At 35.5% G+C, this 72089-nt stretch overlaps 3 protein-coding genes and 1 pseudogene across 10 annotated transcripts in view; 1 reads left to right on the forward strand and 3 right to left on the reverse strand.

Annotated features, from left to right (window-relative positions):
* Positions 1 to 2412, reverse strand: part of LOC121259353 (receptor-like protein 13) — a 6444-nt gene extending 4032 nt beyond the window's left edge. The window contains exons 1-3 of the mRNA XM_041160903.1: positions 1874 to 2412; positions 1472 to 1630; positions 47 to 211 (exon numbers count right to left, since the gene is read on the reverse strand). Of these exons, the coding sequence (XP_041016837.1) occupies positions 47 to 211; positions 1472 to 1630; positions 1874 to 2327 (778 nt within the window). The 5' untranslated portion in view covers positions 2328 to 2412. The remainder of the gene's footprint in view (positions 1 to 46; positions 212 to 1471; positions 1631 to 1873) is intronic.
* Positions 2413 to 36738: 34326 nt separating this feature from the next.
* On the reverse strand, positions 36739 to 41269 carry LOC121259354 (receptor-like protein 15). Of its 3 annotated transcripts, XM_041160907.1 has the most exons (4): positions 41174 to 41253; positions 40775 to 41060; positions 39482 to 39628; positions 36739 to 39223 (listed from the first exon to the last, which is right to left on the reverse strand). In XM_041160907.1, exons 2-4 carry the CDS (start codon positions 40968 to 40970, stop codon positions 36993 to 36995), a joined length of 2574 nt encoding a protein of 857 aa, XP_041016841.1. In that variant the 5' UTR covers positions 40971 to 41060; positions 41174 to 41253; the 3' UTR covers positions 36739 to 36992. The 3 variants fall into 3 exon arrangements, with proteins under 3 accessions (XP_041016841.1, XP_041016838.1, XP_041016839.1); XM_041160904.1 differs by having other exon boundaries at positions 40775 to 41269; XM_041160905.1 differs by lacking the exon at positions 39482 to 39628 and having other exon boundaries at positions 40775 to 41269.
* Positions 41270 to 44463: 3194 nt separating this feature from the next.
* On the reverse strand, positions 44464 to 52980 carry LOC121259355 (elongator complex protein 4). Of its 6 annotated transcripts, none has more exons than XM_041160909.1 (12): positions 52799 to 52980; positions 51762 to 52185; positions 51552 to 51656; positions 51339 to 51432; positions 49852 to 50001; positions 49492 to 49724; positions 49323 to 49395; positions 48832 to 48988; positions 47887 to 47965; positions 47511 to 47670; positions 47333 to 47424; positions 44464 to 44998 (listed from the first exon to the last, which is right to left on the reverse strand). In XM_041160909.1, exons 5-12 carry the CDS (start codon positions 49982 to 49984, stop codon positions 44831 to 44833), a joined length of 1095 nt encoding a protein of 364 aa, XP_041016843.1. In that variant the 5' UTR covers positions 49985 to 50001; positions 51339 to 51432; positions 51552 to 51656; positions 51762 to 52185; positions 52799 to 52980; the 3' UTR covers positions 44464 to 44830. The 6 variants fall into 6 exon arrangements, with proteins under 6 accessions (XP_041016843.1, XP_041016846.1, XP_041016842.1 ...); XM_041160912.1 differs by lacking the exon at positions 52799 to 52980 and adding an exon at positions 50882 to 50938 and having other exon boundaries at positions 51758 to 52341; XM_041160908.1 differs by lacking the exon at positions 52799 to 52980 and having other exon boundaries at positions 51762 to 52340.
* On the forward strand, positions 51971 to 60480 carry LOC121260085 (annotated as a pseudogene).
* Positions 60481 to 72089: the final 11609 nt, after the last annotated feature.

The following is a 72089-nucleotide window of genomic DNA, read 5'->3' on the forward strand; positions in this document are numbered from 1 at the left end:
CTGCAAATTCTATAAATTAATAAAACAGATCAACATGCATGCGTGCCTTGGGCAGGTAAGGGTCCTTCCATCCAAAGTCCGGCAAGATTCAGATTCCTTAGGGATGATGATTTGACTGCAGTACTCAACGATGACATGGTGCTCCTGTTGAAATGAGTGTAACTAATATCTAATGTCTCCAGGTTCTCTAACCTTGACAAGCTTTTAGAACCTGTACTTGTACATATTTTGTAAAATGAAAAAGCAATTAATATGCAGTCATCGATAGTATTTACAAGAAAAGTAGTATTTCAGATCTTGTTTGCAAGATATGCACAATTGGAACTTTAATTTTGGGCAAATAAAGGATTAATCTTGCATTGGTTTCTCTAAATGCATCTTCAAAATCACATCATTTAAAAATTGATTTTACATATTAAAAAAAAAGTCACATATTAGATTATGCATCTTAATCAAATAATAATAAAATATTATTTTTCTATTTTTTATTTTTTTATTCGGGAAGGGGTAGCAATATCAATTCTATATGTCTAAATATTATCAATTTCATATATCAAAATGACCAATTTTATCAATAAATATTAATATGTATTAAAAAACACGTTGTATCATCAATTTAATATAAATTTCCTATATCAAAATCATCTTAATACAAATTTAATAAAATTAATTTTAATGAGTAGGGAAGAGAAAAAACAGTAAAATAATGTTTAGAGAGTGAATAAAAAAATACTATTTATAGTTATGCAAAATTTTAAAAATACATAATTCAATATAAATAAATTTAAACAGATATTATATAAATATGAAGATGCGTAAGTCCTAAGATCTGATTAAGGTTACGTTTGGATATTGAAGTGAGTTGAGTTGAGATGATAAAATATTGTTAGAATATTATTTTTTAATATTATTATTATTTTGAGATTTGAAAAAGTTGAATTATTTATTATATTTTGTATTGAAATTTAAAAAAATTATAATGATGAGTTGAGATGAGTTGAGAAGTGTTTAGTAACCAAACGTACCCTAAGTTCTTGCTCTAACTTGAAGGACTCGGGTGAGAGAGAGATGGAAATATCAAGTGGGGCCTACATCATCATTTATTGCTGCCCGATGTATACGGATATTAATAAATCGTACAATCAAGTGTCTTTCTTTCTTCCGCACTTGAGGTTTTCAAGTACGGTAAGAACTTCAGGACTTGGGAGATCTTTCTTTACTGAGGAAAGTGATTTGTACAGTTCTAAGATATAAATTTTGTGTATTTTCTATTTTTTAAACTTCGTGTACTTTGTTTTTCAAAAAAATACCAAATTTAAGTCTCAAAATGAACTTGTAAAACTTACATACTTTAAAATTGTATATACCATTAATATTTTATAAAAAAAAATTGTTGTATCTTAAAAAAGAAAGTCAAAAGTATAACCAGAAATCTATATAATGCGAAAGAAGACTGCATATACAAGAATACCTGCAGCTGTTGCCCAATTTCCCAAATGATTATTATGCGCAAGAACCAATGTGGTAAGGGATGAAAGTTGAGTTAGGGATGGTAAAATGCTATCGTCAAAGGAATTAGAAGCGAGGTTCAATACCACCAACCTTCTCAATACAGCTAGACTTTCAAAACCTGCAAGAAGATTATTGGAAGTGTACTGTAGGAAAGAAAACAAAGAGAAATGAAGGCTGATGTACGGACTGAACACAAGAAAAATGCACCAAATATGGGACCTTTTGCTCACCTTGTTTATTTTTTCTTTTTAATTTCATTGTATTGGTTAATCAAGGTCAACTAAATCATAGCATGGGGTGGTGGTTTTGTTGTAGTGTGAAAGTTGAAGCAGCAGCAAGGGACACAAATTAAAAACCAAACCTTCATTAGCTATGCAACCACCAATTTCATTGCCGGACAAATCAAGACTTGTTAGCTCCTTGAAAGGCTGAAACAGGGAAACATTCAGCAACCAATTATGATTCTTGTTAATTGTGGCTGTTGAATCGATGAAACTGTCTGTATAAAGGTGTTGTTTTATATCATGGAGGGAGAGTTCAATGACATGACCCGTGGTGCAGTTGCACGAGACTCCCTCCCAACCACAGCAGTCACTGCTCATTCGATCTGCGTCTTCAATCCAGGAGGGAAGACGGTGGCCAATGTGATAATCGGATTTCAGAAAAGCCTTCAGTCGTAAGAGACCAATCCTCTCTTCCTCCAAGCAACCTTTGTACTCACTGAATTGCACAAACATCACTAATCCCCACATCAAAAACTTCACCAAAGACCACGGCCTCCTGATTGGAAAACATTGCCGTAGACCTGGGTTCATGATTTCTTGCTAATTAATCAGCTTGTTTTTGTTGGTAGCAGCTAGGCACAAAATTCTCACTCTAATTTTCTCCACCTTAATTCTACTGATATAGACACATGAATGCGACCTTTAAAAAGGGAAAATTAGACCGCGTGAAATACAGGACTCTGGACTGTTCATTGGCTCAACTTTAAAGTTAGAACTTAGAAACTCTAATTATTTCCACGTTGATTTGGACTGATTCCACCACATACGCAAAAGACTTTTAAAAGTGGAAGATGACCTGAGTTGCTAGACCGCGTGAAAGACTTAGTATTTCCACATTGACTTGGACTAATATTTACACCCACATCTTACTCCGTAGAAAATACCTTAATTTCATATGAGCTGTCGGTTTCAGTTTAGTATTCGGAAATTCAGGTATTTTCTGTCAAATTAGCTTATAAAGCCCCGGGTATTGATAATTCCAGTGGTTTTGGGGGCCCTAGGATCAAAGAGCGGGAACAAATGTGGAAACTGAAAAGAAATGATAGACTTAATTAAGCTACTTCTTATGGAAATTGCTCGGAATGTATTGCCAACTCGTTTTGTGCTAGCTAAAATGATCACTGAGTTAGAAGAGTTCCAAGCTCATTGCCACCTATGTAACTTAGCACATGAAATGTTCAGACCTTATTTTCATTCACTCTTTTGCGCGGATTATTTGGAGAAAATCCCCTTGACCACTCAACGTCTTAATTTGTATGAGCCAGCTTATAAGTATTCATGAGACTCTTAGGCCTTGTTTGTTTTCGTAATTATTCTTATCTCATATCGTCTAATCATTACAATTTTTTTAAATTCTCACACAAAATAAAATAAACAATTCAACTTTTTCAAATCTGAAAATAAAAATAATATTAAAAAAATATATTCTAACAATATTTTATTCAACTTTTAACTTTTATCTCAACTCATCTGATCTGATCTGATCTGTGAAAACAAGCGAGGCCAATTGCTAGTGTTAGATGGATTTTATTTGGTTCAACAGAAACCAATTATCCATAGCTCCAAGAGGTGTATGGAGACCTGTAGAACGCTAATATCCGACAGAGATATGCATGCCATGAAAATATTTTATTGGGGCCAAAGCTCAGACACGGAAGGTATATAGATGGGTTTTAGGGGCTGGGGAAGCATGGAATCCCGACTTAGGAACCTAAAATCCCTGTCAAGAGAGGGGAATTGCGGAAAGAAACGCTAATACAAGAACCTACTCGAATTGAAAGGTTCATAAAACTATAAATAAATAAATTATGCAAATTAAAGGTCATCAAATAATTAAGAGCACACTGTAAGCAAATGAAAGAATACAATACAACTAGTTTTAAGGATATATTTGTTTTGTTGAACATGAAATAGCTATTTCATTATCTAGTTTGGTTTTAAGAAAAGAAAAAATTATTCCCTATTAAAACCAAAAGGAAGAAGTCACTCCTTGCTATTGTGATGTGCTACCAAGTATATATAACTGCCCTCATTCCAAGAATGGCATTGTTAAGGTCAGTTGAATATGGGAAACCTGAAGGACATTGGTAGCACAGACCAGCATTTCTTCTGGCAATGTCAACCATTCTCGAAGTGACTTAAATAAGTAGAATTGTTTAATGATGATTGGGACCAGTGAGATCATGTTAGGACCTAGAAATCAAGGGTCCCAGTCCTTGAAGACGCGGAACAACTTGCAGAAGTGCCATATGAGTTCCCAGATGCACCATCAATTGGAGCTTGATTCAGACATTCTAAAACTAAAAATCTCCGCTTTTGCAACAATATCCAAAAGATAACTAGCAGACAGGAAATTATGCTGTATTTTTCTCAGGAAAATAATTTTCTGATTGGGCTGGTTGTTTTATCAACCATTACGAGAAAACAAAAATTAAGGGCCTAAAACAATAAAGTTCAAGAACATAAGCAACAATGATGGACGAATATCGTCTATTCAGTTCAACAGATTTGATCAAGCATACCCCAACAGAAATCAATGACGAGCTATGCGTCGTATATATATTACCTATGTATATATATATATATATATATATATATATACACGCTAGTTAAGATTTCACGTGTAATGCATGTATGCCCTGTTGAGGATGGCATAAACGAGCAGTACGTCAGTCAGATTGATCTTGTTCGGTGATCCCGATCAACAGTTATCTTACGATGCTCGGAATTTTCGAGCAGTGTGTCCGTCGGACTAGATTTGCTTGGAGATTCTGAGCAATTGTTATTTTCTTGTGATGCTCAGAATTTTCAAGCAATATGTCAGTTGGACTTGTCTTGGTCAGTGATCCCGAGCAAGGGTTAAATTCTTGCATTGCTCAGTATTACCGACCAATGTGTCGGTCGAACTGAACTTGCTTGGTGATCCCGAGCAAAGGTTATTTTCTTGCGATGCTCGGAACTACCGAGCAATGTGTCGGTCAGAATGGTCTTGCTTGGTCATACTAAGCAAGGTTTATTTTCTTCCGATACTTGGAATTACTAAGTAATGTGTCGATGGGTTTGGAAGTGCGTGGTGATCCCGAGTAAGTTTATTTTCTAGCACTGCGCATAATTTCCAAGAAATGTGTCATTCAGACTAGCCTTGCTCGAGGACTAAATTCTTGCGCAATGTGTTGGTCAGACTGTGCAAGGCATGAATGTCTAGGTGAAAATGTTGCTACAGTTTTTATATTGGAAAATATACTCTTCAAAATGTATATTAATTAGAAATAATCATTAAGACTGAGAATCATTGAGAAAAATAATAATTGTTAATATGATAATGAACTATGTGAAAGTGTTTGAGTTTTTTCAATTATAAAAAATACTTATTAAATTGGTAGTAGCAAAAATAGCAAACCAAAGATAGATATGTGAATCAAAACATGGTTTCCGAACAAGTTAAGTAAAGAGGCATATATACAATCATTGTCAAGTGTAGTGTTTGTTACCTACGGGCATGTATTTGTTTTACACATGATTAGGCTATTAAGAAGATAGTTATTTTGTTTTACAGAAATAGAATTTGTTTTGTTCATAAAATTGATCTTCCCAACTCATGTATAGTTTTCTTTTACTGCAAGGCTCAGAATTCACAATGAAATTGTGCCAATGGAGTCAAATGTCACAATCATTTCAGTATCTGCATTCGGAAACAAGTACCACTCTTTAATTTAGAACGTACAAGAACAATTTTCATATAGAAGTCTTGTCTAGCTATAGAAACTTATGCCGTGAAAATTTCTATTAACAAACTCTGTTCCAAGGTACTCGACCCCACCCCTAAAATTGAAGTCCTCCTGTCTAGATATATAGAAGCAGAGCACCTGTTCAGGATCATGATCTCGAGATTTAATTATTTTATCATCTTTGCATGACCTTGGACTAGGCAAAGTGCCCAGAAATCCTTTTGGGTCTTTGGATGGACTGGCATACAGAAGGGGGATGCTTGGGAACAAGTCCTTGAGACATAAAGTTCCTCAACAAAAGCATGTGATGAGGTGCTTCTGCATCTTCCATCACCATGACTAGGCTTCCCAAAGCAAACTCACCGGCTAAAATCTCTACAAATAAGACAATAAATAAAAAAACTCCTTAGATGCAGACTGCACAAGTACTTCTTAAAGCCATAATGAGATCATTGTGTACACTACTTTGATTCTAAGAAAGTTGATAAATGTAGATCAGATAAAGATCTTGCAGTTGGGACCATACTTAAGCCCGGGCGTATTAGACGAGGGTACGGCTGTGAGGTTGTGAGAGAAGCTGCTTGTTCGAGACTTGCTTGTAGCTATGACTACATTAAAACTCTCTACAACATTTTGAATGTGCAAAATTAGAAAAGAAGGAATTCAACAGCGAAGCTCACTGATAGCTATTGTTTTCATTAGAGTAGCCGCATTCCCCCCCCCCCCCCCCCCCCCCACCCCCCCAAAAAAAAAAACAAAACAAAACACCCCCACACCCCAACTCTTTCTCGGGCTTTCCCTTTGGATGGTATTGTCACATCCCGTACCCAGAGGGTCAAGGAGGGAGTTCCTACGACTTAACATCAGATTTCCAACAATACAAGTATAGACTCCAACGATAAAGGGTGAGGCTTTGTAACATGTAAAACTCATTTATTCCAAAAAAATATGTTCCTCCACATAGACGTAAATGAACTTCTCCAACAGATAAAATAAAAGAAAACTCCACAAAGTCTCAGATAATGCAACACTATCTCAAAATACTATTCAAAAGTAAAGTAACTAATTTCCTAAATAAAATCCTTCATTAGTCTCTCATACCCTTTGGCACTTATTTCAAATCACTTTGCCACCAAAGTGACTACACTCAAAATAGAGGCCACTACTATGACCAGTGGTGGGGTCGGAAGTCACTATTATTACTTGTGGTAGGACCAAAGGTCACTATTATAGCATGTGGCAGGGCCTGTAACCAAAGCACAACAGAATCTTTTGCCTCAGGGCTTTCCTATGCTGTAACACCTCATATTTCAGTGTATTTTTAATTGAAAGATTATTATTATTAATTTAAAAATTTATTCTCTTGTTTTAAAATTGGTTGGATTTTTAGTGGGTTTATTTTTTTGATTTTTAATTTTGTGAAAATTATTCTGAAATGATTTCTTATAGTTGATTATTGTAATACATTTAAATTGTTTTTCATATTAAATTAGCTTATTATTGGGTTTAATTATTTATTTTCATTTTAATCACTGCGTTTAAATTATTTTATTTCACTTGCTGTTTTAAAATCGTTTCCATTGGATCATTTTTGTGACCCAACATGTGAGAATTGGATCTCATTTCATTCCCTACATTTTCTCTTTCCTCTTTTCTTTTTCTTCCTTTTTCTTTTTTTTTTTTTTCCTTCTTTTCTTTCTTTTCTTTTCTTTTTCCTGGCCTCTTCCCACGCGGCACGTCTCTCCCTCTCCTCTCTCCGTCCGTTCCTTCATCCTCCCAGCCCGCCGCCGTGCGCCGGCGGTGATTGACACCGGCCTGCCCTCCATCCTCCCCAGCCACCGGCGACCACCACCCTGTAATCTCAGCCCCAACCGTGCCACCGTTAGCTCCCACGAGCATCACCAAGCCGCGGCACTCCTTGCGCCGCTGCGCCGCCGTCACGCCACCTCCGGCCACCATCTTCTCACCACATCATCCTCGACCTCCTAGCAACCCAATGGACCCAACCCCACCTCCGATCTGTCACAGGTGAAGCCCCACCATCAATATTTCCGTTTTGGGTATTTTTTCACTTCAACCACCCTTTGCGCCGCCACCCACGGCCAACCACCACCACCACTAGCTTCACCGACATCCCAAGGCCCTACCCTATCAATCTCGGGTCTTCGTTTGCACCCGTTCAAAAGTGGGTCTTTGAGACCCTCGGCCACAGTGCATTTGGCACCGTTTTGTTGCTGCGTTGTCGCTTCGTACAACTCCGTGATCTTTCAAAAATTATATTATAGCATTGTAAGTATTTTTCCCAAAGAACTTTTGAGATTTAAATGTATTTCTGCGCTAATTCATATTTACTGTGAATTTGTTGGTTGTGCCGGACTGAGTTCGAGGAGTAAGGGGGGTCGGTTGGATTGGATGATGGAGTTGTTAGTGTGAGACTGGTTTATGCTATGAAATTTGTTGGCTGTTTCGGGTTTAAATATTGGTGTTTTGAGTTGGACGTTGGTCATGGTGAATATTGGTGATTTTTAGGAAGTGATGATATATTTTGGGATTATGAGGGTTTTAAGTTTTGAGATATTAAAATAGGTTATTTTAGAAGTTTAGGATTAAATGTCGAAATCCGTGATTGATTGAAAACTTACGGAAATTATGTTATTATTTTTGGGCTTTGCTAGATACAAGCGAGTTCGTGCACCATATCGCGTACCAATGATTTTTTTTATTTAAAAAAAAATGAAAAAAATTTTTTTAAGAGAAGAAGAAAATCTCCTATATCATAAAAATTATTTTCATCTTTAATTCATATTGTTTCGTTAAACATATGTATTATATATCAATATTGGTGCACGAATTGGTGCACAAACTTGCTTGCAATAAGATTTTTCCATTATTTTTTATAGGTGACGATTTATATTCGACACGACATTTTTGAGTAAAATTCTGATAAGCTAAGTTGTTCAGGTAAGCGGGGTTCCTATTAAAGGCCTTACACGAATTATTTGAGACTAAGGTTGATTTTCTGAAAACTTTGCATATTTTTGTGGTGAAATGAGAACTTGGGAAAAAACAAAAACCAACCTCGGTCGTTTATTTGCATACTCATGAAATCTGTACGAAAAAGAGAAAAATATGTTCTGACATGCATTGTGTAGACATGAGCTAAATTCTGTCATGTGATTTCTGAAATCTGAAAAATGAGCGATATTGAGAATATGAAAAGTTGTGCATTTATTTGAAAGATATTTTGGCTTTTGTGTTCAGTGTGTGTAAACTGTCTGATTCTGTTTTGATACTCTGTATTATTTTGATATAACATCTGAAAACCTTTGGCATGGTGTACTGGTTTTCGTATCTGACTTTGTCTCTGCTTTGCTCTGCTCTGCTCTGTTATGCTCTGCTCTGTTTGGGTTGGTACCAACTTTTCTGTCTCTGAGTGCACCCACTTTGAAAACAAAGTGGTTTTATTGTAGTCTTTCCCGTGTGCACACTCGGGGCTCCGAGAAGAATAAAGGAAAGATTTCACCTCTGTCTCTGCCTGGTTTGGCCACCGGGGTTAGCACAACCCTACCACGGGGGTGAAACATGGTCTCTGCTCTGTTTGATGCTCTGTTTTGATCTGATAATGATACTCAGTTTATGTTATGCCAAAGTATTATGGGTTTTACGTGTCTTAAAACCATCGCTCTGTTACTTTTGAAAATATGTTCTGCTCTACATGATAACTCTGGAAAATGTTTTGTTCTGCATGCTATACTTTGTAAATGCTCATGTTTGCACGCTAGCATATGTCCTCTGCTTACTGAGTTGTTGATAACTCACCCCCTATCTTCATAATATTTTTCAGATGATGTGGAGAGTCCAACTGAGGTCCTGGATTAGATTGATGTGAATGATTAAGCTGGGAGAAGATGTTAGAAGAATGAATTCTGATGTCCTTTAGTTTTAATGTCTTTTTGATTTATTTATATTTTGGGCTTGGGTTTTAGTAAGACTTATGAAAGTATTAGTTTGGTTTGTTATGACTACCGAGAGATTTTGGACGCCTTAGTTTATTTTGCTGCATTAATGACTTTGTAGAGTTTTCAATGTGGTTTTTTAGACTACATGAGATTGAGTTTTGCTAATAAAGTTTTGGAGTTTTATTTTAGTTGTGTTGGGAAACATGTTCTTAAGTGACAGGTAGTAATTCTCCGGGCCAACCGGGTTTGGGGCGTTACATTTGGTATCAGAGCCAGGTTTGGATTCTGCATACTAAAAACCTTGGAGGTTTAGAATTCTATGGGTTCATAGGATGTAAAGATTTCAGTGTAGGAACTTGAGGAATTTAAGGATGATCATGTGAATATTTAAGTTTGAGATTCTGCAGACTTTATGGATTGAAGTTTTAGGACTTTAAGGTTTTAGATTTGATTGGCTTAGTTTGAAGGTTGTAGGACATGACTTGGAGGTTTAGATTTCGATGTTTGTATAAGTTTGAGCGAAAGCCAGGTTGCATACTATAATAAGATGTTTGATGACATTTAAGGTTTTAGAATTTTGAAAGTACTAGGACCTGATTTTAAAGATAGTTGGTTTGAGCTTTTGCATACTCATGTTGGGTGGCCTACGAAATCTGAGGTTTTGAATATCTATAGGCTTGGAAGTTAACTCAGATTGGATGTATGGAATTTGTAGATTATAAGAGATGATTTTATTTGTTTTTAATGTTTTAGAACCGGCAACCTTTTGAAATATATTCTAGGATGTTTGAGGTCTTAGATGGTGTGGGTTTTAAAAAAGAAGATTTTGAAGAGAATTAAGGCTTTAGATTTTTTTTCAGATTTTAAGAAATGACTTTCTTTACACTTGGGGTTTTAGATCAGGAAAGCGTACTTTATTGACTATTGGTAAGGATCTTTTATAAGATGTAAGGTTTATATTTTTGAAGGTGCACATAAGTGCAATGGTAGAATAAGTTTAAGGTTCTGCAGACTAAAAACATTTGAGTTTTGGATGTCTGTGGGTTTAGGAAGAAACTTCATATTTGAGATGTGGGTTTGTAAAGAATAAAAGCTAATTTTATGGAACTGCGGACTTTATGATTGAGTTTTGAGATTTAGGGATTTTAGATCCGACAAGCTTACTTTGTGGACTATAAGAGATAATCTTTTTAAGATTTAAGGTTTAGATTTTTGTGGTTTAGATTTTTAAGATGTACTGGAGTTTAGAGCGATGTCGGGTTTACAATATTTGATGATAGGAATGACTATATGAGTTGGTTAAAGATATGGCTGAGATGGAAAAAACCACGTGTGCAGTACCAGAGAAGTTTAAAGGTTTAATTGGAAATTATTGTTTTTATTTAAATTGAATTTATTTGGTTTTATTTGATTTTATTTTATTGGAATTGAAATTATGTTATTTTAATTATTAAGTTTATTTTATTTTGTTCATTATGTTCGAAGCTGAAAAAAATTGGTTAAAGATTAAGTTATGGCAGGAAGATGGTACGACTGAGAACGCTATTGTTATATTTAGCAAAGTAGGTTTGAATTTTTATCGACTTGGTGTGCTTTTATAATATCAAGGTTTGAAAGGAACGGCATGGTCTGAGTGATCTATTTGGGGAGTATGATATTTGAGGTTTTCGATTTCATGGATGTACGACACGAGGCTTTAGAATAGAAGATTGTAAGTTCAACAAACTTTAAGGATAGATTTACGGGAATTTCACCAAAGTTTAAGGTTTTGCAGACTTTAGAAAATGATTGTTATCTTTTAATATTTTAGATTTTGAAAGCTTCGGGAGTCGATTGTTTTATTATTGGATATAAGTTCATCGATCTTACAGATTTCGGAGAATGATTCTGGTATAATTTAAGGTTTTAGAATTACAGATTCGAAGGACTGAATTTAAACAAGATTTAAGTTTTTAATTCTGCAGGCTTGGTGTGCTAGCTTGATTTATTTTGGAGACTGATTAGTATGTGACCATTATTATGGGGTTGATCGAAGTTGAGTTATTGATATAGGAATTTTCAAGGGGATTATTTCTTTGAGGATTGAAGATATTGGTCCAGTTTGGATAATAATTGTTATTAATTCGAGGTTTTAGTGACAGGTTTTGGGATTAGATCCATATCAGATTTAAAGATAATAGTTGGTGCAGATTCAAGAATGAATTCTTGGTGAGTTTGAGGAAAGTGTGTAATAGTTCATGGTTTTGGAGATCAAGTATTTTCTACCAAATGTGGTCAGAGTTTTCTGGTTAATAGGTGATGAGCTACCTCGTACTCAATGGTGTTATGTTGTGATATAATTAAGGATTCCAACTTTGTGTTAATCTTAAGGAATTAGTGGTGATTTGAAAATTTGATAAAGATACTTGTAATTAGAGATTAAACTTTTGGTGGTGCGGAATTACGATATAATTCTTGTTGATTTTGAGGGAATAGGTCTAGATGATGGAAATGTTTATTGATGGTTAACTTTGGAAGTGGCTAATAGGTTACCAACTTATAGAATTCAATGAAGGTTTGTGAGTTTTAACATAGGAGTCGATTAAGGTTAGCGCAGATCGTGTTACGATAATAATAATTATTGGGATTAATTGGATGTTGTATTAAGGCACTGGTGGAAAGATGAGATTTTGGATAGTATAGCCACCCTAAGAATACTGAACGTGTTGTACCACTGGGAGACTAATACGAGTATGATGGAATTGCCAATGGAAATAGACTTGAGAGAACATTACTCATGCTTGTTAGGAGTTGTTGATGGTATGATCCTTTCGAGCGTGTTTTGGGTTGTATCTTCTATCCTGCTTTAGCGTCATGTTTAACCTTACAAATTTCGAGGACGAAATTTTTTTAAGGGGGGAAGGATGTAACACCCCATATTTTAGTGTATTTTTAATTGAAAGATTATTATTATTAATTTAAAAATTTATTCTCTTGTTTTAAAATTGATTGGATTTTTAGTGGGTTTATTTTTATGATTTTTAATTTTGTGAAAATTATTCTGAAATGATTTCTTATAGTTGATTATTGTAATACATTTAAATTGTTTTTCATATTAAATTAGCTTATTATTGGGTTTAATTATTTATTTTCATTTTAATCACTGCGTTTAAATTATTTTATTTCACTTGCTGTTTTAAAATCATTTCCGTTGGATCATTTTTGTGACCCAACATGTGAGAACCCAATTCTTTCCCTACATTTTCTCTTTCCTTTTTTCTCTTTCTTCCTTTTTCTTTTTTTTCCTTCTTTTCTTTCTTTTCTTTTCTTTTTCCTGGCCTCTTCCCGCGCGGCACGTCTCTCCCTCTCCTCTCTCCGTCCGTTCCTTCATCCTCCCAGCCCGCCGCCTTGCGCTGGCGGTGATCGACACCGGCCGGCCCTCCGTCCTCCCCAGCCACCGGCGACCACCACCCTGTAATCTCAGCCCAACCGCGCCGCCGTTAGCTCCCACGAGCATCACCAAGCCGCGGCACTCCTTGCGCCGCTGCGCCGCCGTCGCGCCACCTCCGGCCACCATCTTCTCACCACATCATCCTCGACCTCCTAGCAACCCAATGGACCCAACCCCACCTCCGATCTGTCACCGGTGAAGCCCCACCATCAATATTTCCATTTTGGGTATTTTTTCACTTCAACCACACTTTGCGCCGCCACCCACGGCCAACCACCACCACCACTAGCTTCACCGACATCCCAAGGCCCTACCCTATCAATCTCGGGTCTTCGTTTGCACCCGTTCAAAAGTGGGTCTTTGAGACCCTCGGCCACAGTGCATTTGGCACTGTTTTGTTGCTGCGTTGTCGCTTCGTATAACTCCGTGATCTTTCAAAAATTATATTATAGCATTGTAAGTATTTTTCTCAAAGAACTTTTGAGATTTAAATGTATTTCTGTGCTAATTCATATTTACTGTGAATTTGTTGGTTGTGCCGGACTAAGTCCGAGGAGTAAGGGGGGGTCGGTTGGATTGGATGATGGAGTTGTTAGTGTGAGACTGGTTTATGCTATGAAATTTGTTGGCTGTTTCGGGTTTAAATATTGGTGTTTTGAGTTGGACGTTGGTCATGGTGAATATTGGTGATTTTTAGGAAGTGATGATATATTTTGGGATTATGAGGGTTTTAAGTTTTGAGATATTAAAATAGGTTATTTTAGAAGTTTAGGATTAAATGTCGAAATCCGTGATTGATTGAAAACTTACAGAAATTATATTATTATTTTTTATAGGTAACGATTTATATTCGACTCGACATTTTTGAGGAAAATTCTGATAAGCTAAGTTGTTCAGGTAAGCGGGGTTCCTATGCTAGGCCTTACACAAATTATTTGAGACTGAGGTTGATTTTCTGAAAACTTTGCATATTTTTGTGGTGAAATGAGAACTTGGGAAAAAACAAAAACCAACATCGGTCATTTATTTGCATACTCATGAAATCTGTACGAAAAAGAGAAAAATATATTCTGACATGCATTGTGTAGACATGAGCTAAATTCTGTCATGTAATTTCTGAAATCTGAAAAATGAGCGATATTGAGAATATCAAAAGTTGTGCATTTATTTGAAAAGATATTCTGGCTTTTGTGTTCAGTGTGTGTAAACTATCTGATTCTGTTTTGATACTCTGTATTATTTTGATATAACATCTGAAAACCTTTGGCATGGTGTACTGGTTTTCGTATCTGACTCTGTCTCAGCTTTGCTCTGCTCTGCTCTGTTATGCTCTGCTCTGTTTGGGTTGGTACCAACTTCTCTGTCTCTGAGTGCACCCACTTTGAAAACAAAGTGGTTTTATTGTGGTCTTTCCCGTGTGCACACTCGGGGCTCCGAGAAGAATAAAGGAAAGATTTCACCTCTGTCTCTGCCTGGTTTGGCCACCGGGGTTAGCACAACCCTACCACGGGGGTGAAACATGGTCTCTGCTCTGTTTGATGCTCTGTTTTGATCTGATAATGATACTCAGTTTATGTTATGTCAAAGTATTATGGGTTTTACGTATCTTAAAACCATCGCTCTGTTACTTTTGAAAATATGTTCTGCTCTGCATGATAACTCTGGAAAATGTTTTGTTCTGCATGCTATACTTTGTAAATGCTCATGTTTGCACGCTAGCATATGTCATCTGCTTACTGAGTTGTTGATAACTCACCCCTATCTTCATAATATTTTTCAGATGGTGTGGAGAGTCCAACTGAGGACCTGGATTAGATTGGTGTGAATGATTAAGCTGGGAGAAGATGTTAGAAGAATGAATTCTGATGTCCTTTAGTTTTAATGTCTTTTCGATTTATTTATATTTTGGGCTTGGGTTTTAGTAAGGCTTATGAAAGTATTAGTTTGGTTTGTTATGACTACCAAAAGATTTTGGACGCCTTAGTTTATTTTGCTGCAGTAATGACTTTGTAGAGTTTTCAATGTGGTTTTTTAGACTACATGAGATTGAGTTTTGCTAATAAAGTTTTGGAGTTTTATTTTAGTTGTGTTGGGAAACATGTTCTTAAGTGACAGGTAGTAATTCTCCGGGCCAACCGGGTTTGGGGCGTTACATATGCAATATCATATCATAACAGAGTACTGACCAGATAAATATCATATAATCACATAAAAATTTCAGACTTCGTATTCACATTCTATGCAGTAGAGAAACAAGGTACACAAATTGTTCTTGTCTATATCAGCCGTGATAAAATGTCACGCTTAAATGTTCAGATACAAAGACTAGTGCAGATAACTGAAGCCGTTTTTATAACAAAATATGCAAGTTATTCACAAAATTAACTTCAATCAGTTTTAGGTGGTCTAGCATAGGAGCACCGCTTACCTTTGCAATGTGCTATCTAAGCTTTGAACTCAAACAGAACTAGTATCACGACCCAATCCAAAAAAAAAAAACATCACAAACATTAATAACTCATACTAGTACAAGACCAACTTAACAAAATTCTATAACCCGAATGATAGCTCAATAAGAGCCAGAATCCACTCCTTTAACCAATTACAATTAGTCTCGGCGCTCCAAACATCCACCCTAAATTTTCGACTACCAGAGACATGCACCACCAAATTCTCCGTTTCATTTCAGCACAACCAAAGCAAATGACCCAATAGAATCATTCTCCCTACATTGGGATACCCTTGCGACCAATCTCCAATACCTCAACTTGACAGTAAGAAAACCAACAGCACATTCCACACTGCTAAACCCTCCAAGAATAGTCTATTTTAATTAACAAACCCCAAACTAACCACAGTTGAAATGACAAGTACACGGGTAAAGGGGATACCTCACCAGGCTTGAAGCGGTGTTCGACAGAACTTGGTGATGGAACCTCACGAATTGAATGGTGTCGTGTTCCTGGGCTTGTGGTGCTGCAGCCTCCACTAGTTGCAGTGGCGGGCTTAGCAAGGAGAGAGAGAGTTATTGAGAAAGAGAGCCGAAACTGTATGCACAAAGAGAGAGGGAGACAGAGACAGAGAGACGAGGATTGAGACACTTATCGTCGGTTTCGTACGAAGTCGTCAGTGGTGGAGGAGATGGGAGTAGTGGAGGGGTCACGCAGGCTTTGATGGCCTTCGTTGGTCACCGCGGTCAGCCTAATACCGAGACACTATGAGACGCCGACAGAGAGTTAAAGCGCGAGAGAGGGAGAGAGAGAGAGAGAGAGAGAGAAACAGCAAGAAAGTGAACGAGATGGAGATGTAGTAACTTGCCGGTGACGGAAGAAGAAAACCCATACCTATCCGGAGGTACAGACACTCGAGGAGAGCGACGTACCAAAGGCTCTGGAGGTGTTGCAACTGACTGATTCTGGAGCAAGGCAGAATCAGATATCGGGTAAGCCACCGGAAGAGACTATGGGCAGAAGCATCTCGTATACACAATACCTGATTTAAAACGAGAGCTGACTTAATGAAGATCCAAGAACTCCTGCTCAAAGGAGGAAAGGACCACAGTAGAAGAGGAGGGCACAGAGGACACAGGAAAAAAGCGTTGCTTTTCAAAGAAATAACATTCCTAGAAATATGTGTACGATGTAAGGTAACAAATAAATCTCTTTTGACACACAATATATCTCAAGAATGCACATATAACAAATTGAGTAGATAATTTATATCACTCATGAGGAAGTAAATGAACAAAACATACACAACCAGAAGTATGGATATTATCGTAACTAGGTTGCTTAGCAAACAAGCCGAAATAGGGAGACTTTATGTGTAAGACTTGGGAAGGTAAACGATTAATCAAGTAAGTAGCAGTTTTCAAAGACACGACCCAGAACATGGATGGAATAGAGGATTCTAACAAGAGAGTACGCACCACATCTAGGAGATGACGATTTTTTCATTCGGCTACTCCATTCTATTGTGAAGTAGCAGGACATGAACGTTGATGAATAATATCTGAATTTCTGAATTCAATACACAAATATTCACCACCAGAATCTATGTGTAATGTTTTAGTATAAGCAAAAAATTGATTGTCAACATAAGCTAAAAACTCAGTGAAAATGTGAAAATCCTCAGATTTAGAGCGAAGAAAATAGACCCAAGTAAATCTGCTATGATCATCAATGAAAGTCACATAATATTTAAATTTTTCATGTGAACTAACTGAAGAAGGTCCCCAAACATCACTATGGATAAGATTAAAGCAGTGAGAAGCTCTACTAACATGCAAAGGACAGGGAAGAGTTTTTTCTTTTACCAAGTTTGCATGAATCACACTAAAGAGATAAAGAAGTACGTTCTTTACTACTAAGAAGACTAGAGTATAATACATGGGATAAGATTTGAGTATTGAGATGGCCTAAACAACGATGCCACATCATACTAAGATCTGGAACATTATTACAAGCAAAAGACTTAATAGAAGAAGCTGGAGAAAATACTAGAACAGGCAAAAATAGTGGAGATAAACGCCCCACTTTAGGTCCCTTCGCCATCGGCTCCCCCGTTACTTGGTCCTGCACAACACAACCATCAGTAGAAAAATTAATAGTATAATTGTTATCAACTAATTGTCCAACAGAAATAAGATTCGTGGAAAGCTGAGGAGCAAGAAACACATTAGTGAATTTAGAAGAGGCATCTCCGACAGTAGCTATTGGCAAAGAACTACCATTGGCAGTCTAAATAACAGATTGACCTACGTAGGGCCAAACATAACACAAAGCAGTGGGATTATACGTCATGCGATTGGAGACTCCTGAGTCCACGTATTAGAGTTTAGTAGAATTGGTACCTTGAAACCCCATTATTGATAATGCTGAAATTAGCAACTATTGCATCATTTTTTATGTGTAGTAATTTGCTACAGGAGGTGCAGGAACAAAGGAAGATCCTGAGGAAGAGCCATGTGTTGCGGAAGTTGCTGCTGGAAGAGCAATAACATTAGTCTGAAATGCTTGGGCCTAACAATTCTGGGGACGGATACAACATTCGTTGATAATGTGACCATTCTTCTTGTAATAAGAGCAGTATTTCTTAGAACAATTGGCAGCAATATGCTCATATTCCTTGGAACAGAAACATTGCAAGTTTTTAGAATTAACAGATGGTCCTCGTCCTTGGGCCGCATAAGCCACAATTGCCATCCCTAAACTGCTATGATATTGCTCCATAATAGTTTGAGTACTAAGACGTTGTTCTTCGCGAAGTAACTCAATGAAACAAATATCAAGAGAGGGAGCAGGAGATCTATTCAGTAGAGAGGAGCGAATAGATTCATATTTCGGGCTTAGTTTCATAAGAAACTAATCGCGCCGGCTAGCCTCGTGAAGTTTTTGAATAGTCGGAAGAGCGGCAACAGGAACATCCACAATAACCAAATCTGTAAATTCATGCCAAAGAGTCAAAAAGGCCAAGTAGTTGTCTTGGTTGGAAAGACTACCTTGTTGAAATAGGCCAATCACATGCTTTCTAACTGAAAGCGACGAGCATCATTAGTTTGATGATAAACTTTCTTCAAATAATTCAACATGGATTGAGCAGAGTGATGAGCCCTCAAATTGGTGACAATATGTGACTCCACTGAACCAACAAGCCAAGACATGATCCGTGCATCAAGCACAGCCCATGAAGGAGAAGACCCAACATCCTAGGATTTCTCAGTGGTGGATGGTTGTGCAACATCTGTGCCATCAATATGACCCCAAATAGCTTTTCCCTAGAGGAAAATTTCAAACTGAAATGCCCAGTTAGAGTAATTTGTACCCGAAAACTTGACACACATAGGTACGAAGTCCATTGCGAGTAAATGGAACCCGAGACAAAGTAAAAACTATAAAAAAAGATAAAGGAACTAAATTAACGCTGTTAGGATCAAGCGCTTACCACCAGGCCAAAAATAATTTCTGGCCAGAATGCGTAGATGGCAAGGCCTCGAACCCCCGGCTCCCCTCAAGGATTTAATCTATCCCCCAGCACGCACTCCCTGTGTCTGGTGGGACTCGAACCTGGGCGCCCCCGCAAGGGCCTTACATTTATCCCCCCACATTACCATCTCTACTAACAAGCAATTGCTTTTGACCTAGTGGTAAGTGCTTGATCATAGCAAGTAGTATCAGAGCAAATACTCTTCTATAAGATTAACTATCTTTTAAATTAAGATCTTATGGCTAACATTACAGCTACATTTGGTGAAGGTCAATCCAGCAGTCGACCTCTACTATTTTGCGAAGACAATTACATATTCTGGAAAGCTAAAATGACAATTTTCCTTCAATCTCAAGGTCAATACATTTGGAGATGCGTTGTAAATTGATCTTATATCCTAACAAAAGTTGTTGATGGAGCAAAGGTCATAAAGGAAGAAGAAGAGTTCGATCGTGAAGATGATAGAATTAAAACATTGAATTCAACGGCCATAAATCTCTTATATAATGCTCTCAATAGGAATGAGTTCAACAAAATAATGACTTGCAAGATGGCAAAGGAAATTTGGGATAACTTGGAAGTTACTTATGAAGGAACTTCGCAAGTTAAGGAATCGAAAGTTTACATTCTTACTCATGAATATGAAATGTTAAAATGAATGATGATGAATCTATTTCTAGTATGTACACTCGTTTCACTAACATCATAAACAGTTTGACAGATCTCGGTAAAGTCTATTCCAACATGGAGATAGTAAGAAATATTCTCAACTCTCTACCAAAACACTGGGAATCAAAAGTGGCGATGATTCTTGAAACTAGTGACCTCAAGAAACTCGAAGTAAATGAACTCATCGGGTCACTTACTACCCATGAGTACACATTGAAAAGAGGAGAAGAAGAAGCAAGCAATGGAGAATCTACAAATTTTTGTCTTATGTCTTAAGATGGCCTTGAGGTAATAGATCTTGACAATATTGAAAATTCTTCATATGAAGAATTGTAAAATGTCTTGGAAGAAGTATATGAGGAACTTGAGAAATTGGGTATCAAATATACTACTTTGAAAAAGACAAATTCTTCTTTGACAAACGAAATTAATGTTTTAAGAAAAGAAAATATCGTTTCAAGAGTGAAAATCATGAGTTGAAGAAGAAAGTGACTGATTTATAAAAGATTGTTGAAAACATTACAAACGGCAAAAAGAAATTTTGAAAAACTTCTTGTTAGTCAAAGATATGTTTTTGACAAGGCAGGTTTGGGATACATGTCAAAACAAAAATACAAACTTCATAAAAACTTCTTTGATAATCCTTCTAAATTAAAATCTAGTATTCAAAATTCTTTACATAAAAACAAATTTTTTAAAGAAAAATACTATTACAATCACTCAAATTCTTCTTATATGTCACATGCCATCTGCAATTTTTGTAATAGAAATGGTCATAATTATCATGCTTGTCCTATTAGAAAAAAATATACAATGACTATTAGGAGGGCCATATGGGTAACTAAAAATCTTGTTTCTTCTAATACTAATAAGTGAAGGACCCAAAGAACTTGGGTACCAAGAAAAATTATTTTAATTATTTTTGTAGGTATACATGAAGTCCTCCATAAGTAAAAGTAAATGGTTTTATAAATGAAGAGGTATATGTTGAGCAACCTCCATGTTTTGAAAATCATATTTCTACAAAATCATGTTTTCAAGCTCACAAAAGCATTATATGGACTCAAACAAGCCCCTAGAACTTGGTATGAGAGACTCAATGGTTTTTTGATTGAAAAAGGTTTTTCAAGAGGAAAAATCGACACAACCATTTTCATTAAACAAGAAAAGAATGATATTCTTTTAATTCGGATTTATGTGGATAATATAATATTTGGTGCTAATATTGAAAGTATGTACCAAGTTTTTACTAAAAGTATGTAGAAAGAATTTGAAATGAGCATGATGGAAGAACTTAAATTCTTTCTCAGATTGCAAATCAAGCAAGCAAAAAGTGGAACATTCATTTTTATCAATCAAAATATATCAAAGAATTACTCAAAAAGTTTAGGATGGAAGGTACGAAGGAAATTGAAACACTAATGAGCCCATCTACCAAACTTGACAAGGATGAAACCGGTAAGCCAGTTGACTCAAAGGTATATCGAGGTATGATTGGTAGTCTATTATATTTGCCAACCAGTAGACCAGATATTATGTTTAGTGTATGCTTAAATGCACGTTTTCAATCATCTCCAAAAGAATCTCATTTGATTGCATTTAAAAGCAATCTTAAATATCTTATTGGTACAATTGACCTAGAGTCATGGTATCCTAAGCACACTTCTTTCAATCTAATCAACTACTCAAATGCAGATTATGCTGGTTGCAAAGTTGATTGAAAAAGCACTAGTGGAACATGTCATTTATTAGGTCATGCACTTGTTTCATTGTTTAGTAAAAAGCAAAATTCAGTTGCATTATCTACCGCTGAGGCAGAATATGTTGCTGCGGGTAGTTGTTGTGCTCAAGTTCTTTACATGAAGCAACAACTTGATTGCAGTGTATGCTTATGTGCACATTTTCAATCATCTCCAAAAGAATCTCATTTGATTGTAGTTAAGCGCATTCTTAGATATCTTGTTGGTACAATTGACATAGGGTTATAGTATCCTAGGCACACTTCTTTCGATCTAATCAGCTACTCAAATGTAGATTATGATGGTTGCAAAGTTGATGGAAAAAGCACTAGTGGAACATGTCATTTCTTAGGTCATGCAATTGTTTCATTGTTTAGTAAAAAGCAAAATTCAGTTGCATTATCTCCTGCTAAGACAGAATATGTTTTTGCGAGTAGTTGTTGTTTCTTTACATGAAGCAACAACTTGAGAAGTTTAAGCTCATGTACAATCACATTCCAATAAATTGTGATAATACAAGTGCCATAAATCTTTCAAAGAACCCAATACAACATTCTAGAACTAAGCATATTGAGATTAGATATCATTTTCTTCGAGATCATATGCAGAAGAGCGATATTGTACTAGAATTCACAAGCACACATGATCAGTTGGTAGACATTTTCACAAAACCTCTACCAGAAGATAGACTATGCATGATTAAAAGAGAAATAGGAATGATGCATGCCATGAATATCTATTAAATATTTTTATTTTATTATCTCAAATGACTTACAAAAACTTGAGACTTTTAGCCTCATATTTCAAGCGCTTTTGCCGTCATATATCAACATGTTATCTTTATCTAAAAGATTAGGCAGTCGAAATGAAAAGTCAAGCAAGGATCTTAAATCCTTATTCTTCTGCATTAAGTCTCCTATTTTTTTGTTAGACTCGTGAGCAAGTCGTTGAAGTACATCAATCTTCTCTTTAAATTTTTCAACCTCATGAGTTTTGGACTGCAACTACCGGGAAAATGCGACAATAGATGATGAGTATCGAGTACCGAGACTCACAAGTTCATAAATGGCGTTATCATCTAACTTGTTAGCCAGATCACTCTCAAGCTGCATCATGGCACCTATGGCAAATGCAGAAATAACTAGTGGCTGAGGTGTAAAATACCTCATATAGTGATCAAGTGGATTGTTGGAAAAAGATTGCTAAGCCATCGCCAAAAAAAAAAAAAAAAAAAAAAAAAAGAAAAAAAAGGTAAAGAAAAGAAAAGAAAAGGCTTAGAGAGTGAGAATGTAGATGGATTGCAGAGAGTAAAGAAGATTTGATGTGAATTAGATGCAATTCAAGACTGATTTTATAGAGATAGAAATGAGGACATGATAAACTATCATCTCTTCAAATCTTACTTAGTCAAGATTATAAAATATGTTGGATGCATATTGTCAAAAGTTGTTTAGCTAAGCCAGCGAGATTAACGACTGATTGTCCCTATTTTTCTCGTAAACGCTGAATCTCTGTTATTATCTGCTGATGTTGACTTTGTATTTGAACTCTCTCTCGTTCTAGCTCCTCTATTCGTGGTTCCAACTCATGAGTGTACCAGTTTGCAAATTTGTTCAACTCCTTGTTTTCTTGCTTTAACCTTTTATTCTTTCTAGTTTTATTAGAAAGCCATTGACGCAACTCAGATATTTGACTATTAAGCCGATCAACCTCACTTACCCTCGTCAGTAACCTCCGAGACATGGTCATAACGGAGGCAACATATTGAGCATTGAGCATTCTTGATTCTGCAACAACGTCAGAATCAGTCCTGCCAGAAAAATGCATCTATGCTCCTATCATTGCGTAAATGGTTCCCGATTCAAATCTAGAACATTAATGGAAGAAAGTTGCTCGGTCATACTATCGTTCTGGATAAACAGAAACTAGGTCAATGAGCAATGTGAGAAATCTTTTCTTGTGAGTATTTGATGGGTAAAAATGGTCTTTTTAAATAGAAACTCAGAATCTTCAAATCTTTGCAAAATCTCGTTTGTCAACAACATCTGGCAATTTAAATCTCCTTCCGCATTAAGTTAATAGAGCTAGACCTAGGCTTTGCAACACTTGTCGGGACCCGGGTGACTCCAATTATTCAACTCTCCACAATTTCTATAAACGCATAGTTTTTATCAGTCTATTGGTTATTACGATTCCTTTTTAACGATGCCAAAAAGGGGAGAAGTTTTAGAGTTAGAGCATTAACATGTTCTTTCCAATACTTTATTTTAATTGACATCATTTAAATTATTAAGTTTGTTATATATACTTAGAATTATGTTTATTTATTACTTGAAAAACTAAGGCACATTCTTAGGGAGAGCTTAAGTATTATTGTAGGCTTCAGAGTTCTACTAAGTATTTGTTATCATAAAAAAAAAGGGAGATTGTTGAACACAAGGTTTCAAGCCTCATATAATTATATATCTACATATGGATTTTGATGATAACAAATAAATTCAAGCATAAAGGAGTCTCAAACTCAAGTTGTGTACACAATGAAGCCAAGCACATCAATGAACCAAGCATGAGCAAGAAATGGAACAAGCTTACAAATAAAACTCTTAGAGTAATTTTATACATCTCTTGATAAAATTCAAAATTGGATTAAGACTCATAATTAATATTTTCTTATAAAGCATCGAATTGCATTTTCCACATGTGCATGATATATTGGAAAATTAAAAACTTGAAATTTGAATTTTTGAAAGATGATTGATTGTCACTTTCACATGTGCATGACATGATTAAAAGTTTGAATTTTTTGAAAATTTGAAAGATGATTGATTGTCATCTTTCACATGTGTATGTTTTGTTTGGAACTTTTCAAAAGTGATTGGTGTTATTTTTGACATATGCACAAGGTAGATAATTTTGTTTGAAAATTTTGAAAAGTAAATAATGTTCCTTTTTTCATATGCAAAAAGTAAAAGATTAGGTTTGAAGATTTTCAAAAGTGGTTGATGCTCTTTTTGATATATGCAAAAGGTAGATGATTTTGTTTAAAGCTTTTGAAAAATAAATAATGCTCCTTTTGTCATATGCAAAAAGTAAAAGATTAGGTTTGAAAATTTTGAAAAGTGATTGATGCTCTTTTTGACATATGCATAAGGTAGATTTTGTTTGAAATTTTTGAAAAGTAAATCATGCTCATTTTGTCATATGCAAAATGTAAAAGATTATCTTTGAAAATTTTGAAAATTGAATGATGTTGTCTTTTACAATTGCAAAAAGGAGAAACTTTTATTTGAAATTTTTGAAAATTAAGTGGTGCTCCTTTTTGACATGTGAATTCTTTTAAAATTGAAAATGAACTCTTATCTGCCTATAAATAGCTCATTTTAGATATTCAAATTTAGAACAACACATACAATAACAAGAGCATACAACATTCATTCAAAATTTTCAATCTCTCTTCTCTAAGCATTGAGTCTTAACCCTTGTTCATTTTGAGAGAGATATATAGTTTGCACTGTATTGTTCTTATTCCACTCATTGAGAAGTGTTTTCTGATAACCTACCCACTATCAGCTCTTGTATCAGTAAAATTGTATGTATAACCCGCGTGTGTGCAGAAGAGGTTCTACACAGAGAATAGTTGAATCATCACGTGTAAGGTGATTGCAAGTGTAAAGGGTGTTCTACACGGATTCTTTGTAGCGGTATTGCTCAAAAGTGTAATAGGTTTTTATCTTCACCCAAAAGAGGTTGGATAGTAAATTTGGGAATCCTCAAAGGGTAGCTTGAGGAGGGGACGTAGGCAGTGAGGTTGAACCTCGTTAAAATATTGAGTTTGCTTCCTCTTATCCTTACTCTTTATATTCACTGATACTTTATATTTTGTTCATATTTTATATTGTGTATTTAGTTTATAATTATAAATTTTTAAATTCAACCTAATTCATTCCCTCTTGTTAGAGCACTAGTAGTGGGCTCAACAAAACTAAATTATAGCTAAAGAATAGCTAAAGTGCAAGATAATGTGCAATAGTGGGCTCAACAAATGAACAGTAATTTTAACTTTAGATTAAATCACTGGCCAAATTTATTGAGCCAAAAGGGCTGGCCAAATATTTTTTTTAGATTAAAATGTTATCGTCTGCTGCTTCTTCTCTCCCATGCAAGTAGAAAAATTCCAAGAAACAACACGGGCTGCCTTTCCTCATTTCATTTCCTCTCTTTCAGCTTGAACAATCAAGCATTGAAACAAAACCCACTCATGAAGGCCATCGACTCTCACCATCGCAACCACACAGAACGCCATCGACTCCCAGTCGCAACCGCGGAACGCCATCGTCTCCCACAGTCGCCACTGTAAGCCACGCAAATTCCATTTTTCTTTCTCTGTTTTTTTTTTCCTGGGATGCCAGTAACTTGATTCTGGATTCTCCTAGCTGAATTTGATTTTTGGATTATAAGACCTGAAATCCGTTGGGCTATGCTTGAATCTGAAGTGCAAAACCAAAGTGCTTGAAGGGAAGAACCTGTTCGTTGGGCTATGCTTGAATCAGAAGTATAGTATAGAAAAGATGAAAACCTCCTTGCGTGTTGTTCGTTGCTTGAATCTGTGTTGCCGCCAGGAAGATCCAGCTACCAAAGTGCTCGACAGTCCCCTTTGCGACGAGAGAAAGAGAGGACTCAGAGAACTGGGTAGAGGAAAAGGGACGAAAGAAAGTTTTGGATCGTAATTATAAATAGAATTAAAATAAATGGAAGTTTAAATCAATATTTTAATAGAATATTGAGCTTCTTATTTGTTGTTGTTAAAAAGTGACTAGTTAAATTTGTAAAAGTGAATTTTATAGTCAAATTTTGACTAAAATTTATTGAGGCTACTACTAGTGCTTTTAGTCATCTGGGCAACAAAAGCAAAGCTGTCCGCACCTTTTGAGCAAAGTTTTCCGCACGTGGGAAACAAATAAATAAATAAATAAAAAGAAAGAAGACGAAAAGGGAAACCAAGAAATAAAAAACAATTACGGGACTTACGGCACTGGGCGAGGAACACACAAAAACAAAGAAAACAAGAGAGTTTTGCACTAACGCCGAAAGCAACTCACTCACGCGGGAAGCAAAAGAAATAAAAAAGGAATGAAAGGAATGGCCGTAACTCCAGAAAGTGCTCCAGAATGCAATGGTTCCTGCCACGGAAAGCAATGGATGCTCCAGAAAGTGCCGAAAACACCAAAAAACAAAAGAATTACCCAGATGGTGCCGAAAAGAAATAGTCTTCCACCGAAACACTACCGACGAAGCCGAAATTCAGAAGAAACCCAAAGAAGTCACACAGAGATCGCCGATAGTCCACCAGACTCACTCAGTTGGCGTCGATAGACCACAAACTTCAACTCTGATGGCACCTAGAAATGAAAAAAAAATTGTAGAACACACCACTCTTAAAACAGTGTGTCGAATTCAAAAAAAAAAAAAAAAAACTCCTCTCTGTAAAACAGAGTGCCGAGAATGTCAGTGTTCATTGACCCACAAACCGAAGACTCCAAAAAACAGAAACACCTCTCTGAAAAACAGAGAGTGCCGACACAGTGAAGGAATAGCCCAGAAAAAAATTTAGAGCTCTGATACCATGTCAGAATCGTATAAAATGGCCGAATTGCTTAGCCTTCAGATTTCTTGTTTATTATATATAAACTATACAAAGAATCTTATACAATAAAGAAACGATGTCCACTAACTAAAGCAATGTTGTCCACTAACTAAAACAAGGTTGTTGTCGTCCATTGACAGAGGTGTAAAACAAGGTTGCTGTCGTCCATTGACAGATAGCAGGGCAATTAATAGGATCACGGTGAAGTATAGATTTCCAATTCCCCACCTAGATGACATGTTGGATAAGTTTTCAGACGCACGTCTCTCTTTCTCTCTAGGTTTCTCTCTTTGTGTGTCACTCGAGTTCACTCACAGGTATGAGGAAGAAGAATGAAGGCAAAGTGCTTTGGTGCTCGGTTGAGATAGTCGACCAAGTGAAAGGAATTAAGGGACATCCATCTATAATAAGCCTTCCTCAACAATGACGAGTGTCCTATGCATTGTCAATAAAGTTGTGAGTTGCAACTTGCAAAAGGTTCAGTGTGAGGTGTCATGTAGAGAAACATGAGAGGTGGAAAGCTTATGCAAAGCTTACACGCCGACCAGTGAAAGTTATAATTTAACTAATGTACCTTAAATTTCATCTATATTGGATTAGTTAAATAAAAGTTTTCCTAGAAAAAAGCTGTAGCTGCACCACCAAGTATGCTTACTCGGTCCCCCAAACAGGTTTGATATGTTAGATAATATCTTAGCTTGGAATGTGAGGGGGGTGGGTAGTTCATATTTACAATTACAGAAGCATATTTTTTAGATAAAACCAGATGCATTGGCCATCTTGGAACCTTTTGCGGCTAAATGTCAAATTAAGAAATGGGCTAGGAAATTGAAGTTTGATAACTTTATGACTAACTATCAACAATTAGGCAAGATTTGGGTTTTGTGGCAGAAGGATGTTGATATGCAAATTATTTCTAACTCTATGCAACAGGTTTTTGGGTTGTATAAAAAAGGTGAAAGGGAGATGTTAATATCTTGTATTTATGCGAGTTGTTTCCAATTTGGGCGAGTGCAACTTTGGAGAGACTTAGAATCAGTTCAAAGGCATGATATTTCGTGAGTGCTTGGGGGTGATTTTAATGTCAACCGATATGATCATGAAAAAGTTGGGGTTCTCTTAAAGCCTCAGGGAGTTAAAGATGATTTTAACAATAGTATAATGAATTGTGGGCTTATGGAGATTCAAGAAGAAGGTTCAAGATTCTCATGGTGTAATGGGCAAGAAGGAAGAGGTCGAATATGGGCTAAGCTAGATCGGGTAATTGTTAATCAAGAATTCATACGAAGGTATCCTGCAGCGAAGGTTTTTATTTTGGCTAGAAACACCTCGGATCATTGTCCGTTACACGTTAGGATTTCAAATGCTAGACAATTTTACGGACCAAGGCCTTTTTTCTTCCAAAGTATGTGGAATACACATACACAGTTCATAGAGGTGGTTACAAAGAGTTGGGTAGAACCTAAAAAGTTAGAGGGGCTTTTGAACTTGGCTGCCAAGTTGAAGAGTCTGAAGCATACTCTAAAGGAGTGGAATTGAAATTCGTTTGGCAATATTTTCCAGCATATTTCACAGTGGGAAGATCGGATAATTTTATTGGAAGGCAAGGTGATATAGTCGGGTGATGCAGAGGATGAAAAATTGTTACAGGAAGCTCGTAAAAGTCTGCATGACTGGCTGCATCGAGAGGAAATCTTCATGGCTCAAAAGGCGAAGGCAAAATGGATAAAGGAAGGGGATGTAAATACCACATTTTTTCATGGTATGGCCATGAATCATAGACGGAAAGCGTGGGTAGGCCGAATGGAGATGTAAGATGGGCAGATGCTTCAATCCCAGGTTGAGGTGCATGATGGAGCAGTAGAGTTTTTTCAGAAACTGTTGCAATCGGAAGGTCAAAAAAATGTAAAAGAAGAAATATGTCAGCTGGTGCAACCGGCTGTTACGAAGGAGGAGAATTCTTTTTTGGTTAAGGTGCCGGGCATGGAGGAAACTTTAGTAGCTATGAAGTCCATTCCGGAAGATAGTAGTCTCAGGCCTGATGGATTTGGGTCCAATTTCTTCATCTCATGTTAGGATATTGTTGGTAAGGATATTCTTAATGCGGCTAAGGAATTTTTTTCAGGTGTTCTGTTGGGTCCATATTATACTTCAACTTTTTTAGTCCTTATTCCCAAAACAAACAAACCGGATAGTTTTGCTAAATTCCGGCCAATTAGCCTATGCTCGGCAATTTATAAGTGTTTTTTCAAAAATTATAGTTGCAAGAATGAGGCCGTTATTATCTAGCATTATTTCAGAAGAACAGGGTGTGTATGTTAAGGGGCGTAGTATTTGAGAATGCATTGTTGGCTCAAGAAGTACTGCGTAATCTAAATAGGAAGACGAGGGGAGGAAATATAATGCTGAAATTAGATATGATGAAGGCATATGATAGGTTGGAATGGAATTTTCTTTGGGTGGCCTTAACTGCTTATGGTTTTTCAGATCAGTTTGTGGTTATTCTAAAAAAGTGTGTACATAATTGTAACTTCTCGATGATGCTTAATGGAACATATCGAGGGTATTTTCAATCATCCAGAGGTATTTGGCAGGGAGATCCTCTCTCACCATATTTGTTTATTCTAGCAGAGGAAGTGTTCACAAGGTTGGTTAAGCAAGCAGTCGTACATTAGAAAATCAAGCCACTCTTAATTCCTAAAATGAAAACACAAGTATCTCATTTACTTTATGCGGATGATGTCATATTTTTCTTAAATGGGGATCCAAAATTGGTAAAAGGGCTAATGGAAGTTATAGATACTTACTCTATATGGTTGGGACAAAAGGTGAATACGAATAAGTTGGCCATTTATTTTTCCTCTCGCATTTCATATGCGAGGAAAAAAAATTTACAAAGGATCACCAGTTATGGACTTGGGAAGTTTCCCTGCACATACCTGGGTATTCCTATAGGCTCATCTGTAATTGGCGGGCATTGTTTTGAGAATATTGTTAATAAAGTTCGGGCAAAGCTTGATGGGTGGAAATGTATTCTATTATCAGTAGGGGGACGTATTGTGATGATCCGACATGTACTTTCTACCTTACCTATTCACCTTAGGTCAGTAATGGATGTGCCAAAAATGGTCATTAGAAAACTTAATTCAATCTGTGTTAGTTTTCTTTGGGGAGGCACGAAAGAGCACCGTAAAAAACATTGGGTGTTTTGGAAAAAAATCACTAAACCAACACAAGAGGGAGGATTAGGCATTCGGGATTTACAAGAGGTGCAGAAGGCAATCCGATGGAAATTAGCCTAGAATGTACTCTATGGTAACTCTTAATGGGCGAAATTCATGAGGGAAAAGTACTGTAAAAAAAATCAACCGGTTCAAGAAGTGGCTAAGTGGAATTCCTCTCCCTTATGGAAGTCGATTGCATCATGTTTTGTGGCGGTCATGGAACAATCAGGGTGGCAAATAAATGAAGCACAAATTCCTTTTTGGTGGGAGAATTGGTCTGGACTAGGCATTCTGGGCAGGTAGGTAAGAGTTATAGATCAACCAAAATTAATATTGCAGGAGATGATTATAGGAACAGAGTGGCATGAAGAACAGCTCACGGAGATGATAGGTAGAGAGAAGGCTCGGTATATTTGTTTGAAGGTGAAGTTGGGTAGGCTGGAGTTGGAAGATAAGGTATATCGGAAGCCTTTAAACAATTCGAATGTCACTGTTAAAGCTGGATGGGAGATGTGCAGAACAAAGAATGAGCAAGTTAGGTGGGCAAATGTTGTTTGGGATCCTGGTATTCCTCTTAGAATTTCTTTTGTATGCTGGAAAGGATTATATGGGGCTTTGAGTGTAGATACCAATATTCAACGATTGGGTATTTCCTTATGTTCGGCGTGTGTATGTTGTGAGCAGTCGATGATTGAAACGATGGATCACGTATTGGGAGAGGGGCATTTTGCAATGCAGCTGTGGAGAAAGGTTTCGGACATGTTGGGAGTTGAATTTGAACAGCAACAAAGCTAGAGAGAAAGGTTGTGGAATTGGGTTTCTAAAGGAAAAAGGTCGTTGTAGCTAGAACATTTAAGAGGCATCACTCTGATTTTTATTATATGGTTTATTTGGATTCAGCGATATAGATCACTCATAGAGCATAGAAAGATGTCAATCCAAGCGTGTTGGGAGCATATTCTGTTTTGGTTCAAGAATATATCGATCAAAATGAGAAGAAAGAAAAGATTAAATATTACACATGTTGATATCCTTCAGAGGTGTCAGATTCCTATTGTAGAGGTGCATAGTCGTATCCATAGGATTTAATTTACAGTTACGTCGTGGTTAACTGAGTTTACGTTTACGTTTATGTTAATGTGGTCAGCTGAGTTTCACGTTTAAGTTGATTTGCATTCACGCTACCTTCACGTTGATCAGTTGTGTTTGCATTATTTTACGTCACGTTGATTCACATTCACGGCTTTACGGCTTTGACGGCTTCACGTTGACTTACGTTTGAATTGTGGTTTGTCTTGTTTTTTGGCTTAGGCTTGTTAGAATTTGTTTTGGTTTTGGCTTATTTTGACACTTGGTTTTTGGGTTAGTTTATAGCGCTTTATCCTGTAAGCCCCCAAGTGTAATGATGTTACTACAGTTTTCCTTCGCCATAAGTGAGGGCTTATTAATAAATTTGGGACGTGGCCGCTATGTGTGTAGCTACCGGCTCTTTTAAAAAAATATATATCTTTCAAGTCATATATGAAGATAATTGTAGCTAAGTCAAATGAATTTTTTATCAATTTCTTCTCTTTATAAAATGAATTCTTTATCAATTTTTTCTCTTTCCAGTCCCACGGCTCCTTCCCCTTTCTCCTTCCCATGACTCATCTCCTTCTTCCCTCCCTCTCTATCGCGCACAGTTCTCTTCTTCAACAGCTTGTGCATCTCCTTCTGCCTTGCACGTCTCTTTCTGGCGGCCGCTGCGTCTCTTTCCGACGGCCACTGCCTAGCAATTTTTGTGAGGCCTTTCCCGTAGCTCCATCTCCATCAGTGAGGTCCAGATTCGATCCCAGCTGCAGGTAAAATAATCTGACCTAGCACTCAATCTCAAACATTCCGATCTGAGTTGTTGATTTTTCCTTTTCTTTTTACAACGTTTGCGCTCAAGTGAAGTTTGCTCGACGTGCGCTGACAGTGGGCTCGAGCGAGGCTCAACCCGTGAGTTCGCTCAACGTGGGCTCCACAGTGGGCTCGAGCGAAGCTCAACCCATTAGTTCGCTTGAGTCCCTTGCGACAATGAACTCAAGTGAGACACAAACCCTAGTGTTCACTCGAGTATCACCTGACACCTCACTCGAGCCAATGTTATTCTCTCGATGCGCTTGACATGCCGCTCGAGCAAAGAACGCAAATTTTGCTAGATTAGCGCCGTTTGCTATATATTTGTCATATTTGAGTTGTGTTGCATGACTTTCAGCATATTTTGAGAGATAACAATTGTCAAGTGAGTGCATATTGTATGAGAGAGCAAAAAGCCCTAGAGATTATGAGTTGAGATTGAGTGATTGTAATCTCCTCTGGTTAATAAGATTTTTGCAGCTGTGGACGTAGGCAATTTACCGAACCACGTATATTGTGCATCGTGTGCTTGATCGTGATTACTTTTATTTTATTTGACATCGTTGGTTGTGTGTTTTGCACAACATTTCACAACAATTAGTATCAAGAGGTCGGATCTGAAAGAGAATGATGGCTGGAAATAAAGTGATCGCACCTGGGATTGAGAAGTTCGACGGCACTAATTTTGGGTACTGGAAGATGCAGATCGAGGACTATCACTATAGGAAGAGGCTCCACCTTCCACTGTTGGGAAAGAAGCTAGAGAGCATGGATGATGCTGAGTGGACCCTGTTAGATCAACAGGTTCTAGGACTTGTTTGGCTGACCTTGTCCAGAACAATGGCACACATTATCAGTAAGGAGAGAACTACGGTGGATCTCATGAAGACTTTTTCAAGTATGTATGAAAAGCCGTCAACAAACAATAAAGTGCACTTGATGAAGAAATTGTTCAATCTGAATATGTCGGAAGGTATGTCTGTATCCCAACACTTGAATGAATTCAATACGATTACAAATCAACTGTCTTCTGTAGAGATTGAGTTTGATAATGAGATCAGAGCATTGATTTTGTTAGCATCGTTGTCAAATAGTTGGGAGACCATGAGGATGCCTGTGAGTAGTTCAGCCAGCAAGATGAAACTGAACTACGATGACATACATGACATGGTCCTTGCTGAAGAGGTACGTAGGAGAAACTCGGGTGAGTTCTCGGGTTCAAGATTTTTCCTGAATGTTAACAATAGCAGCAGAGGACATGACAGGTCAAGCTCCAGGAGCAGGGGGAAGAGCAAGACGAGATCTAAGCAGCAGATCACGTGCTGGAGTTGTGGCAAGCCCGGGCACATCAAGAAAAACTACCGGAATCAATAAATTGCTGAGGGTGATGTGGTGAATGTAGTGGCAGAAGAAATTCATGATGTCTTAGTTCTTGCAATGCACAGTCTGATTGATGATTGAGTGTTGAGTGTTGGATTTAGGGGCTTCGTTCCATAGCACTTCACGTCGAGAAATCATGCAGAATTATGTTGCTGGTAATTTTGAGAAGATGTATGTGGCTGATGGAGAGGCACCGGATGTAGTGGGAGTGGGTGATATGCACATCACACTTCCAAACAGGAGAGTGTGGAATTTACAGCAAGTCAAACATGTTCTAAATCTGAAGAAAAACCTTATCTCTGTAGGACAGCTTGATGACAGTGGTTATGCAGTAGCATTTTCTGGAGGAGCTTGGAGATCACTAAGGGTGCCCTGGTCTTAGCGATGTGCAAGAAAATACAATAACGCAAAAAGGCAGGCTTGATCGCGCGAAACATATGAGGAAGCCAAAGGGATTCAGCTTTGTCGTTCCTCATGAAAGCTTAGGAAAGTTGGATGAGGTTGCCAAGATCGGTTCGAGACCGGATACTCCTAATGCGATGGGAGTTGTGAGTCGCACTGTGGATGTGCTGACTAAGGGCGATGTACGTGGAAGACTGAAGTTAGGCTTGACTTCAGTGCGTCTTCTAGCTTGAAGACGGGAGCTGTGAGCTGCATAGATGATAGGACTTGGCTGGAAACAGTGGCTGGCTTGTGGAAACCCAGTCTCCAAGTGGGATTTTGTTGAGGTGTATGTGGAGACTGGTTTTAGAGCTAAAAATCAAGAAATAGAATGCTTGCTTGATGTGCGCTCGACGTGCGCTCGAGCGAAGTTCGCTCGATAGTGGGCTCGAGCGAAGCTCAACCCCTGAGTTCGCTTGAGTCTCGCATGACAGTGAGCTCATGCGAGACACAAACCCTAGTGTTTGCTCGAGTACCACTCGACACCCTACTCGAGCCAATGTTGTTCGCTCGATGCGTGCTCGACACGGCGATCGAACAAAGAATGCAGATTTTGCCAGATCAGGGTTTCCAGCGCCGTTTGCTATATATTTTTCATATTTGACTTGTTTTGTACGACTTTCAACATATTTTGATAGAGAACAATTGTCAAGTAAGTGCATAATGTGTGAGAGAGAAAAAAATCCAAGAGATTGTGAGTTGAGATTGAGTTATTATAATCTCTTCTGGTTAATAAGAATTCTGCAGCTCTGTGGACGTAGACAATTTGCCGAACCACATATATTGTGCATCGTGTGCTTAATCGTGATTGCTTTTACTTTATTTGTCATCGTTGGTGTGTATATTTTTACACAACATTTCACAACAAGAAAAAAAAAATTCGTGGGGATTTGGATTGATTTGCGGTTTTGGAGTTGTATAGGAATTGTCGTGAAGTTTCTGGATGGGGTCTTCTATGGTTTGATCATTACAAACCAAATGAACATCTCCATATGAATCTAGAAGGACTTGATTGATGATAAATTGAGATATAACCACCATGGTTGTATTGTTATGCACATAACATTAGGAATTAGAAACTCACCAGTAATCCTCTGTCTGGGATCAAATTTCAAACATGTTTTCAACATGTCTGGGATCAAAGGTCAATAGTTGCGGGATGGTTGTGTACTGCTCTTTATTTAGAACAACCTGTTTTACCCATTTTCTAGGACTCTATTTCTCCTTTTGGAACCATCCCAGAACAATTCCTGGGCTTTCCATGTCCTTTTCTTCTTCTCCTTTGTTGATAAACTTCTCAAAGTCTCCATCTCTGAGCTCACCATCTCAAGTATTCTTTTTTTTTTTCCTCTCTCTCTCTTTCTCCTTGTGGTTTTGTATTGTGAATGATAGTAGTGTTTAAATGATAGTAGTGTGAATGATAGTAGTGTTTGAATGATAGTAGTGTGAATGATAGTAGTGTTTGAATGACAGTGTTTAAACTGTGAATGATATTTTCTGGGTTGTTGTATTGTTGGATGGTGAACAATAGTGGTAGTGTTTAAATGATAGTAGTAGTAGCACAATTTGTTGCTCAACTAGAAATGCTTGTGGGGGGGGAGTTGTGAAAATAAAAATGAAAATAATTATTGGAGTTTGTTGGGGAGAGTTGGAGATTATGAAATAAAAAATAAAAAAAATTAATGAAATAAAAAAAAAATTGTATTAAAAAATATATTTAAAAAATAATAATATTTTTTTATTATAAAGAATGAGATAACTAATCTAATGTGGAGTGAGAGTTTTGAGTCATTAATCAAAAACCTAAAAGTCATCATATTAGCCAAATTTTGACTTGGAGATAGCTAATCTCATGATTGTTAGGTCGAAAGTCACGGGAAACATACTTTTTGTGCTTTAGGTTGGAATTTACAGCACTTGCTCACCTAAATCGTGCCTGAGAAGTACCTCGCCCATTTAGGCTCTATTTGGATATATAAAACATCTCATTATTACAACTTTATCAAAGTCTCATATAAAATATAATAAAAATTTAACTTTTTCAAATCTCAAAACAATAATAATATTAAAAAATAATATTTTATTTAATTTTCAAATTTCATCTAAAACCATCTCATCTCATCTCACTATCCAAACCGACCCTTAATACTTTGTCCATCCTATTCCATTGTTCACCCTACTTTTTGCTCGGCTACTTGTTGCTTGACCAAATTGCCTTCTTGCTCGCCCAAAGATAGTTAAATCCAACTTTTCTCAAATTTTCTCTCAAGTAAATGTGATCCAAGGTCGTGGCTCTATGATGCAGGGGGTCCGGGTTTGATGATGTTGAGTTGGAAAATTTCACGTTTATGTCGTTGGACTGCCTTGAGAAGGGAGATCAGCATAAATTTTCAGAAAATGGTGAAGATTCCTCTGGTTGGAGCAATATTGTGCATGCATCAATATTTTAGGCTTAACTTTAGCTACAGGTATCAGAATTGTACATATAATCCCAATTCGGAAAACATTTTTGTAATTTTGCCACTCAACTACCAATTATTTAGGTGTTTTGTATCTCAGTTTGAAACTTCAGTGACAATATACATCCAAACATCAATTTGAAACTTGGGTTACAATATAAAAAACTTCAGCCACAATTGGAGATTGTTGTACAGTGAATATTAATGAAACTTACGGTAGCTACTTTCTTCTGATGTGCATGCTAGCTAAAAAGGACACTACTTGCCTAGCGCTTTTTAAAAATACAGTTTAAAATATTTGTAGTCATGATCCTCCTACTGATAAGAAGTCATAAAAACATCTGTATGAATTAACCACTTACATTTTTCTGAAAAAACAAAATTGAAAGCTACTTGTCCTCACTAATAAAAATAGCAATACGTACCTCCATTTGATTAATATCTTCGATAATTATAATTCAATACAAGACAAGCATAGGAAATCAAATTCAATTAAAAACCAGTCTTCTATAGAAAGAGGGGAATTGAGTTCCTTGATTCATAATATTAGAGCGCAACAACCATTATTGATAATCAAATACATATGCAAGTACACAACTGGCTATCATCACTGCCTTTAAAGATGTCCATGTAACCAGGAGATATCTAATGTTGACATCATCGATTTGCCAACCTTTTTAGGGGTATCAAAACTGTAAAATAACTCCAGTACATGAGATCCTCAATCAAATTGAAGCACCTCTGCCTCCAGTAAGGATTAATATAAAGGATACTAACTACCAACAAAAAGAAAATAAGGTAAGATACTGAGAAGCTTGCAAAAAAGACTACATGATCTACTTCATACCATTTTCTCTCACTTTCTTTTGAAGGCTCTTTTGGTTTTGGATTTGACTTATCTCCTGTGGTGCAATTCTCCAATGGTGGTCCGCAAAGAAATGGATTTCCTTCATAGCTACTCTTCTCAAAAGTCCCAAATTGATTTTTCATATCAGGAACTTTACCAGATAAATTATTGTATGCAACATTGAATGTTCCCATAGAATACAAATCAATCAATGTTGAGGGAATTTCTCCACTCAAACTATTGTGAGAAAGGTCCAAGCTTTCTATCGAAGCCAAACTCGAAAATTCTTCTGGAATCGAACCTGTCAATTGATTGTAAGACAAGTTTAGTGAACGAATTGAAGATAGTTTTCCTAGTTCCTTTGGGATTCCACCTGTTAGTTTGTTGCATGACAAATCTAACCCAGCCATGTAATCAAGGATGCCACCCTTGTAGGAGCTAGACCTATACTTCGTTACAAACTCAACCTCAATATCTTTCCTATCATATGATAAATCTGTATCAGCCTCTGGAAGATATTTCTCTAGAAGACTTTCATATGTTGGAGTTTCTGGTTCCATTTGCAATAACACAGGAGTAACAGAAGTTTCTGAAAAGGCAAGATCAGTAGGATTTATCTTCCCAAAGGTAATATTGTGAAGACAATGCGGTATTGTCCCAGAAAAGGAGCTCCTTGAAAGATCCATTATGCCTATTTTCTTTAGCAAACATACTTGGTTTGGAATCATACCAATAAAATTGTTGCCTCCCAACAAAAGTATTCTTAAGTTAGAAAGTGTAGTGATTTCAACAGGAAGGGTGCCGGAAAGGTTGTTTTCACTAATGTCCAATGTCATAAGAGATGATGAATTGAAAAGAGCTTTCGGTATAGATCCTGTAAGCTTGTTCCCTTGCAAAAGTACATTAGTCTGTATATCCAAGCAAGGAGGTAAAGGTCCCGAAAGTGAGTTATGAGAAAGATCTATTAAAGATGTTGAACGTAATCCACAAGGAACGAGACCCTCAAAAAAGTTATTACTCATCCTGATGACAGCTACCGGAAGCAATGTTAATTTTCCCATTGACATGGGAATTGTACCTGACATGTTGTTGTTCCCAATATCAAACAAAGTCATGCCAAAGGAAATTGATAATACTCTAGATAGAGTACCCGTGAACTGATTACTGTTCAATTGAAGAGTAATCAAGGATGCCAAGTTGAAATGCTCTGAGAAGATTTCACCTTGAAAGCTATTATTGCGTAAATTCAAAAGAAATAAGGAGGTACATTTGGAAACCAATTCCTTTGGCACCTCTCCTGAGAATCTATTGAAGGACAAATCCAATCTGTTCAAATAACTCATGTCACCGATTGAAGATGGAAGATCGCCTTCAAAATGATTTCGGGAAAGATTCAGAGTTTTCAAATATGGCATTATGTTTCCAATATTTTCTTGAAGTCGTCCATTTAAGTGATTTCCTGAGACATCCATCCAAGAAACATTAATGTGGTGCTCTGGTTGTAAATAAATTCGACCCTCAAAAGAGTTATTTCGAAGATTTAGTAGTCGTAGCCCTGTATTGTTTTCTGGTAACCAAAAGGGGAAGCTTCCTTTCAACTTATTGTGAGATAAATCAACCACTTCCAATACGTGCTGATCAAAGAGAAACTTGGGGACATTTCCAGTTAGCTTGTTCAGATTACAATTCCGCAATAAAAGGGCCTTTAACTGAAATAATGGGGTCCAACCCACTGGATTTTCAGTTTCAATCTCAAGTTTGTTGTTGACATTCATAAATCGAACCACCTTAAGCTTGGAATGATTAGCGAATAAGCTGAATGAGAACAGACCCTCGAAAAGATTATAACTAAGATCAATATACTCAATAGCTGTGGGACTCAAGCTGGCTACCAAAGATGAAGATAAGTTTCCAATGAAACGGTTACGAGATATATCCAACACTCTTAGTGATGACATATTGTTTATGCATCGAGGAAGGGTCCCTTGAAAGTCATTGCCAGAAATATCCAACTCCTCAAGTTTCTTCAATCTGCACAAATCTATCATAACAAATAGAATTAGTAGGACGCATAAACCGCATGCATGGCCAGTTCCCTTTGTTTTTTTAACAAATCAATTTGTGCGTGCGTATTATATAGCGAGAAAAGAAGTGAGTGGTTAATTAATTGATATGTTTTCTAGTGGGAACCAATTAGAATAGCTAAATCATGCAACCATTAGCTAGCTTTAACTTGCTCTCGCATTCGATCCTAATGAATTAATTGAAGATGGGTGATTAATTTGTTTTTCATACTCACCTTGAGTTGGGAAATCTCCATAGAAATCATTGTCAGATAACGATATAGCCTTCGCCGAAGATAATGCCCCAATATATGGAGAAATACTCCCAGTGATGCGATTTCCACTCATATCTAAAATCTCCAGCCTACTTAAATTTGCCAAATCTATCAAGGGATGTGAAGACAGAGAGTGTGAAAAAAAATATCTAGAAAGGTAAAAAAGATTGATATCAATTAAAAGAGAAATTCTACAAATTAAATTCCCTCTCACTAACTTGCAATAATTTATTTTAGCCTTAATTGGATAGTGGAGTTATTACTGTGGATTGGTAATCTTCCTGTAAGTAGGTTATCTCGCAAGATGAAGACCTCTAAGTGATATCATGTGGAATCACCACTTATCCCAAAAGCTTAGCTAATGGAAAGAGGTAGATTTTATTTTATATATTAACACTTCAACTCACATGTGGGCCAGACTCCCCTTCAATAAGTGAGCCCAACACATGGAATATTTAATTAAATGGGCTAAAATGTAGAGTCATGGTTCGAACTCTGGACCTTTACTCTAATACTATATGAAATCATCACTTATCCAAAAAACTTAAGTTGATGGAAAATAGTAGATTTTATTTTATATCTTAACAGCTTAAATTAGCTATTTATACATCACATAGTGAATGAACACCTTTGCTAATTTGAAATTATTGTACCGAGGGATCAAGATCATGATCAGCACATATTTTGATTCAAACATATATTGTGCATACTGAAAATAAAAGCTAGAGTAACTAATTAATGTCAGTATTAGCATAACTCATGAAACGACTAAAAGGATGACAAGATAATCAAAATCAAAATCAAAATAAATTCGATAAGATTTCCGCTTTCTACAGTGTAAGTTTTCTTTCTTGCTTGGTTTATTCCATTCCACCAAACTCTTCATTTATAAAAAAAGACATGAGAAAGAATAAGGAAAACTACTACCTCGTTAGCCAAAATTAAGCAAACTAGCATGCTGCATGTTACAGGAAAGAAAGGATGTGATATAACTGTAAACGAGCGGAATAGATCGAGCAGGCTGCCAACTAAATCCTAGCTTGTGAGGGATGAATCAATTTAAAGCATATATGGGTGTAAATTAACTCATGATCTCTACTAATAATTATGGACACAACCCTCCATCCTTTTTTTTTTTTTTTTTTTTTTTTTTTGGTATAATTTGTTGAGAGAGCAAGGGGGTGGGGGTCATGTTGTAGTTTGAAAGTTAAAGCAGCAGCTAGTAGGGTAGGGGCCACAAATTAAAAACCAAACCTTCATTAGCTATGCAACCACCTATTTGATTGCCTGACAAATCAAGACTCGTTAGCTCCTTGAAGGGCCGGAACAGGGACACATTTAGTAACCAAGTTGTATCGCCTTGCCTTATATCGTGGAGGGAGAGGCCAATGACATGACCCGTGGCGGAGTTGCACGAGACTCGCTCCCAACCACAGCAGTCACTGCTCATCTGATCTGCGTCCTCAATCCAGGTGGGAAGAGGGTCGCCAATGGTAGCATTGGATTTCAGAAACGCCTTCACTCGTAACAGACCAATCCTCTCTTCCTCCAAGCAACCTTCGTGCTCATGGATTTGCACAAAAATTACTAACGCCCACATCAAACACTTCACCAAAGACCACGGCCTCCTGACTGGAAAACATTGCCGCACACCTCGATTCATGATTTCTTGCTGATTAATCAGCTTGTTTTTTGTTGGTATGTAGCAGCTAGGCACAAAATACTCACTCTTATTTTCTCCATTTTTCTACTATATATATATATATATATATATATATATATACACATGAATACGTCGGGAATACGTCGGGAAGACTTTTAAAAAGGAAAAGGAAAATGCTAGCATTAGCTAGACCGCGTGAAAGACTTTCTATTTCCACATTGACTTGGACTAATATTATTAACACCCACGGGCCACATCTTAGTGCATAAGTCTAAAATTTGGTTAGAATTTTAACTTTGATTATACTATCAACTTTTAGTTAGGTGAGTTCACATTAGATTAGTAATTTTTAAGTGAAAATAATAATATCATATTATATATTTTAATAATATTTGACAATTTTTTTTTTAATATTTTATAAATACACTTCATAAATAAGTAGAATAAATAAAAAAATTCTGCCGTTAGTATTGAATAAACATTAACAAATAAATATTTATTTGTTAATAAACATTAGTATCCTCAACATTAGTATCCTCAACACAGTCCATAGTCCAATATATATAAAATGAATTAGCTGTATTGAGCAACACAGTCCACATGGCACCAACACAGTCCACATGGCACCAACACAGTCCACAGTCCAACATTAGTATCCTCAACACAGTCCACAGTCCAACATATATAAAATGAAAAAAATATTTTTTTTGTTTTTGAAATTCATAAAATGAACATTAGTATTGAGCAACACAGTCCACAAATAAATACCAACACAGTCCACAGTCCAACATTAGTATCAGATCAACATCTTAAAGTCGAACAAAGCAGCAAACCGTTGCCAATATATAGATGTTATATCTGCCTGCCTCAAACTGACATATAAAATTAGCAATCTCCAATGGAATGTTTAAATTAACTTCAATTATGATTAAAAAAAAAAAAAAAAAAGCCTATCCGGCACTACATATAGAATCAGTATCATCTTTGGACAAGTCAGAACAAGAAAAATAAAAAGCAATAAAATCCAACACAGTTTTCAGATTTTAACAAATTCCTCAAAATTTTAACAAATTTTCAGCAGACAAACAGTCCACAAATATGCAGAAAAATAGCAAAGAAATAAAAGTCATCACAAAGAAGATAAACTTGTTGTTCTGTTTTGCTGATCTGGTATGCAAAGAAAATAAACTGGTATACATGTGTTCTGTTTTGCAAAGAAGAACAACAAAGACATTGTATTCCTGATCTAGTATGCATGTGCTCTAGATTTGGGTGTACTCACATGAGAGGTAGACAGACAGACAGAAAAAGAGCCCAGTGGCTTGAAGGCTGGCATTTATTAATAAATCATATACATCACAACCCAAAAACAGTTTACAAAGTAATTCAGCAATGCCTAAAATTTCAGGTTTCTAGTGTTCACCAAATTACTTTCTTTGTATTTTTTCTTTGCCTTTTCTCACAAACACGATAAACCAAAACTGTGAATAGAAAAAGTCATCTGCATGATATCAATCCACCTAGACTCGTGAGAATATTCCTTTAAAAGCACAGCACTTTCACATTAGAATAGTCATTTATGACTCAAGTTATAAAAAAGGTGTCCAAACACCATAATAAAAAGTAAAAAATAGCATAGGATTAACAGCATTAGCTCATTAAACAATCAAATAAGAGCCATAGTGGCAAATTAATTTTCTAAGAGTTAGTGCAATGAAGTTCCTGCTCTGTTTAGTTGCATAATATACATAAAAAGTAATCTAAACACATTATTTATATATACAGATTGGGATACCAGCTTGGATTCAAAGGTCTTCAACAAAATAATCTAAACACACAATTTAGTTTAATAAAAGATTTTCTCATTGAAAATTTTTAGGTAACATACTAGAAGAAGAAATTCTATTTTTACAAACAAAAAAACAAATTTTTCTCAAATTTTTCTTTTCATTCTCTTCCACTTTCTCAGCAGCCAAACAGGACATCAAAACCAAAACTATCACGACTAGAGCCTCAAGATTAAAAGACTAGCCATAACTTAATGAATTAATTTTCTTACAGAGAGAAAAAAAATAAGCAAAAAACGAAAATCGCAATATATATCATAGATAACAGATCGAATAAGCAAAAACATATTTTACCAAAACAATCCAGGAAAGACATGGTTGTCACATAATTTTGAGATTCAAATAAAAAAATAGTCTGATAAAGAACAAAAGCAGGAGAGAGAGAGAGAGACCTGTTGATCTATGACGACAGGAACTAGGAAAATCAAGGATTCAAGAAATTTCCAAGAAAACAAAAACAAGAGGGAGTGAAGAAGGCAAGAAGAGCGAGAGTTTCCAACTTTCCAAGCTTCCAAGCTTCCAAGCTTCCAGCGCAAAGAGAGAAGGGAATACAAGGAAAAGAGAGAAGGACAGTTGGACGAAAAGAATAAAATAAAGGTTTGTTCCTTCTACAGTCGCTCGTCAAGTATGGCCAGGGAGAGGAATTTACTGTAGCTCAAAGCCAAGAGATTATCCCTTTGGCTAGTCCAATATAGGGATTTTAACACAAAAAAATGTAAAATTTAGACTTGAACTTGGCAATGGACTAGCCATTGCCAATGCTCTTACTCCATAGAAAATGCCTTAATATCCACATTTATTTCACATGGGCTGTCGGTTCAGGTTCATTTTCTGTCAAATTAGCTTATAAAGTCCCGGATCATATGATAATTCCAGTGGTTTTGGGGGCCATAGGATTAAAGAGTGAGAACAAATGTGGGAACTGAAAGAAATGATAGACTGAATTAAGCTACTCTTATGGATATTGCTTGGAACTCGTTTTATGCTAGCTAAAACGATCAGTGAGTTAGAAGAGTTCCAAGCTCATTGCCACCTATGTAACTTAGCACATGAAATGTTCGAACCTTATTTTTCATTCACTCATTTGCGCGGATTATTTGGAGATAATCCTCTTGACCACTCAACATCTCAATTTGTTACAGACCATATGTATGAGCCAGCTTAATTGCTAGTGTTAGATGGATTTTATTTGGTTCGACAGAAACCAAATTATCCATAGCTCCAAGAGGTGTAGTATCCGACAGAGATATGCATGCCCTGGAAATATTTTATTGCAGGGCCAAAGCTCAGACACGGAAAGTAGATGGGTTTTCGGGGCTGGGGAAACATGGAATCCCGAGTTAGGAACCTAAAATCCTTGTCAAGAGAGGGGAATTGCGCTAATACAAGAACCTGCTCAAATTGAAAGGTTCATAAAACTATAAATAAATAAATTATGCAAAGGTCATCAAATAATTAAGAGCACACTGTAAGTAAATGAAAGAATACAATACAACTAGTTTTAAGGATATATTTGCTTTGTTGAACATGAAATAGCTATTTCATTATTTAGTTTGGTTTTAAGTAAAGAAAAAAAATTTCCCTATTTAACAACCAAAAGGAAGAAGTCACTTCTTGCTATTGTGATGTGCTACCAAGTATATATAACTGGCATTGTTAAGGTCAGTTGAATATGGGAAACCTGAAGGACATTGGTAGCACAGACCAGCATTTCTTCTGGCAATGTCTCAACCATTCTCGATAACTTAAATAAGTAGAATTGTTTAATGGTGATTGGGGCCAGTGAGATCATGTTAGGACCTAGAATTCAAGGGTCCCAGTCCTTGAAGACGCGGAACAACTTGCAGAAGTGCCATATGAGTTCCCAGATGCACCATCAATTGGAGCTTGATTCAGACATTCTAAAACTAAAAACCTCCGCTTTTGCAACTTTATTGAGAATGTTGTTGCATCAAGAATCACAGGTACCTGACAACAAGTTTGAACCAACAAGGTAAGGGTAAATAATAATATCCAAAAGATAACTAGCAGACAGGAAATTATGCTGTATTTTTCTCAGGAAAATAATTTTCTGATTGGGCTGGTTGTTTTATCAACCATTATGAGAAAACAAAAAATTAAGGGCCTAAAACAAGAAAGTTCAAGAACATAAGCAACAATGATGGACAAATATAGTCTATTCAGTTCAACAGATTTGATCAAGCATACCACAACAGATTTCACGTGAAATGCACATATGCCCTGTTGAGGATGGCATAAATGAGCAGTATGTCAGTTGGAATGATCTTGCTCGGTGATCCCGATCAACAGTTATTTTCTTATGATGCTCAGAATTTTCAAGCAGTGTGTCCATCGGACTAGATTTGCTAGGGGATTCTGAGCAATAGTTATTTCTTGTGATGCTCAAAATTTTAGAGCAATATGTCAGTTGGACTTGTCTTGGTCAGTGATCCCGAGCAAAGGTTAAATTCTTGCATTGATCGGTATTACCGACCAATGTGTCGGTCGAACTAAACTTGCTTGGTGATCCTGAGCAAAGGTTATTTTCTTGCGATGCTCAGAACTACCGAGCAATGTGTCGGTCAGAATGGTCTTGCTTGGTCATACTAAGCAAGGTTTATTTTCTTCCGATACTTGGAATTACCAAGTAATGTGTCGATGGGTTTGGAAGTGCTTGGTGATCCCAAGTAAGTTTAGTTTCTAGCAATGCGCATAATTTCCAAGCAATGTCTCATTCGGACTAGCCTTGCTCGAGGACTAAATTCTTGCGCAATGTGTTGGTCAGACTTTGCAAGGCATGAATGTCTAAGTGAAAATGTTGCTACAGTTTTTATATGGGAAAATATACTCTTCAAAATGTATATTAATTAGAAATAATCATTAAGACTGAGAATCATTGAGAAAAATAATAATTGTTAATATGATAATGAACTATGTGAAAGTGTTTGAGTTTTTTCAATTATAAAAAATAATTATTAAATTGGTAGTAGCAAAGATAGCAAACCAAAGATAGATATGTGAATCAAAACATGGTTTCCGAACAAGTCAAGAGGCATATATACAACCATTGTAAAGTGTAGTGTTTGTTACCTACAGGCATGTATTTGTTTTACACATGATTAGGCTATTAAGAAGATAGTTATTTTGTTTTACAGAAATAGAATTGTTTTGTTCATAAAATTGACCTTCCCAACTCATGTATAGTTTTCTTTTACTGCAAGGCTCATGCCTATGTCTACATTGTTTGTATATATGAAGATCATCTTGAAAGTTGAATGTTTTGAACTAAACTAATGAAAATGTAAAATAGAAAGGAACAAGAATAGAACAACTATTTGACATTCTTTAGTACGCTAACCCTGACGATTGGACCACATTTTTGTAGATGTTAATGGAAAGAAATTATTAGATGGTCTTACTTCTAAAAACTCATACCATATGGTGTTATTCCTAAAAACAATCGCAAATGAATCTAATCCTAAGAGCGTCATAGCACAAGGGGATGACCAAATTTACCTAAATTTTGCCCAAAAGAAATCTCAGGGTTAAAAATGTAATTTACAAGAGAATAAAATTTAATTAAGGAAAAAAGACAGTAAGAAAAAGATTAAAAAAAAAAAAAAGCACTAATCATCTAAATGAAAACCTTGGTAATTTTGCCTGCCAAATAAAAAATATTTTAGAACCTCATGGACAAAAATGTAGCCCATCAAACACAAACCTCAAGGACAAAGAGGTACTTTTAGCCATCAAACACATTAGAACCTCAAGGACAAAGAGGTAATTTTGCTTACCAAACACAAACCTGAAGGACAAAAGATAACTTTTGCATCAAACACAAACTACTGACAAACCTCAAGGACAAAAAGGTAATTTTCCATCAAACACAAACTATTAACAAATCTAAGGACAAAAAGGTAATTTTTCCATCAAACAAAATCTACTATTCACGTGGATAGATGCTTTTATACATAAGAGTAGATATATGACAACTAAGACGATGCTATAGGTTACTGCAATATATATAACTAGACATGCATTTGATTCAAAGATCACAAAGCCAGTGATTTAACCATTTCCGTGTAGAGAAACTTCCGAGGGTGCGGTGCATGGGACCGGGGTTTACTTTGCAGGGGTGGGTTAGAAGGGCCCTGCCTTGGAGAGGTTCCCCGACATCAAAAAAAAAAAAAACATAGGATTGCAGGTTTGTGTGTATGAGAATCAAATTAATAGTAGAAAAATATGATGCAGGTAGTGCTACCGCTTATATAAATATTTGGAAGAAACATGTCTTTGTGGTACCTGTGTATTAATGCGCGCTACTTTGTGTACATTCAAAAGACCGACCATGTCTTGATAACCAGTGAGCAGGTTTGCCAATTCCTTGTCCTCGTCTGTAATAAGCACCCTCTTCAAAAAAAAATTTGACACGTAACTAATTATAATAGTTTAAAAGAATTCAAGAAAGCTGCCATCCAACCTGGGATTGCTCTGACAGACAGCAAAGTGTCTGCCATGTGCTGCCATCGTTTAGAGACTGATGGCAAAAGAAGGGAAGGTGGAAATGTCACAACAGCAACTGCATTAGAAGACCGGATCATGCTTCTCAGAGATCTGATAAAGGAAAGCATATCCCATTCCTGTAATGGCATCATGTTACAGAAATATACTGATACTCAGCATTAAATTTCAAAATCAAAATAAGTCAAAAAGAACAGACTTGAAAAGTGACCATGATTTTCTAGGGTATAACAAAACGCGTTTATCAAGTTTAGCAATACAACAAAGACGTCAAGCAAATGAAATATAAGAGAATTTTAAAGTAGAGCTTAACAGCAAAATATAACTATACTTACCACATTGGAATATTCGCATTGTGGAGCACAAAACGACTGAATGGCAATACGACCAGCGGAGGTGATGCTGCCATCATTTCTTGGATGCCATGCAAAGGTAGAAATTCCATGTGAGAATTGAGCTTGAGGATTAAAAAGGCAACGCAAATTAGTTGGAGCCACTCAAGTGGTGGGTTTTAAAAAACTATTTTTATGTCAAGCCATGGGTTTTTGTCAAAGAAACTAAATTTAAGACCCACTAAAAACAAAAAAATGTGGGAGCTTTAATGTAAACGTTAAATAGCTCAAAGACAGATGAACATAACCTGACAACCAAAATACATAAAAGAAAACATAAGTTTTATTTGGCAGCAAGTTAAAATGATTTTTGAAGTCATAGGAGCTATAAACATGGTTGGGAGAGAAAATGTTCGTATGCAACCTATTATATAACATCAAGAATGCCGCTATCTATCACAGGATACAAGAGGTTTATACCACTGAACAAGATCTTAGCTCAGAATCCACAATGAAATTGTGCCAATTGAGTCAAATGTCACAATCATTTCAGCATCTGCATTCTGAAACAATTACCACTCTTTAATTTAGAACACACAAGAACAATTTTCATATAGAAGTCCTGTAGCTATAGAAACGTATGCCGGGAAAATTTCTATTAACAAACTTCGTTTCAAGGTACTCAACCCCACCCCTAAAATTGATGTCCTCCTGTCTAGATATATAGACGTATAAGATGCCAAAATTTCTATCACTAGACTTTGTTTCAGGGTATTTGGTAGGGCTACCATTTTCAATTGGGAAAGAGAGAGAGAGGGTTGGGTGTTTTGCACACAAAGAGGAGAACAAATTCTAATCAAAATTAGCACAAGAAGCCAAACTAGTGTGATGGATCTGTATAGCCAACTTCAAAAGTAGAATTCTGATAATGAGAGCATATGGCAGTACCTTGGAAATTGAGTGAAAAATGTAGCACAACGGTCACGAAGAGCACCAAGATCTGAATTATGTAGAATGCTGACACAATCTATATGCTGACCGCTTAGAAAGTGCCTTTCTAGAGGCTTCCGCAAGTCAAAGTCATTGCAGTACTCATGCTTACCATCTGCATGACAATAAGCTAATGAGATCTTACACACAGAGAAACTTGTAAACTTGTTCCAAGTATTAATTAACAACAAGATTCATTAATAATGGACTGATTCACTTGTGATGCCCCCACCACTAACAATTTTTTTTTTATAGGTAAAAAAAATTGTTTTTCATTAGGCTATTTATGTTGGGGAATATAGATGGCAAACTAAGATTGCAACAATTAAAACTTCCTGGCCGGGAGGTAGATATATTTTTATACCGGAACGGCTAAATATAAGCAGTAGCAGCACATTTAAAGTATAAATAAAATATAAAAGAAAAAGAATTGTTATTGACAAGCTTACCTCTAGTATTATCAAAAGTCTGCTGATGTTCAGCAAAGTACTTCTTATATTGCCAAGCAATCCTCAAACCCTCCTGCAATTTGTGCAAATACATAAATTGAGATTTTTTGGTCACCCAAATCAGAAACACATAAATAAACAAATGAAGTAAATGGAAGAAGCAGAGCACCTGTTCAGGATCATGATCACGAGACTTATCTTTATCATCTTTGCATGGCCTTGGACTAGGCAAAGTGCCCAGAAATCCTTTTGGGTCTTTGGATGGACTGGCATACAGAAGGGGTTGCTTGTGAACAAGTCCTTGAGACATAAAGTTCCTCAACAAAAGCATGTGATGAGGTGCTTCTGCATCTTCCATCACCATGACTAGGCTTCCCAAAGCAAACCCACCGCCTAAAATCTCTACAAATAAGATAATAAATCAAAAAACTCCTGAGATGCAGACTGCACAAGTAATTGTTAAAGCCATAATGATATCATTTTGTACAATACTTTGATCCTGAGAAAGTTGATAAATGTAGAGAATTACTGTCGAGGTCTGGTATCCCAGATGAGATAAAGATCGTGCCATTGGGACCATACTTGAGCCCGGGCGTATTAGACGAGGGTACGGCTGTGAGGTTGCGAGAGAAGCTGCTTGTTCGAGACTTGCTTGTAGCCATGACTACATTAAAACTCTCTACAACATTTTGAATGTGCAAAATTAGAAAAGAAGTAATTCAACAGCAAAGCTCACTGATAGCTATTGTTTTCATTAGAGTAGCCATCTCCGCATTACCTTCATTGGGCATCCTTATGTCACAAAACTAATCTAAAAATAATTCAATTTTCTAAATCCCCAACCCTCTCCCCCCCCCCCCCCCCCCCCCCCCCCCCCCCCCAAAAAAAAAAAAAAGGAACAATCCCACACCCCAACTCTCTCTTTCTTGGGCTTTCCCTTTGGATGGTATTGTCATGCCCCGTACCAAAGGGTCAAGAAGGGAGTTCCTACGACTTAACATCAAATTTCCAACAATACAAGTATGGACTCCAACAATAAAGGGAGAGGCTTTGTAACATGTAAAACTCTTTTATTCCAAAAAAAATATGTTCCTCCACAGAGACGTAAATGAACTTCTCCAACATATAAAATAAAAGAAAACTCCACAAAGTCTCAGATAATGCAACCTTATCTCAAAATACTATTCAAAAGTAAAGTAACTAATTTCCTAAAGGCCACTATTATAGCCTGTGGTAGGGCCTGTAACCAAAGCACAATAGATCTTATGCCTCAGGGCTTTCCTATGCAATACCATATCATGACAAGAGTACTAACCAGATAAATATCATATAATCATATAAAAATTAAAGACTTCATATTCACATTTTATGCAGTAGAGAAATAGAGTACAAAAATTGTTCATGTCTACACCAGTCGTGATAAAACGTCACGCTTAAATGTTCAGATACAAAGACTAGTGCATATAACCGAGGCTGTTTTCATAACAAAATATGCAAGTTCTTCACAAAATTAACTTCAATCAATTTTAGGCAAAGTCTAGTATAGGAGCACCGCTTACCTTTGCAATACGCTATCTAAACTTTGAACTCGAACAGAACCAATATCACGACCCAATCCAAAAAAATATCACAAACATTAATAACTCATACTAGTACAAGACCAACCTAACAAAATTCTATAATCCGAATGATAGCTCAATAAGAGCCGGAATCCATTCCTTTAACCAATTACAATTAATCTCGGCGCTCCAAACATCCACCCTAAATTTCCGACAACCAGAGACAATTTTTCCGTTTCATTTCAGCACAACCATAGCAAATGACCCAACAGAATCATTCTCCCTCTATTGGGATACCCTTGCGACCAATCTCCAATACCTCAACTTAACAGTAACAAAAAACCAACAGCACATTCAACACTACTACACCCTCCAAGAATAGTCTATTTTAGTTTTTAATTAACAAACTCCAAACTAACCACAGTTAAAATGACAAGTACACGGGTAAAGGGGATACCTCACCATTGAAGCGGTGTTCGACTGGACTCGGTGATGGAACCTCACGAACTGAATGGTGCCGTGTTCCTGGGCTTGTGGTGCTGCAGCCTCCACTGGTTGAGGTGGCGGGCATAGCAAGGAGAGAGAGAGTTATTGAGAAAGAGAGCCGAAACTGTATGCACAAAGAGAGAGAGGGAGACAGAGACAGAGAGACGACGATTGAGACACTTACCGTCGGTTTCGTACGAAGTCGTCAGTGGCGGAGGAGATGGGCGGAGGGGTCACGCAGGCTCCGATGGCCTTCGTTGGTCACCGCGGTCAGCCTAATACCGAGACACTGTGAGACGCCGACAGAGAGTTAGAGCGAGCGAGCGAGAGAGAGAGAGAGAGAGAGAGAGAGAAACGGCAAGAGAGTGAACGAGATGGAGATGTAGTAACTTGCCGGTGTCGGAAACCGAGAGCGGGAGCGGCGTCGCTGGACGTTCCACGGTGAGCGAAGGTGCAGAGGAGAGAAAGAGAAGGAGGGTGTCGGGCTAGGGAAACAAAGGCTTGGTGCCGCGGAGCTTTGTGGCGCACGCGGTGCAGCGGAGCTTCACGGTGTCGGTGATCGGAACTGTAGAGAGCGGCGCGGCATGAACCGACACGGAAGGCATGGATCTGGGAACGGCGGCGAGCGGAAATCACAGAGAAGCGAGGGAAATGGGCAGAGAGAGAGGCGTGGGGGTGTCTGGCAGTCTGCGCAGGTGGAGAGAAAAGAGGGAGAGACGTTGGGCAGTGGCTGGGGAAGAGACTCGAGAGAGTGTTGTAGGGTGTAAGCCTCAAATGACGTCGTCTTGGGTACTTTTGTTTTTTGTTTTCCAAGCGGGCTGGGTTCAAAATTTGGGCTTGGGTCATTACAGGTATCAAATCTTATTTAAACGCAGCAAACCTGTCTAAATTATACGATTTCAATTTTAACTGCCTGGGGATTGATTGTATGCTATTATGTCAATACAACAACTTTACTTCACAGAGTAGGCTATTCATCGAACAAAAGCGTGCAGGATTATCGGTTCTAACAATTCAAGAACAACTAGCACACCATACACAATGCTCTGGAAAGCTACTGTGAAGGAAGAACGAACAAAACGGGCCTGCAGTTGAGTGAATATATCCCGAGTCGAACTACAGAAGCAGCATCGAGCAGACGTGACCTTCGCAATCTGTCTTTCTTTTCCTCTTGTTTCCCAAGAATACAATACGGGCCTTTCTTGTTATTCAATTCTTTCTTACTTAAACGGTGAGTCGTTTGTGTCTGATCAGAAGGTTCGTCTATGAAACTTCTTAAAATTCCTTTTCAAGAAATTAAAACAAAAAGAAGCTCCATGATGGGTTGATATTTAATAAAAGTTATTTTACAGTGATATATAATTACGTCTTGCAAAATGATATAATATACTCAAGATACGAGAGAGAGTAAAACAAGTTGTTATTCCTTACTAATTTATTGGATCATTGTTGACTCGGGATCGAGTTGATAAGACTGAAAGCACCGACTAGTATCGATCACCACCAAGAAGCTTTTCTAATTCATCTCAATTTTCACTTCCATCTCTCTTCAGAATCTGTCTTACGAAAAGAAGAAAAAAAATGTCTGAAGCATTATCATCAGCAGCAGAAGAAGAAAATCCCAATATATATAGTATCGATATATATAGATGCTTGATATTTATATATATATATATATATATATATATATATATATATATATATATATATATATGTTTGTGTGTATAATGCAAATCCCAATTGATAGGGTTCAAGTCAAATTCTATGTGCTGAACTAATATTTTAAGAAGGTAAATCTGCACAAATATGATAAGAAAGCTTAATCTTCCAGTTTGGATTTGGGCAATATCCGTTGTTTTATCCCAACAAATAATCTATTTACGTCCATATTTTTAATCTTAGAAAATATTCCCTTTCAAGTTCTTGATTTTGATTTCGATTTTGGTCAAATTTTGTGTAGGATTATTGTTTAATTACGTATTTAATTTTCATGCAATAATTTATCATTTTCCTTTTCATAAAGATTATAATCATAATTTTGAATTTTCAATCTATTTAAGTCCGGCCTGTAAGTTTCATTAGATAATTTTTAATTTTACCATTAATCAATATTTTTCAGAATTTTTTCTCAATTTTGCATATTTTGTCAATCTCAATCCTTAATTTTTAATTTATTGATTATCTCATTTTTAGAATAATTTTTATCATGCCCGGCGTCAGTGTGTGTCCAAATTATTACTGTTTTGTTTATATAGGCATGAGATTGTAGGTGAAGTGACAAAGGTTGGGAGCAATGTAAAAAAATTCAAAACAGGAGATAAAGCAGGCGTGGGGTGCATGGTGGGGTCATGCGGTTCATGCTACAATTGCAAACAGGACTTAGAAAATTTCTGCCCCAAAATGATATGGACCTACGTTGGGTACAATTACCAGGATGGCTTGAAAACATTTGGTGGATATTCAGATAAGCTTGTTGTAGACGAGCATTTTGCGGTGTTAGTACCAAATAATCTGCAACTGGATGGTGCTGCCCCACTACTCTGCGCAGGAATCACAGTTTACAGCCCATGATGCACTTTGGACTCAACAACCCTGGCCAGCATTTGGGGGTGGTGGGGCTGGGTGGCCTGGGTCATGCGGCCGGGAAATTTGCCAAAGCTCTGGGAATGAAGGTCACCGTAATAAGCAGCTCCCCAAACAAGCACAAGGAAGCATTGGATAATTTGGATCGCCTCGGTGCTGATCACTTTTTGGTCACGAGTCATGACGACCAAGAGCAAATATTGCAGGTAATTAATTAAGTACGTACTAATTGCCCATATTTAATTTGGGTTTCAGATAACAAATGAGAAAATGAGTTTTTTCTTTATAAATATGTAATATATTAAAAATTGAGATTAAGAAACATTTAGTGCTTGTTTGGACACACTCAAAATTCTCAAAACTTCTCATAATTTCATCCTCAAAGTACATCATTTAAATCACAAAACATTTCTCAATTTTAAAATTTTAATTTTTTCATCCAATCATTATCTAATCGTTATTCTTTTTTTTTTATATATATATATATATATATAAAAGCAAACTTTCATTAATAAGAAATGACCAATATATAGCAACTTGATCAAACCAAAGTGCACGATCCACAAAAGCTGGGACATGTTCCCACTACATTAGGATATCATCAACATTCCAAGCAAAACATGCCAAGCTATGTGCTACCCTATTGCCTTCCCTATAAACATATTGAACATGCAAATCTGTAAAATGCATCATTAGGTCTTTAGCATCCTTTATTACATTACCATTTAAAGAGAAAGACTCTTGAGTAGCTTGTAATTCATGCACCAATAATAAATATTATGTCTCTACCACCAGTTTAGGTATCCCAAGTGGAATAAAAAGTTGTAAGCCTCTCAACACAGCTAACAATTCGATAGTAGTAGGTTCATCAACAACATCTTCAAATTTGATCGCAGCCATGACTACTTTACCATCTTCAACTCTTAAAACCAAACCTACGCCAGCTTTCCTCACATCTTCAAAAATTGCACCATCTACATTTAGTTTTAAGAAACTTGGTGGAGGTGGTTGCCATTTACAAATTTGTTCTCTTTCAATAGCACTATAAGTCTTCAACTGTATAAAAGTTCTATGAAGAGATAGAGCATGATTAACAGCTACCATAAGTTTAATCACAGTTTTCTCCATTATCATCTTATTACGTCTTAACCATAAACTCCATCCAATTAGGAAAAACAAAGTAAAATCTGCCTCATTCGTTCTTTCCAAAACAATCCTAATAGTTTCCAAGAAAGTTAACTGGTGCGGAATTTGTTGCAATAACGGGAGAACCTGCTGCCATAACCTTCTAAGATGAGAGCAAAATAGAAGAGTTGTGCCACATCCTCTCCACTCGCCTGACAGAATCAACACACATTTGCCACAATTTTTTTATGTCTCAAATTATTTAGAGTTGGTAGAATATTTTTATAAGCTCGCCATGCAAAAAATTTTATTTTTCTAGGAGCTTTCATTTGCCATATACCCTTCCAAATTCTCTTATCAACCATAAGAGATTAACTTTCTCCATTACTACCAGAATTCAAATTTTGAATCAAACGATAAGCACTCTTCACAATAAAGTTTCCATTTGACTCTTCATTACAAATCCACTTGCCCATATAATCATTGCTAGACAATCTGATCTTAAGAATCTTATTTGCCACATTTGGATTGAAAAGAGATCTAACTTGACATATCTTCCACAAACTGGTAGCCTGGTCAATAAGAGAAGCTACTGTTATTCAAATACAAAAATCAATATAACTTTTACAAACTTAAAAACGAAAAGAATAAGGTTAATTACACTCTACCTCCTCGAATTTTCACTCAATTCACAATGTGCCTCCGAAACTAATAATTGCATCAAAGTAGATCCTCAAACTTTCAAAACTTCTCAATCCCCCCCTTTCGTCTACTAGCAGCATCAAATCTAACGGAAATTTACTACAAAGATGTAATTTTTATCTAATTTATTATCATTGACCATTAAATCTAAAATAATATATGTTATTAATTAATAATAAATCATTAATCATTAACCATATATAAAATTATTTTACACTTAAGTTGTAAGAAAGTATGAATAATCTATGTACACAATGAAATTATTTGATATATATAAATTAATAAAAAAAATTATTTAATGATTTATGATTTATGATTTATTATTAATTGATAGCATATATTATTTTATAGTTTATATGGTCAATGATAGTAAATTAGATAAAAATTACATCCTTACAATAAATGTTACGCACATGAGCAGCACGTGCAGTGAGTTTCCGTTAGATTTAACGCTGATGGTAGACGGAAGGGGGGATTGAGAAGTTTTGAAAGTTCGAGGGTCCACTTTGATGTAATTATTAGTTTCGGAGGCACATTGTGAATTGAGTAAAAGTTCAAGAGGGCAAATTGTAATTAACCCAAAAGAATATTCAAAAATTATATTTAGATTTTTTTTTTAATTTTATAATATTTTTGTCCAATTCTTTTTCCTCTCATTTTCTAAAACCTAATAAAACAGCTTTACTCAAAACATTTCATTACATATATTTACAGAAGAGATATTCCAAATGTCCAAACATACGTAAGTGAAAGAAGGGGCCGGGCATGATATTAAAGGTGATTCGACGACGTTAGAGCTAGGCCGCCTGTGTTAATCATGTCATTACAAACTTATAAAGGTTGATTTCTTCTTATTTATATAATTTGATAATATCATGCATATGAACATATCAATACTCAATGATAACATTGTGTAGAGTAGTAGTAAAAGTAGTAAATATATATGAGGGAAATTATTTAGTATCTTAATATTATGTACTAATGTAACACACTGCTCCCCAATAAAGACATTTTTAGAATTTTCGAAAAGCTATTGTGCTACTAAACTTGAACTTTAAAAAAAAAAAAAATTCTTAACAACGCGCCAGATGTGAAAGATTTCATAAATAAAACAAAATTTATTATATACTTAAAAATCCAAAATAGAGTCTGCGGAAGCACTTATTTAAAAATATGAAAGTCTCATATGCTTATCAAAATAATTTATTTTAACTTTAAACCATAAACTAATCATAGCGCATAATCTGTCTAGGCCTCTGCCTTGCCTCCCTGAGTCAAGTCCTGGCCTGCAGTCTCATCCTCACAAATGTCATCACTTGGGATGGTTTAAAAACATAAAAATATACAAGAATGAGTCGAATACTCAATAAGCAACATCATAGAGTAAACATAATAAACATAAGATTTATAGAAAAACGTGCATACTTATAAATACATACGTAAATAACATAAACATGAACATGAACTCATCTTTCACTTATCATAGGTCGATACCTATTGTTGACTCCCGTGAGTTAGGGTTAGGGAATCTAAGCAGATTCTGATTCCGCCCATGGCCGCAAGTTGTGGAATCCATACATAAGGAAGACATACTGGGTGCACTACTAGCATCTACGACCTGACAAAGCAATATGCCCATAACATAGGTACCTCTTCATATCATACATAGGCCCTTACATATCTTATCATTCATACTTCATCATAATCATACTTGCATACTTATCATATCATAGATTTCAAAAGAAATCGCTTGCATACATATCATATCATATCATAAATTTCAAACGAAATTGCATTCTTTCATAAATTTCCGTAATACATGTTTCCTCACATAAAATCATGGTTTTTCATAAATATTTTGATGCATAAGTCTTTACATAAAATCATGCATGGTTTTTCATAAAATATTTTAATGCATAAGACTCACATAAAATCATGACTTTTCATAACTAATTTAATGCATAACTTCTTTCATAAAATCATGAATTTTATAAATAATTTAATGCATAAATCTTCACATGAAATCATGGATTTTCATAATATTATCATGACTGGGGTACGTAAAAAATGGCTTCCAATGGAAGACATACGTGCATAATATTGTTATAAAATACATGTTGTTTACCATACATACGTGTAAGGCTATGATCATGCTACTTACCTTGTAGCGCTAATCCACTATTTTCGACATGTAATCGGTCACCTATAAAAATAAACACATAATTTGCATAAATTTCTAATTAAACATGAATCTAAAATCTTCCTAACACTAAATTATTCTCAACTGGTAATCCTAAAAAGGCAGGGGCATTTTTGTAATCTAACTAACCCACCTAAAATTTGCGTTCCACGCATTCGGGAATCTCTCGCGTGGGCTTAAGGCCTAAGGGCGCATTACAATTTTAAAAATGGGGCAAGGAATTAAAGGTTCAGGGGTTACGCAACAAGGGTCAAAAGGGCATACATGTAATTACAGAATTATTTGAGAGGTCTTTTGGAAAATTCTGATATAAAACACATAAAAGATAAGAAAAACAGCTTACGGGAGAGGACTTGTGCGATACTCATCGAGAGAGAGGCTGAGTGTGACGGCAACTTTGGGTGGTTGGGAGTGACCAACGACGCAACTGGCTCCTCAGAATGGTGGTGCAACCCAAGAGAGAGTGAGAGAGAGAGAGAGAGAGAGAGAGACAATGAGGGAAGGCGACAGAAAGAACAGTGGGGGAGTTTGGCAGTGCTAGGGCAACAAGAGGATGGTTCCTGGTTGCTAGCTGAGACCGGTCCTCACTCTGTGGGTCTAATGCCGCGACGTTGCAGGGCACAGTGACTACGTGGAGGCTATGGTGGGTGAGGCACGTCTTAGTTTCGGTTTGTGCTTGGCTTCAGGGTGGCAAGGCTGTGAGATGTGCCTAGTGGTTGTCGTGTGGGTGGTCTGCTGGACGGATCAAGGGGAGGTGGTGGAGGTTGTTTTTCCTGGACGTGCGTTGCGGGTGACTTGGTCATACATGGGCTATGAGAGAGGAAGAGGTGGTTTGTGCATCTGCCATAAGCTGTGACCGTGGGGGAAAAGTGTGGGTTGTTGGGTTCGACGACGGTGGTTCTTGGTGCACTATCGTGTGTGTTCTGTGCGGTGTCCTCATGGTTGAGCTACAGTGGGGGTGGGTTGTGAAAGCGAAGGGTGTTGTGCGTGAGTGAGGTCTACCTTCTCCAAATTTGTTTGTGTTTATTAATTTGGGAGTCTAGGATGAGTTTTATAGATGAGGCGGAGGGAGATATCATGAGTGATAAGGAGATTAGATAAGTTGGAGTTGGGAGTTGGTTTTGATCTAAGAATCTTATTCATACTGGAGATCCAACAATATAGGAATACACGCACGAGATAGGAAAATAAATTAAAAAAAAATAAACACTATCTAGAAACCTACTTTAAAATATATCTCAAATTAAATAAAATAAATAATTTAATCCTACTTCATCCATAAAAATGTCAACCAAAAAATAACTTAATTATCAAACTCAATAAAATATCCATAATTATCCCTAACAATATAGGACCAGATTGTTACAACTAATGCAAAATATATATGCCAATAAAAAATCGTACTATTTAAATTCCAGCGCTGATTGACAAACAGGCCGGCAATGCAGCCCATGAAATCCAAGCTAATTAACATAAATATTGGACATATTTATTCACTTTTTTTTTTTTTTTTTTTTTTTTATGTTTTTTGGTGATCATGTAGTTTTGGATTTTATTAAACGTTTTGATTGAAAATAGATAATAAAATTCTGAATTTTGATTTTTCATGACCAAACTTTCGATTTCAAAGCAACATAAAGATCTATTATATATTAGTTTATCATGAAAAGTCTGATCTTAAATTAAAAACACACACAAATATTGAAGTCGAGAGCACGACCGTCATTCCATGCAAATATATATGTGTGTGTGTGGATAAAATTACGTGTACTATATTAATTATATATATATATATATATCTTTAATTTATTTGTTTTGATCTATGATCTGCAGGCTGCTATGGGCACAATCGACGGTATCCTCGACACTGTTTCAGCCCCTCACCCTCTCCTGCCATTGATTAATTTGTTGATCAAGACCAATGGAAAACTAATATTGCTTGGTGCTCCAAGTCAGCCTCCTGAGCTACCACATATTCCTTTAATCACTGGTAACTAATTACTATCTTAATCGATCCACTTCTCTTTTCTTTTCTTTTTTCTTTTTTTGTATCGTTTTATTAGACTATTATTAATGTACATGCATGTGATTTAAAAGGTAGAAAGATTGTTGGGGGTAGCGCAAGTGGGGGAATGAAAGAAACCCAAGAGATGATGGATTTTGCAGGAAAGCACGAGATCACAGCAGATGTAGAAGTTATTCCTATAGAGTACGTTAATACTGTCATCAAAAGACTTACCAAAGGTGATGTCAAGTACAGGTTTGTCATTGATATGGCTAACACATTAAAGCCTCCGCTTTCATGAATTGATTATAGAAATTAATGATCAGATCAGTCTATCGTGGCTGGCCTAGTGTAGCCTTCTGCATGGCCTGGCCAGCAATGACTTTTAAATTGTGGTGATCTCGATCGCTACGATTAAGATCAAGTGAAGTAATTAGTGTTTGGATTAGTGCATTTTGTTGGGCTTTGTCATTAATAATATATATATATATATATATATATATATATGTTTAGTTGTGAGTTTATTATTTGCTTTCTGAAATATATATAATAAACTAGTCTTCCTGTTTTATGGCAAGGATGAATTTGTATGATTGTGGCCACGACTATAATATACATATATATATATATATATATATGGCAAGGATGAATTTGTATGATTGTGGCCACGACTATAATATATATATATATATATATATATATATATATAATATAATATAATGTGGAGCACATTGTCATGGTCTGCAAATGAAATTAAGATTTAGACTATATTAAGATGTCAAGATCACCTCAATTCATCTCAAATCAATTATTGATGGAACTAGTTACTTTTTCAACTTTTCGTAAAAAGTTAAACTCATATAAATCTATTTCATACATTCAAACACATATATCTCAACTTATTTATATTAAAATATATTTCAATAGGATACACAAAATACAACTATTCACATATCAACTCAAATCATTTGAAATTACCTCAACATCTAAACATAGTCTAAAGATCCAAAACGAGAAAGGAAAAATGGCATTGCTGGAAAATATATAAAATGATGTCAAAGGTCTAACCATTAATCTTAAAGTTTAAAGACTGACAATTTACTCTATCGATGCTAACCCGATAGGGACAGAAGCTACTCGATCTCTATCAATATTATATATACAAACACAAGAAAATTTAGGTCCCACCATCATAGCACATAAAGAAAGGAGGAAGCTGCGAGGAGGAGATAGAAGATAGAACATGTTGAAAACTTGAAATTTTGTATGTTTGAAACTAATCGGAACAAGCTAGCAGCACTACAACAAATTTGAGATTTTGGGATGAAATTATTTGGGGACGAAAAAAATTTCATCCCTAAAAGTCATTTCTTAGGATGAAATTTAAATTTCATCTCAAAAAATTGATGACTTTATAAAATCATTCGAACGATACAGTAACTGTTCGAACAAAATTTTCTGTGACGAATTAAATCGTTTCAAAAACTTTTTCACGTTCGAACATAAAAAAAACGTTCGAATAGTAAAATTTGGCGGAGAATTAATTTATTATGGCGGGAAAAGTTCACAAACGTTTGAACAATTATTTGTTGCGTTCGAACGGAAAATATTTGGTGGCAAATCCTGGCGGGAAAGTTTCTAAACCGTTCGAACGGAATATATTTAGTTAGAACATATTCAAACACCATATTTATACATTCGAAGGTATAATATTAATCTCGGTACGAAACTCAAAATATAAAAAATATATATCATATATACAAATTCATTAATTAATTTTATGTAATTAATTTAAAAATATTTTAAGGATTTCTTTTATGTTAAATAAGATTTTTAGTTAAATAAATATTATCAACCATACACCACATAATATAAATCAATAATTACTCCAGAAAAGATTTTATATTTAATTTACAAATAAAACAAATTATCAAAACACCATATATATTATTCATAACTATAACAAAAGAAAATATAAATAAAAAATAGAAACTACTGTGATGCGAGGTCTCTACACACATTCTCAACTGCAGCTAATTGTGTCTCTACTTGTGTCAGTCGAGTATTGAGTGTGACCTGAGTTGCATTATTGGCATTAATCGTTGTACGTAACTCATTAACCTCTGTACGTAACCCAGAGATGGCAGCCATAATCTCTGTACGTAACTCAGACATGGCAGTATGCACTGCAGTATGTACTGCAGTATGCACTGCATCAATCACTGCTGATGTGTGTACGCCGAGCTCAGCACACAATATGTCAGCCATCTCCTCGCGAATAGATGTGCGTGATGCCTCAGCCTGTGCAGATGTCTCACCAGTCGATACTCCAGTATCTCCTGGCTGTGCATCTCTTTGAATCTCAGCCCTGTCAGGAATAGCCCCACGAAAACGAAATCTCAAGTGTCCCGTGCTCAGTGACAGGGTGGTGCTGTTGATCGGTGCCATTGGAAATCGGGAACGCTCGGCAGGTTCGGACACAACCCCGGCATGTAGCAAAAATCGAGTGATGAGGATCTCAAATGGCAGTATATCTGTCGTAATGAACCGTGTCTCTAATCGGATCCTCTGAAATATATAACCAACAAGGTCGATTGGGATGCCACGAGCGACTCGTATCATAAATCTCATTCGATCCATGCCGACCTCAGTCTTGTGCTGTCGTGGGTCAATATTGTTGGCAATGATCAAATTCATTATCTTGAAGAAAGAAGATAAATCTGCCTGCCTAATACTCTTCGTCTCATCGTACACTAGAGCATCTGGACCAACAATCAATTCTCTGACCTCATGATCAGCAAGTGTATCGATCTCATCTGTGTAATCTGGTCCCTCTTCCTGAGACATAGTTGCATCACCTGAAGGATCAGACTCTCTAGGCGGCAGGTTTGGATAGGCATCAAGAAGCCTAGGAATACCCAGATATGCAGCGAGTCTGTTCGCTGAAAATATAACAGGAGCTCATCGGACACAGATCTTGTATGCCCATTCATCGTCTAGACTGGCAGCACCGAGCTCTTTATAGAACTCAGTAACGATCTCAATGAAGGAAACGAGCTCCATTCCTTCTTCTCGCTGATTTAAGATTGGTGCCCAACCACGATCATTAAATACTGATGGGAGGGAATGACCCTCCCATATAAGAGCTACAAAATCAAACAGTTTTACCTATAGCTCAAGTAAAAAAGTTCGCTCTCGAACTGTTTGGATGGAAGGTTCTCCTGATCTACCACGTTTACGGTCCTGATAAGACATTATTATGAACCTCAAATTTTTAAAATAAAATATATATTAAACATTAGTGATAAAATCTAATTACAACGAAAAGATTTATAAAATTATATACTTTAATAAATTAATTCATAGAACAATTTAATAAAACGATGAAAACAATTTAATAATCTAATATAAACAAAATAGTTCGAATTTAATATAAAGTGTTCGAACGAATATAATATATGTTTAAACGGAAACTGAAAACTGTTCGAACGCTTAATATATGGTTCGAACGTAAAGGTTAAATTGTTCGAACGCGTTCGAATGGAAACCAGATCTAACTCGGCCATGGCTGAATCAACTCAGCGGCCATGAAAACACATAAAATATCATCGATTCCGTGGTTTCTTCGAGAAAATACATAGTACTCTTCATTTCTAAACATCCTACGGTAGATTTATGGTGTTCTACGGTGACTATTGATGAAAAAATCTAATTTAAAAAAAACGAATAAAACCATAAAATTATAAAATAAACAGTAAAATGAGTTTGAAAATGGATACCTTCACTTGGGAGGAAGAGTGTTTGACGTAGGTGCTGATTACGGCGGCAGATGACGGCGATTGTAATGCATTCAAACGTTTTCTTGCTTTTTCAAACGGTGTGGTCGGCGGCGTGAGAGAAATCTCTGCCCGCGATAACTTATATGTGCATAACCGTTCGAACGTTAAATATGGTAATATAAAACCTAATATTTTACGTTCGAACGGTAATATAAAACCGTTCGACCGTTAATATTTCACGTTCGAACGTAATTTGTTTTAAGTTTAGTAAAAATTATATTAAATGTATATTATATTTATAATCCTATAAATTAATATAATATATATACTATTATAGTATATTATATATACTGTAATATATATGGAATATTATAATATATTATAATATATATTATCATAGTAGAATACTTTAAATGAAAACATAATAACTTATATGCATTTTTTTATAGTATAATAGTAATAGATCATAATATTTTACTATCAAAGTGTTATATATGAGGTTGTACTATATATATATATATATATATATATATGATAGCATATAGAACTAAATGGTATGAGTTTATACTTAACTAATATATATCATACTATATATTCTATTATACTTATATATTTAGAGTATAGATTACTAATATATTATTATCTTATAAATTTCTCGATACTTTATTATGTGACCTTAGTATATTTAAGGCTATATATATGTTCTCCGGATATATTAATAATACATATGATCTTATATTTTTCACTATACTTTAGTATAAGATAATATATATGATACGATATATATCATATATAGTATAGATTATTATATATCATTTCGTAATCATTACTAATATATTTTCCTTTATACTAATTTAGTATAGTATAATATATATGATACTATATATATGATATATAGTATATATTACTAATAGATATCATCTTACATGTTTATATTATACTCTAGTATACTATACTATATTGGAAAATATTTAGTATAGATTACAATATATATGATAGTATATATAACTAATAAATATGATCTTATAGTACTTTTCATTTAATGATGAAAAAAATTATATTTAAACATAAATGTGATGTGTTCGAACGTTACTCGTAAATCGTTCGAACACATATTTGGCATTTGAACGTATAAAAAAACATTCGAATGGATTATTGCTATGGTGGAAAAACATCCCGCCAATTAAAGACTGCTGGACTACTGTTCGAACGTAATTTGTTATAGTTCGAACAGATTAGTACAGTGGTGGAAAAATATCCCGTCAATTAAAGACTGCTAGACTACTATTCGAACGTAATTTGTTATTGTTCGAACAGATTATTGCAGTGGTGGGAAAATATCCTGCCAATTAAAGACTGCTGGATTACTATTCGAACGGAATTTTTAGCCGATTGAACGGTAATGCTGAAATTTGTGCGGGCGGGAAATTGGCGCCCTGAAAAATTTCGCGTTCGACCGAACTTTATTTACGTTTGAACGGTTGGTCAAAACTTATATCTTTTTCGCACGCCGCTAGTCCCTCATTTTTCTCTCCTCTCTTTCACTCTTCTTCTCTCAAAAATCTTATATTTTCTTCACAAACTCGTTCATTCTATTATCATTCAAAGAGGATTACTTAGTATATTTTGCTTAAAGGTATTATTTTCTTTATCATTTTACTTCTAAATCTATCATTTTTTATTATTGATTTTGTGGTTTATATATATACTAGGTAAAAGTAATGTGCAATGCATGTTTACTTAGTTTATATTTAAATTTTTTTTATTAAGAACTAATTTTTTATTAATCAAGACGTAATATTTTCGATTAATTAAATAATAATATAATATTTATGTAATTTATAAATAATTACACGCTATGATACCAGTGTTACATTCTAAAATTAGTTATATGATTTTGAAGTATTGAAAACGATATGTTTAATTAGTTTTTGTCTGAATTTAAGAAACTCATGAATAAAAGATTTATAGACACGACTTTAATTAATTAGACTGATCTACATAATTTATTGAAAATTTATATCATAATCCGTGAGTATCGAAAGCAAAGGATGACCATAGAGTAGACGTACAACGAGATTCAAGTTTTATAATCACAAAATATTGCAGCTTTATGAAGGAAAATTTGTTGAGTGGTACTTTTAAGTCGCACATGCCAGTAAAAGAAGGGAAATCACACTGTAATAAGTTATTACAGCGGAATTTGGTACGGAACTTCTGAATAAATATAGCTATATATTCTTGCATTAATTCTATAGGTTCGTGTATTGAAAACGGTGCAGTATTTCAAGTACGTGCAACATTAATTCTATATATTCTTGATCTCCGCAGCCCACTTTTCTTGACCTGTATAATTAATTACTGCCCTTCAATAATATACCTATAGATAAACGATGTTAACTTTAACAGAAAAATAATAAAAAATCGTTAAAACAAGATTTTCTGTTAGATAGTCACTTTATAATTATAGATAGATTGTGTAGATGTTTCTTAGTTTAAACACAAAATATATTTGTTAGACGATTGCTATTAGGGCTGAGCAAAAATCCGACAATCCGACTCCGAATCCGACTCCGTTCCGGCTCCGCTCCGAGTCCGCTCCGACAAGTCGGAGTCGGAGTCGGAGTTTTTTCCCTATTGGAAGTCGGAGTCGGAGTCGGAGTCGGAGTCATTGAAGAACCGACTCCGACTCCGCTCCGATCCGCCTCCGAAAATCCGCCTCCGCCTCCGACTTGGTCCTCCGACTCCGCCTCCGATTTTATACATATTTTATAAAAAAATACATGTGTTTTTCTATATATTAATCATTTAAATTTTATACAACTATATCTTATATAGTTAGTTAAACTCAATAATATACTAGTTAAATAATATATTTATACTATAATATATAGACTAAATTGACTAATAAATAATAATAGTTTAGTATATGACTATATGTAAATATCATACTATTACAAATTTATAATATTACTACCATGTTACATGTAAGTTGTAACACTAAATTACTAATGTATAAATATAATAACATGTAATACTAATGTGTATATAATATACTATAAACACTAAGATGCATAATAACATCAACATGTAATACTAATGGATAAACACTAATCTATAAATTTAGAATAACATATAATACTAATGAATAATAACTAAAGTATTATTCATATAAATTTTATATAACAATATCTTGTATTAATTATATTTTTTGACTTAATAAATTCTCAACATATTCCTTTTGATAAATATATTAGTAATACTAATATACATTAGTATATTAATTAGATTTATGGTCTAATACTAATACTATTAGTAATCCACTTTAACTAATACTAGTATTTATACTAATACTATTATAGACTATAGTTATAACTTATAGTATTATACCTACACTAAATCACTGATTCACTATAACTTATACTAATATAGTTATGTTAAATCACTATAACTAAAACTAATGTAGTTATACTAATCATTATAACTATATATAGTATTAATATCACTATTAGTATAATATATAGTATTAATAATAACTAATACTAATATAACTATTAGTATAACTAATGTCACTACTAGTATAACTAATACTAATATTAATATACTAATACTATTAGTGTATTACTAATATTTATATATATTAATATATATATCAAGTATAAGAGATTAGAGATTTAATATATATAATATTAAATCACTAGCATACTAATAGTATGATACTATAGTATTAGTAATTATACTATAAGATATAGTAATAGACTAATAGTATAATATATTAATACTATATTATATATAAAATAGTAATACTATATTTTGAATCTTCATTTCATATACGGTGTCTTTTTTTTTTAATATTCATATATAATAATATATATCATATATATAATATAATTAAAAATAGATTCATAGTAATTATAATAGTATACTATAGTAACTATACAGTGCTTTTTTTTTTAATCTTCATTTCGTTTGCGGTGCCTTTGTTTATTGTAGTGATTAGTTGGATGTGGATATGGAATCATGGACGATCGGAGTACATGTAAAAATATGACTTTCTTTTTATTTTTTGAATGTATGTTAGTATGTTACTTGTTTTATTTAGTTGTATTTTTTATTATAATCAAAAGTTTAATAAGTTTGGATTGTAATTTTGAGAAAATTGAAATTTGAAAGACCACAATTTTTTTTTAAAGTGGGTCAAATATGAAGTTCAAAAAAAATTAAAAAAAAAAAGTCAAAAAATCCGACTCCGATCCGACTCCGATCCGACAAGTCGGAGTCGGATCGGAGTCGGATCGGAGTCGGATTCTCTACATGTCGGAGTCGGAGTCGGGGGTCGGATTCGACCTCCGACAAAGTCGGAGTCGGAGTCGGAGGTTGGGCCCTCCGACTCTGAAACTGTCGGTGCTCAGCCCTAATTGCTATTAGACGTTCAAGTGTTTTCTGAATATAAGTTTGTGAGATACTAATAGTACTCATCTGAATTGGCTGGAGTTTGTAATCTGGGTTGAGACCATTCGAACGTGGTTATATACCGTTCGAACGGTATAAACATGTTCGAACAAGATATTACCTTGTTCGAACGGTTGTAAAAACTATCTTACATATCATATAAATATATAATATTGTAGTAGATTATATATAGTATATATATGTAAGAATTAATAATATTTAAACTTGTATTAATATTTAAAAGATAATAGTTATAAAAATTATTTTACAACTAATTACTTAATATGTCTTAAAATTATATTATAATTACATAAGGATTAATAATACTTAAACTCATATTAATATTTAAAAGAGAATAGTTGTAAAAATTATCTTACAACTAATTATTTAATATGTCTTAAAATTATATTATAAAAACATAAGGATTAATAATACTTAAACTGATATTAATATTTAAAAGAGAATAGTTGTAAAAATTATTTTACAACTAATTATCAGGAAGAGAATTAGATTCTCCTTTAATATGTTCAATATCAAAATCAAAGATACTTAATATAGCTTGCTATCTGGCAAATATTTGCTTGGCAGCCAGGTTTTTCACATCTTTAATTAAAACTTCCTTGGCTGATTTGCAATCTAAAATTATATTATAATTCTTAAAATTATATTATAATTACATAAGGATTAATAATACTTAAACTCATATTAATATTTAAAAGAGAATAGTTGTAAAAATTATTTTACAACTAATTACTTAATATGTCTTAAAATTATATTATAATTACATAAGGATTAATAATACTTAAACTCATATTAATATTTAAAAGAGAATAGTTGTAAAAATTATCTTACAACTAATTATTTAATATGTCTTAAAATTATCATATAAAAACATAAGGATTATTAATACTTAAAACTCATATTAATAGTTAAACTCATAATAGCTATTGTAAAAACTATCTTACAACATACTTAAAAGGGATAGGATTATATTAGAAAAGATAATTAAACTATGAGGATTAACTTAACAAATAATAAAAGAGAATTAATATTAAACTATGAGGACTAACTTAACAAATATTAAAAATAAATTGTTGTGTTTTAATATATATTAAGATATTTGGCATATATGTTAGGATACTGAATATATACTGCATGTTTGTTGTGTTTTATATCGTATCTTCTATTTGGTATTGAAATAAACCTTAGACCCGTTCGAGAGTTATCAATCATGTTGAACGATTGATTGATAACTCTTGAATTGTCCAGAGTGGACAGTTTGAGATTGTAAGATCATTCTCGCAAATTATGAAACTATATCTATTGCATCTGACATTATGATTTTGGTAGAGTTATCCCTTATTGTTCTCCGGATATGCAGTTTCGGTGAATGTGCATCGATGTATTACTCGTCGGTGTGCACAACCAATGAGCATATTTGAAGAACTATGGGGAGATGCTGCCGAAATCTTGTTGGAAGTGACAGATAATAGTTAGTAGGTTGGCGATTATGATCTTACAATCCCGAATGGGACATGTCCAACTACCCGGTGAAATGAAAAACTTGCACTACATGTTAGATAGTTGATTGTTTGTTTATGCACGTGACTGTTTGCAATAGGATATTAGACATGGATAAGAGTTGGATGCGAGTAAGAGCTTGGTTGGGTGAGGATTACAATGTATATGTTGAAGGAGTTAAGAAATTTTTGGAGTTCGCATCCTATACAATTGGCAGTGACGGTCGTATTAGATACCCATGTCAACTTCGCAAGAATTTACATTCTCAAAAGATAGAGTTAGTGAGAGAGCATCTGTTTTTCAAAGGTATTGACCAAGGTTATACCGATTGGGTCTTATATGGAGAACCGTATCCAACGTCATTTGAATTTCAAGATGAAGAAGAATATATCGATGAAGATTTACATCCTGAGGTTGTTGGTGACGAGGTCGAAGAGAATATGGAACAAATGCTGGGCGACATTGGTGCAGGAATGTTTATAGATGAAAGTGGAACAGATCCATCAAATTCAAATGATTTGTGCCATGACATTTTTACCCGCTTGTGGAATGATTCACAGTGTGAGTTATATGCAGGGTGTAGAAGGCATAGTAAGTTGTCATTTACAGTTAGACTACTTCATATAAAATCCATGTGTCGAATATCTATTAAGGCTGTCAATATGTTGCTTGAGCTGTTTAAAGAGGCACTTCCATCGGACGATATTTTATCTCGCAACTTTTACGAAGCAAAATAGTTGAAAAAAGGACTGGGGTTTGATTACAATGTAATACATGCATGTAAGAATGATTGTGTGTTATTTTGGCGAGAGAATGAGCAGTTGAACGAGTGTCTCATTTGCCACGAATCAAGATGGACAACTGAGAAGCAGAATGTGCCGCGAAAGGTTGCACGTCACTTTCCATTAATACCTAGATTACAACGGTTATTTATGTCACGTTCAACGGTTGGAGATATAACATGGCACTCATCATCTAGAGTCAAGAATGATAATGTTTTGTCACATCCTGCAAACTCAGAAGTTTGGAAGGAATTTGACTTGGAACACCCATGATTTGCTGAAGAACTTCGTAATGTTCGACTTGGGTTAGCAACAGATGGATTTAATCTGTTTGGAAACATGAGTACTAGTCATAGTAATTGGCCAGTTGTACTTATGCCATACAATCTACCACCGTGAAAGTGTATGAAAAGTCTATATTTCATGATGAGTTTGCTCATTCCAGGTCCGAGATCGCCAGGAAATGATATAGACATACACTTGCAGCCACTGATAGCAGAATTGAAAGATTTGTGGGAGAATGGGGTCTTAACATTTGATTTGTCAACATGCAAGTCGTTCAAGATGCATGCTGCGGTGTTATGGACAATAAATGATTTTTCCACTTATGGAAACTTGTCAGGTTGGAGCACTAAGGAGAAATTGGTATGTCTGACTTGTAACAAACATACTCAATCTAAATGGCTTACGTATGGGAGGAAACTATGCTTCATGGGTCATCGTCGATTTTTACCTAGTAACCATAGATGGCGTGGAAATGGTAGGATGTTTGAAGGCACCGTTGAATGAGGGCACCCTCCACCATAATTGTCTAGCAAAGATATTATTGTACAGTTTGTGAATGTTGGAAGTAATGATTTTGGTAAGAAAGAACGAAAGAGAGAACGAAGTGCGAATGAGTTCAATTGGACAAAAAAAAATATATTTTTTGAACTCCCCTACTGGTCAACGTTAAAATTGCAACATAGTCTCGAAGTTATGTATATTGAAAAAAATATATGCGAGTCTGTGTTAGGAACATTGATGTCAATTGAAGGTAAAACGAAGGATAATATAAACTCACAAAAAGATCTAAAGCGGTTGTGAATTAGACCTGAAATGCACTTGCAACAAAGTGGTTCGTCTGTTTACATGCCAATTGGGTGGTATACATTGTCAAGGAACGAAAGGGCTACATTTTGCGAGTGGTTGCAGAAGATTAAATTACCGGACAGATATGCCTCGAATTTAACAAGGTGTGTGCGAACAAATGACTGGAAAATTACTGGACTGAAAAGCCATAATTGTCATATATTTTTACAACGTATCTTACCTGTTGGTATTCGTGGATTCTTGACCAGAGATGTGCTGGTTGCATTAATTGAGCTGGGTGCATTTTTTAAAAATTTATATGCTAGAACATTGAATGTAGAAGATTTAGATCGTATGGAACGAGAAATTGCAATTATATTGTGTAAATTGGAAAGTATTTACCCACCATCATTTTTCGACATCATAGTTCATTTAACTATTCATTTGCCTCATGAGGCTCGACTTGCAGGACCAGTCCAGTATAGTTGGATGTATCCCATTG

Source organism: Juglans microcarpa x Juglans regia, chromosome 4D (genome assembly GCF_004785595.1).
Source record: "Juglans microcarpa x Juglans regia isolate MS1-56 chromosome 4D, Jm3101_v1.0, whole genome shotgun sequence".
NCBI lineage: Eukaryota > Viridiplantae > Streptophyta > Magnoliopsida > Fagales > Juglandaceae > Juglans > Juglans microcarpa x Juglans regia.

Bases quoted from the DNA above. Each gene is read 5' to 3' on its own strand.
- LOC121259354 (XM_041160904.1), bottom strand. From the start codon at position 41,183: ATGAATCGAGGTGTGCGGCAATGTTTTCCAGTCAGGAGGCCGTGGTCT. The intron at 39,629-40,774 runs GTTTGGTTTTTA...ATCCCTTGATAG, and splicing joins TGGTTGCATAGCTAATGAAG to ATTTGGCAAATTTAAGTAGG. The intron at 39,224-39,481 runs GTGAGTATGAAA...TTGTTATGATAG, and splicing joins TGGAGATTTCCCAACTCAAG to ATTTGTGCAGATTGAAGAAA.
- LOC121259355 (XM_041160909.1), bottom strand. From the start codon at position 49,984: ATGGCTACAAGCAAGTCTCGAACAAGCAGCTTCTCTCGCAACCTCACA. The intron at 47,671-47,886 runs GTAAGTATAGTT...ATGCCATTACAG, and splicing joins AATGCGAATATTCCAATGTG to GAATGGGATATGCTTTCCTT. The intron at 47,425-47,510 runs GTTGGATGGCAG...TGCTTATTACAG, and splicing joins GTCTGTCAGAGCAATCCCAG to ACGAGGACAAGGAATTGGCA.